This window comes from Castanea sativa, chromosome 1 (genome assembly GCF_040712315.1).
Source record: "Castanea sativa cultivar Marrone di Chiusa Pesio chromosome 1, ASM4071231v1".
NCBI lineage: Eukaryota > Viridiplantae > Streptophyta > Magnoliopsida > Fagales > Fagaceae > Castanea > Castanea sativa.
Window position 1 is genome coordinate 81007425 of NC_134013.1, and position 71690 is coordinate 81079114.

Genomic DNA, 71690 nt, shown 5'->3' on the forward strand with positions numbered 1-71690 from the left:
CTATTAATAATATTATTGTGGGCGCCAGAAACTCAATAAAAGAAAACTCTAGTTAATTTAAGAACGGTTTAATCCCTAGGTAGCTGACTTGCACAATTTATTTATCAAAAGAACAAGGTGAAAATTCCACAATGGGAAGCTTAAACAACTGACTTACCAAAGCAAGATTACAAAAAATTACAAGCCAAGTTTTACAACTCTTTTCCTGAGATGCTAGGAGTTACAAAGAAAAGAAAAATGTCATATATCTCACTTTTTCTCTCTTCTCCCAGTTTTTATCCTCCTATTTTTTGACCTCCTCCCTTTGGTTGCCTTCCCCCTTTTATAAGCATTTTTCCTACCCTTATCCCTCAAGTTGGCCTACTCCCAATCGGATTTTTTAGAGATATTTTCTACATCCTCCCTTGGTTCTCTCCTCTTTTTGTCATGAAACGTGACTTTTGAGGGTTGTTTGTACTATTCAAGTTGTCCTAAATGTATTTAATGTGGAAACAATTAGGTAGAGAACCTCTCATTAATGCGGAGGTGACAACTTCTGTGATCCTTATCCTTTCAGAAGGTTTCCTGAGATGGTCTTGGTAAGAGCGTCTCCTCGGCCAAAATAGAAAGGGTGGGGTCGATCTCTTATGGTACTTCTTTCGTTTATCGAGGGTTCACCCATACTTATGATCTCGAAAAAGCGTTTCAAGGTTGACAGTATGCTCAGAACTCTACAGGAATAGTCCTGAGAGGTTTCCTGTTACTACTAATTGAAATGGGCTTGACCCATTTCCTCAAGCATGATCCTCAGAGCATTTGGGCTTCGGCCTTAAGTCATGTTCATCCCTCCTCCCCACCCCCACCCCCACCCCCCATCCCCAAATTATTATTATTATTATTCCAAATAAAAATAGTTTCTTGTATAATTTTTTTATAGAAATAATCATATAAATTCCTTTAATATAAATAATTAATGTATAACTATATATAATTAATATTTTTTAATACAAGATATAATTTCTACTCTAGCCTAATCTAAGTATATATGTGTGTGAAATTTCCTCCTAAAGACTTAAACCCCGGCACTTGCCTCCCACACTCCACAAACACTTATACTTGTGGAGTGACTATCACACCAAGAGTGTACGGTGGTAATTAATATATTTACTTCATTATCTAATTCAATAAATTAATACTTTACTTTGATTTAAATGCAAATTTTGTTGAAATGGAATCTTAAATAATAATATAAAAAAAATCTTTAAGGAATAAAGCATATGGAATAATCTTATACTCTCCTTTGCAAGGTCTTTACTTTTATATATAAATACATAGTATATATATTGAATATTAATTTCTGCTTGCACTTGTCTATCAACTCTCTTGCATTTGTCTCTCAATATTACCATATTCCCTCATTTAGACGCGTTTTGTATTTGCATGTCAATTTTCCAAGGCTAGAATGACATGTGATATTGAATATAGGACATATTTCCAGACAACATTGTCCCAAATGTTCAACACATTGGGAATGAATTGAGCTGGCTCACAATTAAATTAGTAATTTCTTAAGGTAGCGGCCATTGTCTTGCATCTTAATCAACTTGAATGTATTGATTAATTACTAAGAAACTTAATCTATCACGTTAATACATTTCTAATTTCGTTGGTTGTGTCGCTGACAAAGTTGTCATTTGGCAACTACCATTAATTTCTTTAGCATTAATTTCCACCCTACATTTTTCTCCTATGGTATTGTTTGACATCAAGTGATGCATAATGAGTTTATATATCCTTCTATTTCATATTATGTTGCAATCCACTTCGACAAGCTCAATGTGAAAATACAACCCTATTGTTTTTTTTTTTTTTTTTTGAACCTATACTGGTGTTTAAAAACACTGCTACAGTCTATTAAAAAAAAAAAAACAATTTCAACCTATAGCAGCATTTTATAAACGCCATTATAGATTTATAGTTACAGTACAATAGTAACGTCCATAACCGTTGTGGGGAGTAAAAGGGCCCAAATGGGCATATGGGCCTTTGGGCTGTAACATGAAGGGTCGACCTGCTCCAGGATTAAATTCTATGAGTCGGCCCATACGCCGAGAGTCCGAGGATACAGCCGAGGACGAGCTTCTCCTCGGAAAAGCCCTAGAGAATTCAAAGTTTCATTTTGAAGGTCAAAGCACAACTCTGGAAAGACCAGTGGTTAAAAGGGGACATCCTGAATCTTCTAGATGCACCAGTATTAAAGAAAATATCAAGAATAAAGGCTGCCACCTCAGCATTAAAGGCTCTGCACCTACCTCCCTGGCCGCATTAATGGGGAGGTGACCCCTGAACAGTGAGGTGGAAACTTCTAGTCACTGTTCAAAAAGTATCAGGGAAGGAAGTATAAAAGTGGGGTAAAGGCCAAAGAAAAAAGGGGGGGGGGGGGAAAAAACTAAGAAAGAAATTAAGAACTTGTAATCTTGAAGGAAGAAAGAGAAATAATAAAGAAATAGTCCTCGGCTCGAGTCCGAGGAGATCCATTTGTCATTATCGTTTGTTATTTACTTGTGTTTGCTTATAAAAGCCTGTTATCAAGCTCCCAGTACGTCTAACCTAGGTTTCAAGCTCACACTCTACAAATTTTATTGTTTAAGGCTCATTGGGCTTGAGCCCGTAATTGTCTTTGGGTCCAGGTGCAATTGTGCACTTACAACCGTCACTATAGAAAACGCCACTATAGAGCCAAATTGGCCATTTACCACTTTTCGTGGAAATTATTAGCAACATACCACTGTTTACAAAATAAATAACAATATACCAATTTTTTGAAACTCGAGTTTGCTGTGTAAATCGAGTTTTAAACACTCGAGTTTCATAAATAAATAAAAATAAAATAAAAAATAAAAACTTGTGTTGACATGGATTTTTTTTTATTGAAAAAAATGCCACATGGAACTTGAGCTTGGTAAACTCGAGTTCCATGCAACACAATACTCAATCTAACCACGCTCGAGTTCTTTGTAAATACAAAACTCGAGCGTAATGCTTTTTTTTTTTTCTTCTTCTATGGTACTCGAACTTACCATGCTCGAGTTCCTTATAATATGGAACCCGAGTTTGCTAAGCTCAAGTTCCTTATACTTTTTTTTTTGTTCGATAATCAACAAATAAACATAAACATAAAAACAAGTAATTTTTTTTCATTTGAGCGCACAAACATATGTTTTTATTTATTTAAATAGAAGCATTATAAAATATAGAAATCTTAAAACTGCTTATGCAGAAAAAAAATGAACAATTTTTTAAATAATGCTAAACAAAAAATAAATTTATGCGGAATGCTAGAAATAGTTTATGCAGAAAATAATGAACAATTTTTATGAGAAAATAGTGAACAATTTTAATTAATGTAGAAAACAGATTTTAGGAATGCAGTAAGCAGATTTGAATATACTGTAAACATGATGTATAGAGAGCAAAACTTATTAACGTAGAAACATATTTTATCAATGCAGAAAAACTATTGTGAAATTGAAACATGAAAAAACATTTCGATTTGGCTTTTAAATTTGGAAAACACAATTTCACGAGATGTTTTATGAGAAAACAGTGAACAATATCTAAACATGGTGTGCTACAACCCGCCAACAAAAAAAAGTTGTCAAAACAACTTTCACATCATCAACCAAACATTTAGATATACATAAAAAATGTTTCACATTCCTCTTAGAATGCTTCTATTTACAATGCTTATATTGTAATAAATAAAAACATATGTTTGTGCATTCAAATGGAAAAAAAAAAATATATATATATATATATATTTTTATGTTTATATTTATTTTTTGATTATCGGAAAAAAAAGTATAAGGAATTCGAGCTTAGCAAACTCGGGTTCCATATTACAAGAAACTGAGCTTGGTAAGCTCGAGTACCATAGAAGAAAAAAAATAGAGCATTACGCTCGAGTTTTGTATTTACAAAAAACTCGAGCGTGGTTAGATCGAGTATTGTGTTGCATGGAACTCGAGTTTACCAAGCTCGAGTTTACCAAGCTCGAGTTCCATATGACATTTTTTCAATAAAAAAATTCACGTCAGCACAAGTTTTTTTATGAAACTCGAGTATTTAAAACTCGATTTATACAGCAAACTCGAGTTTCAAAAAAGTGGTATATTACTACTTATTTTGCAAACAGTGGTATATTACTAATAATTTTTACGAAAAGTGGTAAATGACCGATTTGGCCCCACTATAGTCCAAGAAAGACCTATAGTAGCATTTTTAGGACCTTTAGTGGCGTTTCATGAACGCTACTATAGACCCAATTTTTTTGTAGTGAACTAATGAAAGAATATATATATATATATAATAGTATTTCTTTTTTTCTAAATTTCTTTAAATTAGTTTGGAGGAAAATTTCTCTAATCCACTGTCTAAACTCAAATAAATATTTTCAATGTACTTCTAGTCTATAACCATGAAACTTGTTTAGATAGCTCATTGAGTCATTTCTAGTGGTATTGTGTAGGGCCAGTAGGGGTGATTGCACCATAACAATAATGCATCCTCTCACACTCGATTTCGTATTTTGTCTCATGAGTACCAAGGTACGTACGTACATAGTTGCCATATACTTGCACAGTCGAAGAGATCAAGAAACGCTTGAATGAATAATTTTTTGCATCTTTTTTTTTTTTGGTGACATAATTAGTCCGTCAGAGTGAAAAGCACATTGAAGACATACAGAGGCCACCGATCACACGGATGAAGTCCACTACCAGCATTACAATGAAACTGGGTTATATGACTTATATCTATGAATTATGATTGAACTGTACCAAAGTCACTAATAAGGTGATCGAGGAAAACCTTCAGGACCAAGCCTTAGAGGAAGTACTTGACAAAATTTCAGTGCAGGTTAACCCATAGTTTGGTGAGTGGAGCTGATGTCGAGCACTTGATAGTGAATCGTAAGACATTCAAGGAATGTTTTTGGAAAAGATAGTAAATTAGAAAGGGTGCAAGCTGAAGTAATAGAACATATATAGTAGTGTGAGCACATATATATGGCCTATCACTGATTGATGTCCATATATAATAAGCTAGGAGGCTAGGTCACTTTATTTGGGTGCCGTATTTGTGTCAGATACTTGATATGTTTGAGACATTTTTTGCATGTGTGGCCTAGTCATTTCATTTAAAAAAAATGCAAGACACAGCTGGGACTAGAACATGAGAACAAGATGAATAAAAAACTTTTTCACAAAATAAAAAAGAAATGTTCATGCTTTGAATAGTAATAGTGCATTTGAAAATTAACAAATATCTTTATTCTAGTTTGTATTCTAATTTTTTAAAATCTTTAATGGTCATGGATTTGCATTTTTATTCATCATTACTCTTAATTTGATTATATTTAATATGGAGTATTATAGAAGAAATACGAGCTTAACAATATATAGAAAAAATAAATAAAAATATATTTAATATATATTTAACAGATATGTCCCTTGTGTCCTTTTTTTTTTTTTTCAAAATTTGTCGTGTTACCGTATTATAGCTTACCGTACATGTGTCTGTGTTTCTTAGATAAAATGAGTCATAGGTGGGAGTTAGCATGTGACCTGCTAATTGGTACCAATATATTTTTATGCTTCTGTGTGTTGTTTATCCTCTTCTTAAAAGAGTGGAAGAAGTTAACATTGTAGGAGGTGATCACACTGTAATAATGGTGGACCCACGTACTCACACTAAATATCCTATTTTGTCTCCTAGAAAAGTGATGATAGTTTCTAATAGATAATGTATGTGACTCTTGCAAGTTGCAAGGAGTTGAATTTATTCTCAAGTTACAATCCTTCAAAGAGGGTGCAAACTCTACATGAAAGGGGTACAAAGTATCTATAAATAAATCCCAAATTGTCTAAGTCATTTCAGTTGTGTCCCTCTTATTTGTAAAGAAATTCTTTGCATGCATGTGATATCCACTCTGGATTTTCATTTATCTATGCCCAACATTTTAACAAAACTCATGTATAGTCACATGGATGAGAAACTCTATCGTTGTGGTCACCTGCACGGTACAAACAATGTCACTTTCTACAATAGCTTTTTGGGTACCCCCAAATTAGGAGCCATATATATATATATATATATATATATATATATATATATATATATATGGCATAGGCAACCACTGTGGGGAAGAACTCTTCTCGTTCAAACTTTCTGAAAAATGATCATTATTCTTTTTTCTGTTAGAACAAAAGAGGGTCATTATTGTCATGAAAATCATGAGGCAAAAATTAAATAAAAATGGTATAATCAATATAATATAATTGCTTGAGCAAGAAGTCAACAAACCGGATTTTCATCCATTGCTTGTAACTAAGGACTCATTCACTACTATCCAAAAAAAAAAAAAGAGAGACTATTCACTATGTTAAATCTTTCATTTTCCTATACATTGAGATCCTATTGGCGAAAGTTCTTCAACGATGGTGACAATTATGCCATGTTAGACAACCGCTTAAGACGAAAATGTAAATTTTTTAATGTTACATGCATGTCAATTAGATTTAACCGAACATGGGTAGATTTGATGAGACTTCAGGAGGTAAAAGAGAAAGACCAAAAAACACAAACAAAAACCTCTATTTTTTTTGTTCAAATAGATGCCAAAGGGCCGTAACTTAGGAGTTTAAGGAAAATACTTAGATAATGTCATAACACTTGTGAAAGCTCAAAGTAGTATGTGTTTCGGCCATTTCGAGATTAAATAAGAATTGCCCGAAATTTATGTTTCTAAAGAATTAGTAACAATAAACTTAAACCTTGAGGATAATCATGAGTCATGCCCCCATCAAAACTCAAAGTGTATCTTACAATTTTTTACGAGGATGCTATCCAGATGAAACCTTATAAGATCAACCAACATCTTTGATGAGAGAGAATTGTCAATGAGTCTGAATCAATGATAATTTTTTTGTAAACGGGGATGCCCTTTTTTTTTTCTTTTTTTTTGAGAATCATATTTTGGACCTAGTAATGGAGTTAGAACCAAGGTTGCATGTGAAGTATGTAAAAGAACTACACTGTAGTCTGTACATTACTAAATCTATAGTAGCCACATTTAATGTTTCATATGGTTGGAAGGATTTACAATCAAAGCCCCTTTATTCCTAGGTTTCCTAATGGATGAATTGTATTTATAGCTTTGAAATATGGCACCAAAGTAGTGATGGAGAAAAGAAATATGTCAGTGGTATCTTGACTATAAGCTCTAAACCCAAGTGTCAAGGGGGGGCAGCTAGTATGATCAAGATTGAGTCCAAGACTATTCCAGATTTGTTTAGATTTGAAACAGTCTCAACAGTACATGTGATAGCAAAAGCATCCTCTTTCAAAAATCCGCATCTTTAAACAAGTATCTGAATGACAAAAATTTCTAGCAAATCTGTCAGAATTCGTGGCAAATCTATCATGAAAAGCAGGCCAAATATATAGGAAGTCATATTGTTTGAGGAAATTAAATTTCCAAATGAAATTCCTTGTACTTGATTTTGTAACAAATCTTTGACAGACTTAGAGGAACAGATACCATTAGAAAAATTTGTTGGAATTATTCTGCAAATAATTTATTTTTGTGATTTTGTGAACAACATAAAATAAAGTAAAACTTACGGACTAATAAATAACATATACACAGATCCGGGTGTGAATGTACAAGAGAAAATAAAGTAAAACTTATATAGCAATGAATACAAAATTGATTAAGGTTGGTGTTTGACACTATGTCTTTAGCATAGATTTCGCCCTTTACACTATTCAATGATGTTTTGAGTCCCTCAAATTTCTGTCTCTCAAGATACAATGATCAACAACATGCATAAGAAACACTACAATCTTTGTGCACAACGATTAGAACCATGTCTCTCTCTTTCTAAAGATTCTTATGAATGAATGAAAAAACTAATTAACTTTTCTAAAGACTTTATGAATGAATGAAAAAATTAATTAACTTCCTAAAATGAAAAAGGGGAAGCCTATTTATAAGCACATTGACACTATTTTGGAATAGGTGCAATTGTGAATAAACATGTTATAAACTCGTACCAGTTTAGAAAAAGTACAATAACCAGTGGACATATTGGTTCGGAATTAAGTACAATGTGCACAAACAAACATTGAAATAAGTCCAACCCACTTGAGCCAAAACTCAAGGAATCAATTTCTCATTCACACCTTAATTGTTTTGGGTAACTGTCCATGATACAATAAATCATTTTTCCAACAAATTTGGTCTAAATAACACCTTTAGAAGCTCAAACTAAATATACCTTTAATTAAATTTTTTATTGAAGTGGGAATTAGCGTTAAAACTTTGGTCATTGCAGCAGATGAAGAGCTAGGAATATGGGAAAGAAAATCCAAATTGATTTGAGTTACGGGCTAGCCCAAAGAACTTCCCCTCCATTAAGCAGATTCCAACCTATCTTAATAGCAAGAGTGGCTGTGTTACTGACCTTAAATCCAAACCAGCAACATTTTTAGGCATGGTAACCATGTTCCAGTTATCCAAATGAATTTTCTTATGTATTGTCCTCTACTCCTGGTTGTTGCCTCAAAGAAATTGTGTATTGATTTGGTCCAACCTGTAAGCAACCCAACTAGCTAGCTTCTTCTTCTTCTTCTTTTTTTGAGAAACAACCCAGCTAGCAAGCTAAATGTTGATATATTTCATATTTGTCATCATTGTATAATATTGTTTTCCTAAAAAAGAAAAAAGAAAAGAGGTTGAGTAACTATCTTTTTGAGCCGGATGCAACCCACATGTCCTATCATCTATTTCCTTCAGTTTCAAGTCCGACCCTACTACTATGTTTGGTAAAATGTAGGGGAAATGAATGAGAGAGAATGGAAAGAAAAGAAATATTTATCATGTCATTTTGTGTAACAAAAAAAAAAGTGTTATGTTATCTTAACATAATAATTTTAAATAGGTTCACATTATTTATTTTTTTAAGATTTAAATAGAATCACATATGAAGGAGGACAATTAGAAAATATTAAATGATTCTTTTATAAAAAAATATTGATTGAATGATTAAATTCATGTGTTTCTTCTCTAATTTTCTTGAAAGAAATATAGCATTAATGAAAAAGAAAGGAAACACTTATCAAAAAGAAAAAGAAAAAAGATAAAAAAGAGGAAATATCTTATTCTTTGGGGGACAAAAAAAAGGAGAGTAACCCAAATAATTAAATATTATAGTTACACCCTCTTAGTCTTTCTCTTTTCATTTTCATTTTTATTTTTTCTCGCAATGCTAGAAAAGAAAAGAAAATAGTGGACCCAGACATACAAGGGAGATTCCTTTTATTTTCTTTTCCTTCCCATTTTTTTTTTCCTTGCATCCAAACATGGAAGAGATCCTCATTTCAGTGAAATCATAGGACAGACGTGTCATTAGTGAAAAGGCTGCATCTCTTTCAGCATTCGTTGGGAATAGTGAGCAGCCAATGAGAGGTCGATACGTGGGCTAGTGGAAAGCAGTTCACATGAAGAATTGTACTTTTTTGGGTACTTTTATAGTTATGGCCAAGCTGACCTAATTCTTATAACAATCGTCCACCTCTTTTTTTTAGGAGCGTGACAAACACAGTCCTCCTATAATAATTTGTGTTATCAACAGGTTTTTCTTCTTTTTTTGTGTGTGGATATAATACATGCACAAGCTTTTTGCAGAACATGATATAGTGATTAGTGAGTTGGAACTTGGAACAATGTCAGATACACAATGAAAAAGAAAGAAAAGGAAGCCATACATATTAAGAAGAATAATACTATTGGGAATGATATGAAATATTTGCTTTTTATGTGTTGAGATTGAAAGTTGTAGAAGCCTAAAAAAAAACACATACAATACCCTTTTGATAGAATAAAAACTAAACTATTAAGTTCTGATAGTAAACTTTGAATTCACAAAGGGTTTTTTTGAATCTACAAAGAGATAAACTGGAATTTACCAAAAGGCAAAAGAAGAATTCGACAAAAGTAAGTTGGAACAATGAAAAAGAAAGAGAAGGAAGCTATGCATATTAAGAAGAATGATACTATTGGGAATGATATGAAATATTTGCCTTTTATGTGTTGGGATTTGTGGTAAATTTTGGAATGTAGAATGGTTCATTTATATTGTCACAAACTATGAGTAACGAGGCAAAAATGAATTAACATACAAATTTGATATTTTTTTTATGGGAAAACAAATTTGATTTGATGAAACAGTATACCAAGGCCTGCATATTTGATGAATGGTGTTATAATCGTTTTTAAGTATTTTTCAATCATCTTTCCATATATATATATATATTATTTGTTTTTTTACTTGACATTGTGTGGTACATGAATTTCTTTCAGATTTTTTTTTTTCCATTTTCAATCTAAAGTATTTTCCAAAAGTTCCCCCAATTTTGAAAGAGGAATTTTCATTTTTTTTATTGGCTAATTAGTAATGGTTCAACTCCCCTCTTTCTTCTGTTATTAATTACAAATGAGTTTTCCTCACTAGCTAGATGAAACCAATGAGTGATCACCACAACTTTCATTTATTATTACTTAATAAATACAATAAAGTCAGAGACATTACAAAAAATTACAACATTCTCACATTAGCCTAGCAACTCACACTTAGCCTATCACAATTATCAATATAATTTTTTTAATGGTTTACGTGTGAAGATGTTAAGCTAATTTGGAAATATTGTAAATTTTTATAAATCTTTGTTCTGTTAGTAGGACTATAGCAAATAATCTCTATTGACCTAAATCAAACCCCACAAGGATACATGAGTGGTGGATTCATTGGTCTATGCCATGATATAAACTCAGAGGTTTCATGTTCAATTTGTCACATTATTGGTTCATGTGGGTTTTCAAGATGTCTTATTGGTAAGGAGTGTAATAGTTTGACCAAAAGTTAGGACACCAGTTCCCTCAGGTTCAAAATTATGCCTTGTAAATGTCAAGTAGTGATGAAAATTCATGTTAGTGGGTTGTATTTGTGTTGTGTCATGTCATGACAAAAGTATTTGAATACATAACTCAACTCTAACACAATCCGTTTATTTAGTGGGTTAACACGACATAACTCATTTCAATTTGTTTAATATATAATCCATGAAAAATAAAGCGAAAATAGAGTTTTTCCCCTTCTTTATGTTGGTTAAAAGGGTTAGGAAATATACACTATAGAATTTCAAGATTTATCAATTAACCATTAGATTTTTTTTTTCTACTAAATTATTTTTAGAATTCAAATTTATGTTAGATAAAAATGACACTTATTAGCATGAATGGAGTCATTTCATGCTAATAAGTGTTTGTGGGGTGTGGGGGGTATGGGCCAGGGTTCAAGTCTTCAGGAAAAAGTTTCATACACATATACACTTAAATTAGGCTAGAGTAAAAATTATATCTTGTATAAAAATAAAATATATATATATATATATATATATATATATATATATATTTGATTGAATGGTAAGCAAGTGAATATAAAATTGACTCATTTAAAGTGTGTCAATCCACTCAAACATGAATTCATTTAAACTAAATATTAACCTATAAAAGATTATGTCAAGTTTGTGTCGTATTCAAAGGTCATGTCAAATAATGCAACCCTTGCCAAGAGTTTGAAGTTGAGTGGTATAACTTGCTCTCCTTTATTACAAAACCAAGATAATTATCCCTCCCCTTTATAGAAAGTATCCAATTATCAAAAATAAAAATTATACCTTGTAAAGAAAATTAGCATTATTGTGCTTTAAGTAAAATATATGCTGAGAAATTGAGATGCATGTTATGAAATGACAAAAGACATTGTAGTTACTACTTTCCCGTAATGGGACAAATTTAGGCGTAGAGCACCCAATTTGGGAAAATAGTTAACACAAAGCTCATCTCTTTTTTCTTTTTTCTTTCTTTTTTTAAAAGTAAAAGCTCATGCATTACACAAAAGGCAAGAATGTAACAATTTGGATAAATAGACAACGTAGAAGACAAAAAATAAAAGAGAGAAGCTATTTGCATGGCATTGCTTGTAGTTTAGAGATTGCTTTAAATGTATTGAAGGACAACTACATATGCTATTTCATCTCTCTGTTAACGCTTCTGTTTTGTTGAATTGTTGGCTGGCATGGCCAATTGGCCATATTTCTAGCATAACGTACTCTTTCTGGCTGTAACCTACCATCTATGCCACTGTACGCAGCTTCACGCTGTGTACTATATCTAGCATTAAGATTATGGTGAGAAAGAAATTTAAACACATACAAGAGCCCTTCAAAAAAAAAAAAAAAAACACATACAAGAGAAAGAGAAAGAGAAACTTCAGCTAAAAAATAAAATTAAAACATGTAGTAAAATGTAGTAAAGCGTGTTGTATATTGAATAATTTCTATTTAGACCTTTTTTTTTTGTGCTCCCTTTCCTCTAATTAATATTTATTTTTTAACCAAAGCAAGCAGAGTTTATTTGTTTTTTTTTTTTTTGAAATTTGGAAGATGGAGTTACAAACATTACTTACTTGCACCCCATGGATTGAACGATGGGTGAACTTGCCATGGTTAATGCACATTTATGGTATTTCATTTCTTTTTCCTTGAAAGAAAAAAGAGTTCATTTGTTAATTGTCTTTTTTTTTAAGACATTACATAATTTAGCTTAATATCACTGTACATCAACATTAAATAATTCATTTAATTTCTTGATAATTTGATAGTTTGAAAAGGGAGGATTCAAACACTAATTATCCTAGTTAATGAGAGCAAGTTATATATATATATATGTGTGTGTGTGTGTGTGTGTGTGTGTGTGTGTGTGTGTGTATTTTTATACAAGATATAAATTATTATATAATTACCTAATCTAAGAGTATGTATGTGAAGCTCCTTTCTAGAAACTTGAACCTCTCTTCTAGAAACTTAAACCCCGATCGTTGCTTTCCACACTCTACAAGCACTTATACTTATAGAGTGACTATCGCGCTAACGGCATGCGGTAATGAGAGCAAGTTATATCTTTAAGTTACAAGGCTTTTGACATTTATAAAATATAATTTTAATTATAAGGAAAAGTAATACCATCATAATTACTTTGCTAAGTATTATATATATATATATATATATATATATATATATATATATATTATAGAATTTGCTAGGTATTATTACTTCCATGTAATTGAGTTTATTTTTTAAATAAAATAATTCTTGTTTTTAGAAGAAAATTGCATCCATTAAAAGAAAAGAAAAAAAAACTCAACTACAATTGGCTAAAGTTACAAAGATTAGGTTTAGAGTAACATCCTCCATCCATACTTGTAAACCGCTAATATGTCTAGCATGTTTAGCTAAGTTATGAGCAGTGAAGTTGCATTGTCGTATGGGGAAAGGTGATCATCTTGATGGTCTGTGCAAGAGATTTAATTTCATGCATCTACCAAATTACCAAACAAGGAGAGGGATACATCATCACAACTAAATGCTTTAAACATGATCTCAGAATTGCCCTCCAAGATCACAGAGGAGAAGCCACACTCACTAGCAAAACGAAGAGCTCTAACAGCTGCCATACATTCCACCGTGTCAATTGAGGGAGGTAGAGTATCCATGTTTGTCATAGAAGCTAATACCAATCCCAAATGATTGCGAATGACAACACCAAAACCAGCTGAGCAGAAGCAATGGTTCTAAAAAAATTCTAATGCAATTAATTCCCTTTAGTTTCATATTCCAGAATGAATTAACACTAGACTACCTTTAATTTCATATTTTAGCTAGCTTAATTGGTAAAATCTTTAATAATTGAATAAAAGATTTGGAGTTCAATCTCCGCCTATACTAAAAACTGATTGGTATCTTGGTTTGATGATAAAAAGCTATTATCAAAGGTAGAAGCCGTTAAAATTCTCTCTAAAAAATAAAGATGGGCTAAATATAATTTGACTACAAGGTAGACCATTAATAACAAAATTTTCAAGAGATATAAATTAAAAAAAAAAAAAGATTCTTTTTCATTAATCACGGATTTTTTTTTTTTTTCCTTCTTTAGTGAAAACTAGAAACATCTAGCTTACAGCAAAGAAACAGACAAAAGGACGATAATGCACCTTATAAAAGTAAATTTTCTTCCAAAGTTCAAATTGTTTTTTTTTTTTAATCTTCGAATGTTAGTAGTTGGAATGGGACGATTCTCAAAAAAAAAAAAAAGTTGGAATGGGACCAAATTATTTAAGGAAGGGCTCAAGTCACGGGTCCCTCACAATCAATAAAAGAATATATTTTTTTTTTTTTGTTAGGAGCAGTAAAAATATTTCCAGAATGGGGATATTCGAAGATCAATAGCATTTAAGGCCTAAAATAATGACCATTTCTGCCGAGTAATAACTTAGCAGAATGTTCCATGGTTGACCATGACATTTTTTACACATGTAAACTTCTTTTCAAATCTGGTATTATTAAGAAATAAATAAAAATTAAGGAGTCATTAAATTTTTTGTTTTTGTTTTGAAAAATGAGTCAGTATTTGGAATTATTAGTAATATTTATAAACTTTAATAACCTTATTATAACCCTTATTACCATATAATTTCTACATGAAAAGCATACTTATGATAGACATGATTAAATCATTGGTGCTATAAAATTTTAGCTATATGGAGGGAGGACCCCATTGATTTTGGCTGACTATAATTTAATAGTCTCAGAAAGTACATTTGACTTACAAACCACTATTACCAGTATTTAGTATTTTTGTTTTTTTAAGTAAAGGGGTTAAGGGTCTATCAACTTGTCGTGGACATGAGATGTATATTATCAAACCAAAAGGGTGTTGCACTGTTTTACTTCCATATGGAGACCAGAGAAAGAAAGACAGAGAGAGAGTTTACCCAAAAAGAAACACTGAAAAAGGGTTTAAGAGAGAGAGAGAGAGAGAGAGGTGTATTATATTATTATAATAATAATACCCATCCATCAATCAAAATAATTTAAAAAAGAAAAGGTTTTTCTGTTCTGTTGGGAAGAAAAAAGCTAAAGACAAAATATACAGTAGAGAGAGAACAATTCAACAGAGAAGAGAGAGAGAGAGAGAGCAAGAGAGAAAGTCTTTCACTAAAATACTAAAAAGATTTCTGTTTTGTTGGGTTGAATCCCTTCACTCTGTTCTGGCCATCACCATCATTGTCCATTTTGTACAGCCTTTACTTACTCCTCCACATTCTATTTCTCTCTCTCTCTCTCTCTCTCTAGCCACTTTCTCAGTGCCTCCTTTTGATCTCTCTCTCTCTCTCTTTCTCTTTCTCTCAAAGTTTCTTGCTTATGTATTTTGTGAACTGGGTTTGGTGAAAAGGACTTGGAAAAGCGAGTCTCAACATTCAAAATTGAAACTTTGTTCTGTGATCTCTGTTTTGGGTGCTCTGTTTCTCATCTGGGTCTTTTCGTAGAGTTGTTGGTTCACAATGACTGTGGAGGACCAAAGGGGTGGCGTGGTGAGTAAAGATGTGAGTCATTATGACAAGTTTCCAGTGGGTATGCGTGTTTTGGCTGTGGATGACGACCCTATTTGCCTCAAATTGCTGGATACTCTGCTTCGAAAATGCCAATATCAAGGTCTGTTTCCATTATCTTTTAATTGTTTTCAATTTTTATGAAGTTGGGTTTGAATTTTGATTTTTTTGCAACATGTGGGTCTTGCTGGAGTAGTTTGCTGTTTTTGAAATTTTGCAAAACTTGTCTGTTTGCTTCTTCTTCTTTTTTTAGGGGAAACTGAATGTAATTACGTTGACCAGTATTCTATACTGGTGCTGTGTGTATCAATTTTTAAGTAGTTTTGTTAATCTGCTACTATGTTACAATCCACTTTTGCATTATGAGGAGGAATATTTAAGAGATTATGTTTAATGGGATTGTTGTAGAACCTAACATAAAGTGTAGATCCCATATTGCTTTTAACCCTTTGGACCTCCTATTATGTGAGAGGAGGAAGTATTGCTCCAAAGTATTGAGTATTTACTCGATTTTAATTCCCTATTTGAAGTTTGAGTATTTAAATATAATTCTGGTTTCTCTTTGTTTTTATTGGGCGGTTATTTTCCGTTGTATACTGTTCCTGTTATGCAGATTATGTTTTTGCTTGTTGGATGCATATTAATGTGTCTTGTTTGATTATGGAATCTGGGTTTCACCTCTTTTTTTTGGGTGCTTTCTTTTATATCTGATATCTTGTTTTTTGCAGTTACAACGGCCAATCAAGCGGTCATAGCACTGGAAATGTTGAGGGAGAATAGAGACAAGTTTGACCTGGTTATCAGTGATGTGAATATGCCAGACATGGATGGTTTCAAGCTCCTTGAGCTAGTGGGCCTTGAAATGGACCTTCCTGTCATCAGTAAGCATCATCTTCTTATTTGTTTTTTGAGATATAACTCTAGAGTAAATTGGTTTTGTGTCCCCAAAACCTGTGTTGAATTTTGTAATAGATGTAAGGTCAAAGGCTTCTAGTTGAAGTGGAAGGATTTTTCTTGTGACCTGGTTATCATTTAGTACTCAATGTGAGAAATAGATACTTGTTGTTTCAGAATTTTGGTTAATTGGCTTAATTTTGCCTTTCCATGTGGTTCCAGTGTTGTCAGCTCATAGTGATACCAAGCTTGTGATGAAGGGAATTACTCATGGTGCTGTTGACTATTTGTTGAAACCTGTTCGGATTGAAGAGCTCAAAAACATATGGCAACATGTGATCCGGAAAAAAAAAATTGAACCCAAGGACCAAAACAAGTCCCCCAATGAAGACAAGGCTCGCCATGGTAACAGCGAGAGTGGACAAGGTGCCTCATCATTGGGTATTGCAGATCAGAATGGGAAAAACAGTAGGAAGCGGAAGGACCAAAATGAAGACGAGGAAGAAGAAGGTGATGAAAATGGAAATGACAGTGAAGACCCATCAAGCCAGAAGAAGCCACGGGTAGTTTGGTCTGTAGAGCTGCACAGAAAGTTTGTGGCAGCTGTAAATCAATTGGGACTTGAAAGTGAGTCTCTGCTACAAGAAAGTAAAAATTTAAATTTCCTGACTAAAGAATCATGCCTGATGTCTTTTAATTCTAATGCAGAGGCTGTTCCTAAGAAAATTCTTGACCTGATGGATGTTGAAGGACTTACAAGGGAAAATGTGGCAAGCCATCTGCAGGCACAGATCTTTCTCTTTTCTTCCTCATGTTTAAGAACAAATCTAATATCGTTATGCTTTTTCATTGAGAAATTCTTGACTTAGAAAGCTTTTTGAGCTTAGGAGCAACATTCGATTTTGGTTAGATAAATTAGTATTGTGTTTAACTTGAAGGCTGTTAATATTGTCAAATATTTGATCATTTGGAAACCTTTCAAAAATGAATCTGAAAAAGGAACACGGTTCCTGTTAAGCTATACTGATTCTTATTTAAATTATTTGTAATATTTTCAATAAGCTGCTGTTTGGGACGACCCCTAAACCCTGCTATGATAAAATAAAACCCTCCTTTTTAACTGAAGAGTTGGAGAGTGAGTTTAGATTTTTTTGCATGGTACAAAACATGGGTGGATTAGGAGAATTTTGATGTTTGAGTTATAACTGAGGGAATTTCTTACTTTATCAAAGATAAGAGTGATTAATTTTGTATCAGCTGTAGTCTGTGCAATTTGGGAATTTAGTAATTGATTGGCTGTCCCAAATAGCTGGGGAGGTGCTCAGCTTACATGAAAAAATTGGTTTACATATAACCTAATGGAAACAACTCACTTTATTTTGGACATCTAAGAAAATATAATGATTTACAATGCAGTGGCATCTTTTAATTTTACTGTCTTATCTGATGTTGCAGAAATATAGGCTCTACCTGAAAAGAATCAGTAGTGTGGCAACTCAGCAAGCTAATATGGTTGCTGCATTGGGGGGTAAAGATTCTTCTTACCTGCGCATGGCCTCACTAGATGGATTCGGAGAGTTTCGCAACTTGGCTGGATCTGGAAGGCTCTCTAGCTCAACTCTATCATCATATGCACCAAGTGGGATGTTTGGTAGACTCAACTCCCCTGCTGGTTTGAACATTCGAGGAATTACTTCTTCTGGACTTATACAACCGAGCGGTCAAAACTTGTCCAGCTCCATCAATACTTTTGGGAAGCTCCAGCCAACTTTATTGCCTCCAAACCAAAGTGCAGGTTTATATCAAGGGATTCCGACATCATTAGAGCTTAACCAGTTGCAACAGAGCAAGTGCGCTACAGGCATTGGAGATTTTGATCCCATTAAGGATTCAACAGGTTTTACTGTCTCTGGTAGTTTCCCTGACAATAGAGTGACTGTTGGTTGCTCAAGTAGTTTATTATCCAGGGCCTCAAGCAGTCCTTTGATGTTACAAGGGAACTCACAACAAACACATAATAGGGGAGCATTTGGAAATCAATCTTCTCTTGGAGTGGCTTCACTGAATCCAGAATCTTTTGACCTAAGCATTGGTGGTTCATCTAATTTTGTGAATCATAATCGAAGTGATGAAAGCTGGCAGGGTGCGGTTCAGTTATCCAGATTTTCATCAAATGCTTTGCCATTGAGTGAGCCTTTTAATCATGATCAAATGGCTTCAAATAACTTGGGTATATCTTCTACCAGCCCTCATATTGGGAACAGTCCACTTGAATTTCCTTCAACAAATGTAGTTTCAGGTCGTCTTGGGGATTCAGGAGACGTATGTCAAGAAGGCTTGATTGGTAATGTTGTTCATAATATTACTTACACATCAAAGCAGAGATGGGAAGAATATAAACAAGATTACAATCCAAACATGAATCATAGTTTCAGTGACATAAATTCTATGGTTTCTAACAATGGAATAGTGAGTCCCCTAGGCCGGAGTTTGGACCAAAATAGTGCAATCTGCGGCAGAAGCTTTGATGTGTCTTTGATTGGCCAATTAAATGGTGGTGCTCTGTCAAACGCTCAGCACAGTGAGTTTGAAAATTCTGCTGTGGACGCAAAAATAAAGTCCAATGAGGACTGCCTCTTGGGGCAAACAAAGTCACAGGATGGTTTCATTCAAAATGGTTATGAGTCTTTGGATGATATAATGAATGCAATGATGAAACGGGTATGATTAAATATCCTGCTTTTTCTGTGGTTTTTTAATTCTTGATATGTCATATTATTGCATTTTTTTGTCCAAAATTTGATTTTAAATAGGTGTCTTTCTCTAAAGATAATTTTCGGATTCAGTGAATTGTATGGGTAAAATTCTAATTAGTTATAATTCTGGTTTGTTATTCCAAGGCAAAAAAAAAAAATGTCTTCTGTTTCCTTGCTTCACAAGCAAAGTTCTTTCAAAGGAATTGTAATTGTTATGTTTTTCTGCCCTCTGTTCAGTTATCGTTGGGTTTTATTTGTGTGGAAAGAATTGTTTTCTTGAAAAATGAACTGATCATGCCATGCTACTGGAAATTGGTTCATAATAATCTTGCACATAAATCCTTGATATATAGATTACATGCGTAAAACCAACTCAAGTTCTAGCTCCCCCATGCCGTGTATTTGAAAATTAATGATGACCAAATGCATTACATGTGTAATATAAGTAACTTAAATGTAACGGAATTTGTTGGGATAATTTATCTTAAAGATCACTCAAATGAAGCAAAACCTTTTTAGTTTAGTCGTAGGGAATTATTTTATTATTTTGGTAGGTATATTTGTATATAAATATGTAGCAGAGATGAAAATGATCATTCACAGTTGTTATTGAAGATATGCTCATTGAAGATTTAGCAGGGAATGTGGTCGTTGATAGGGTTGAATGGTGAAAAACAATCCATGTAGCGTAGCCCAATTAGTTTGTAATGAAGAATTCGTGTACCTGATCCTTATCAGCTAAGAATAGGGCTGAATTCAAGTGAGTTAAATATTTGTATGACATAGAACTAAAAAAACATTAAAGAAAATAAATGTATGAATTAAAAACCTTAAATAGGCTGATTATGGCATGATATACCATTATTACATTACTTTTATTGCTGAGACATATAGTCATTTGAATACCAGATAAACAATGAATTCCAGTGTAGTTTTACAATTATTTCAGTACAAGTGGAAGTTGAAAGGAAGATTTTCAGTTGTCATACGAACCACGAATACTGATACATACCATTTGTACCTGCTAAGTAATCTAGTGTCTATTTATTTCTTATAAGATAAGCTTTGTTCATTGCAATATGAATCTCTGTTGTATTCATGGTCTTTTATAAAGATAACTTATGTTTCTATACCTCGTGAGCTTTTTATGATGGGATCCTGATGCAGGAACAAAATCAGACAGTGTTGAGCGATGGGGAATTTGGAATAAATGCTTACTCTCTTGGATCATGTATATGAGACTTGTCATTCCTAGAGAATTGAAGGGCATCAAAGTGGCAAATTTACTCTACCTAGAGTAGCTTGTATCTTATCTATTTTCTTCATCTTTTATGTATTTACTTCTTTTTTCCTCTTTGCTACAAAATTTTATTCCCTGTCTGGAATTGTTAACATGAGACCTTTTTTCTTATTTAATTCCTTTGACTCATCTTTTCTTTGTCGATGGAATAATTGGCATGAGAAGTTCTTGGCTTTCAAAACGTCTCTCATTTTTATAAGATGAATAAGAAGTGTGTAAGATGTATAGAAATTTCTTAATTTTATCAAGATCTATGATCCATAAGGCCTTGGCTTTTTTTTCTATTACAACTGCAACCGAAGTTCTTGGTAATTTGGTAGGATTTCCAGCTTTTGAGGATTTTGTTACTTAGAGAGGTTTTAAAACCTGTTGGCAACATGACATGTTCTTTTGTCTGTGTTGTCGAAGTTCAAGTCTCATATATATTCAGGTTGGTTAGTTCTAAAGTTGAACAAAGTCCCACACTTTATTATTATTTATCAAGTAATATGAAGAAGAGTAAACAAGTATCCTGGAAATCATATATCGTTGTAATTTGCTACATTTGGTCATAGAAATGTTGGAAACTTTGGCAGTGGCTAATTGTCAGCTGATCTCATACAATGTGGGTCCATTACGTGGTGGGAAATTTAGAGCAGGCTCAATTAGGTTTTCAAAGTCACAATGGTGGTTTCTAAGCTATGGATCTTTTGGTCCAAAACCTATTCTTAACGCCAATGCACAACCAAAAGATACGAAATTATATAGTTTCTCAAAATAAAACAAAAAAATGATACGAAATTATTAGTCAAGGCAATTACTGGACTTTTAAAAGCGACATCTTTCACCCTAAAACCTAAAAATTTCTAAAACAATTATGAAAGCTATAGCTTTTTTTTTAATTTTTTTTAATTTTAAATAATACTAAAAGCCACAGCTAATGTGTGATTATAAATTACTAAAAGTGGTTCCTCACTATTGATGTCATGTTAGAAAGCATCTTTATTTAATTATTTTTATTTACAACTACAACGCGATAGTATTCATGCACAAAACTTATTTTGCAGAGTTTAAGAGAGATAATTGGTAGACAGTTTTACACCCAATAATTTTTTTAGGGAGAGGCTGATTACCTTCTTTTTAAATAAATACAATTCAATATGATTAAAGTTAGATAAATACATTAGAGTTTGAACCTATGAGTGACATTTGTTCTATGATAATTACTCTTTCCCGAAAAACTTCCTTTTAGCATAGCAGGAGTTGATTTTATGTCCTTTATTTGATGACAAAGGAATGGGACTTACTATTTGGTCGGACTAAAACCTACAAAAACTTCTTAATTAACATAAATAAAAAACATCCTTACATTGTAAGATTCATGATGATAAATTTTGTGTGCCCATTTTGTTTAGTTAGAGAGAACATAATTGTTTACCACAAATATTTAGAAGTTAAATGGTTAAGAATAAAATAAATAAATAAATAACTTGAGACTTATAATTCTTTTTGGCGTAAGCATGATTTGGACACAAGTTATTTTATTTAAGGACAATAGACTATACCAATTAATTTAAACTAGAAGCCACAATACAACTTAATGTTAGATTTAATGTTAGATTTTTAATTTGAGACTCCTAAAAAAAAGTTTATCTAAGATCTATGCACGCGCACACGCAAAAAAGATTCTGATTGAATAAATCTACATCGTGAATGACAATGGAGAAGAAATAGTAATATTACAAACACATGAAATAAAGGACATAATGTGGAAATTCATCAGGGAAGGAAAAGAAAAGAAAGATGTTTGGAACAAGTAAATTGAGGTGAAAAATATCAGCAAACTTGATACATGACTATTCATTCTCATCTCTTTTCATGTACACTCTTGAGGGTCAAGGAAGTCACAAGGAAAACTGAAAGCATGCATAGCCCTGCAATCCTAATACATTAAATTCCAATTTTTCATTTCATTATCTCCATCTTCTGGCCAATCATATGGTTCAATTTCAAGGCATCAATTTATATGATCTCACTAAAACCTGAGACTAAAATAGATCCAAGCAATTAAGTCAATCTAACTCAGTAAGCTGAGCTCTCCTTTCTGCAGCCCTCTTCCTTATAAATATACCCCACCTTAAAGCAGCTTTAAGTTTAAGCCATCCAACAACTGCTTTACCTGAGCTTCGACCACGCTCATGACCAAATTTCCTATCCATCTGAGGCTCATATTGAACACTGTAAGAGAAACAAGCCTCATCAGGATGAGTAAAACCAGCTCCCATTCCAACACCAACTCCCATACTAAATGTCTTTAGCAGTCTTTGCATATCATCAGTCTCCAACATCTCTGAACTCCTCAGCCGGATTTCCTCAGCAAAAGGGTCTCCTGATCCCTGCCCAATTCTTTGTTGAGACCAATCTCCTGAAATATCTGCAGGAGTCCCAACTGACATGTAATCTGTGCTGCCTGATAATGCTGCTTGTGGGTTATTTAATGTCATATCTGCCATTTGATCAGACCTCACAAATGGAAATTCAATTAATTGAGGGACTGATTGGTGGTTATATTGGCATTGTGTGCCCAGTTCAGAGATATACTGCTGCCTGTTTTGATCATTTGTTATAATGTGATCTGTGGCATAGTTGTGGTCAGCTATAGGTGCAGCTGAGGCTCTTATCCCCTTCTTAGTACTTGCAAGGGGGTTTAGGACTTTGCTATCATATTCTATAACGTGATGCCAATTATCATACGCTCTCTTCACCAAGGTATCCACTGAAATCTGTATGAAGTTTCAAATGAATGAGCAGATTTACTAAAGAGGCAATATCAAATGAAAACTTATCAAACTAGAAAAAAAAAGATGTTTTGTCATCAAAAAATCAAGCACAGATGTAGAACAGACAAGCTTCTCTTATTCAGTTTGCACAATCCCTTAAGCCAGAGGTGTAGCTATGATTTATGACTGCACAATTAGTCCAATTCGCAGAACACCAAATGTGGAGAAAATCAATAATCATATATTATTAATCTCAATCCATAATAAAAATTTACAGCTGTTTGCCACTTTCTGTGACCTTAGCAGATTCTGTGCCTTAATTGTTCTTAACTATTTCATGCCTTTCTTTTCGTGAGTGTTTGATGTCATGTTGCTCTAAAAGGATGTCCATAAACGTCCAAGTAGTATTTTAATGTAGTTTTGTAATTATCTAGTTCTACAACTTTAGTACTGCCTTTCAAGAAACTGTGTGCAGTGTGCACAGATAATTTTAGAACCACAAGGTAAATCTGGCTAGATTAATAGATTAGTTTTGGTGAACAACGTTCCCAAGTAATAAAGAGTATCTAACCTTTTGGCTATGGGAAAGTGATTCAAGAGAGAGGAACTGCCCTTCAGCAATAAGGCCACTGAGCTCATAAATATGGTTGAAAACAACACCAGTGCCATGAGTCTCATCGGTATAGTAAACATAAAGCTTCCTGCCCAAGACACATGTCTTTGCATGCTCCACTGTGTTCTCCCACATCCTGTTGGACATTCCACTCCCAAGGATCTACATCATGAACAACAAATTAAGAACAGAAAATAATCAAAAATTGAACTCAAAAAAAGAATATGAATAAATAGAAAAGAGAAAGGCATTTGTGAATGAATTAAAACAGAAGAAATCCTTACACTTCTTAATCTTTGTGCATCCTTAACAAGCACGCGGAGGAAATCTTCAACAGTCACAATGTCAGCCTTAATCAACTTTTTGTGCAGTGCTCCATCCTTCGCTATTCTATCCAATCTCCAAACTTCGTCATGCAACACAGGAGGGTAATGTTTTTTGTATACTGCAATTACAGAAAATAATTTGAATTTCACAAAATTTTATATCTAAAGAACCTAGACATATGAACTGACCTAGGACTAACACCATCCAACTCACAGAAAATGAGCTGAATAGACACCTGAAAAAAAAAGGATGCTGTATCCAAGAAATTCTGATGGTTGGTATCTTAACCAAACACTCTGCAGAAATTCTGTACTCTTAGCTTCATGTGCTCAAAGTCATCCTATAGTAATTTGCATTTGAAAATTTCAATATAAGGTGATGTTTGAATCTCAAGCTACTATAATAAAAAGCCTTTTACCAGCTACATTGCCAGATTATATCAGAAAAGAATGCCTTTTTCACCCAAGTGAGGGTCATGAGCAATTTGACTGAATTGCTTCATGGCACCTATTTTAGTAATGATTGTAGAAAAAAATTACCATAGAACTCATATAGAGTTACACTCACGCATGCAATTGGAAGAACTTCTGTGCCTATCCATGAAAAGGAAGAAAAAAAAAGGCTTACCCTCTATTCTTACTAGCAACTTTTTCTTTTTGCTTCAATATTCTTACTAGCTACTACAATGCAAATTGTTCTATCATAAGCAAAAGTAGCAACATTCTGAAAACTCACATTCACCCCTATGATCTTTTACAGCAAAAGCCTCTGTTTTAGCCTCACGAACGCGAATTTCCTCACAATATCCAGGGGCAACCTTAACACCAAGCCTGAACTTCCTGCTCCTTATCCAGCTAGAGTTGTCAGTGAAAGTGAGATCTCCAAGAGTTCCAACTCCTTCCTTGAGGACTACCTGTAGATCCCCAGTCAAAAGTGGTCTTTTCCCCTCACGCTCCTTAACCTCATGGTTTTCAAAGTACTCTTTTGTCCAATCTTCATCAGCTTCCTCATTGAAGTCTCCTTCAAGCACCACAACATTCAATTTTGCTGCTGATTCTAGTCCAGTTTGCACAACACTGCCTGTATTTAGATCTAGCAACATAACATGGATTGCTGCTCCTTGCTCTCCCTCAACCTTTCCGCCTGTGAATAGGTGAGGTGGCATTCTTGTTTTGAAATGAAGTTGCAGACATTTTCCATCTGGGCCTTGTATTCTTGGAGGTGGAGACCTATTATAGATGAAAAATTTAATTGTTAGTCTATAATCTGCTGATCTAAGACAGAAACTAGGCAGCAATCTGTTACAACATTACTATTTATTCTTAATCTGGTGGTTCATATACGCACTGAAGAAACTCAAAATCCATTTTTGAGTCCTAATTATGTCTGCTTTAATTAAGCCACATGCAATTATCGAGGAAGCATTCAATTCCATCTCATTGCCTACTAGGATTAGCTAGGATGCATTTAGAAGTTCATACAAGAATTAGTATTTCATAAACCTGTCTCCAGACTCATGAAGACCACAACAAGGTCAATTAAGTCCACATACACGAAATAAAAGAATGAGACTCTTTTATCCTTTAACATCCTCCATCTCTACAAGTCTGTTTGTGTGACAGAATAATAAATTTCTTCATTTGTTTCCATTCTTGCATAGAAACTCAACCATGACTGCTTACACCATCTTCTAGGATATAACTACAGAAAAAAAAATGATTAAAGCACGTTCCATGCTTTATTTGCATTACTACTTTATATGCTAAACCACAGAAGCACCAAGAAAATTTTATTGCCTTTGAAATTACATTTCCCTAGGGGTGTACAATATCCTCCTTTTTTATGTAATATAACTTTCTTCATCAATCATTCCCTGAAAAGGCATATGTAGAATCTCACTTTGCCACTTCATTTAACCTTATAGATAAACATTCTATGAACTACAAGTCTACAGCAACTTGGGAATTATGTTAACTCTGATGTTTAATATTTCTTAATGATGTATTCCCAAGGAGACTCACTAGAAGTAGCAGACTCTCTAATCAAGTCAGTATGCCTCATACTAAAAAGGATTACTTACTGCTGCCAAAATATTGTCATTTGTCTTTAATCTTTTGTCAGCATCATAAAGATCTCTGGCTGAAAATGAAAAAGGGATGCTAATTGCCAGTATCTAATATTAATGTTGGAACTCACCTTCCAGGCAGATCAGATTGGCCTAACTTTGTCAAGGCACGCTCCACTTCTTCACTGACCTGTTATTTATGAAAATGGTGGAATTATTATATATATATATATATATATATTATTTCTTTCAAAAGCCTATAGAAAAGATGCAATATGTCCTATACATGTGAATGCATAATGGATGATAGTAACAAAGTAATATGATTCATTCCTTTCACTATGTTGTAGGTGGACTTCAAAAAGTAGTAAAAGAACCACATTAGTTATCTATTGTTATGAATTGTCATTTGCGAAACTTAAAAGAAAAAGTAATTTTCAAGATATGAACATTTTAAGATAACAAAATGAAGTTTAATCATTTCCACAAACTGAACCAATATGCAAATTCTATTGCTGAGCAAGGAAAATTATCCAAAACTCAGCAATTGTTATCAGCTGAAAGAGGGCTGGTCAGAATAAAAGAATGATTCTCCAATTTTGCAGTAACTCACTTGGGAAAAGTAACTGTACGACTTACAATTCTGCGAAGAAGAGGCTCCAAAGATGAGCAAAGTCTTTGCAGACTATCCACATTCAAAGCTTCCACAATTACACTGCACATAGATTGAACTGTACAATCATTGAAGTGGACTCACAAAACTGAAACTGAAAACTTGCATAGAGAACATTAAGCAATAATGTAAAAAAAAAAAAAAAAGAAAAGAAAAGAAATACCATGTGATATTGAACTATACTGTTGATCAAATTTCTAGAGAAGTTTAAGGAAATCAAAATGTAAAATCAAAACCTTTAGTACATACATACAAAGTTATACCCCCTTTGCCTCGCCTCTCATTAATAGCCATCTATTAATTCCATACTATCTAAGAAACCATCTAAGAAACAGGGGTCAGTAGTAAATTTAACCATCCCTTTCTTGCTTATCAAGTATTTAGTATATGTTTCTCCAAAAAAAAAAGTATATATTTTTGAAGAACTATCCAATGTTTCCTATATACTATCATGTGATTGAGTTCACATTTGAGTAATTTCAAATTGCAATGGCAAGAGACTGATCATGATTGGTGGAGTATAAAAGAGGAATAATAGATTGGGATACAGGATTTTTACTCCGGGAAAAGACATTCTGAAGTAACACTATTATGTGCACAACAAAATTTCTAATGCGAAAATGGCATCAGATTATAAACTAGTATTAATGGAGAAACTGATTCAAATCCATAAAACTATTCCAGAGCTTATGTGCACAAAGACTATCCAAAAAGCAAAAGCAGAAAACTTTAAACCATTTTTAAAAATAAAACAAAAGCACCCATCAACAAAAACCCAATATATTCATTACTCAATGAAGAAATTATACGAAACAAACCTCGCTAAAGCAGGCAACTTTGGCTTCTTCGATCCAGGCACGTGCTCTGCATCATCCTCCACATCCTGCTCATACCCTCTCTTGTCCACTCTATTGCTTCTTGAACTTTCCATATATGAAAACTTATCCAATCCAAGCAATGCTTTTGCTATAATTTCCAAATTTAGAAACCCAATAAGATTGTTAGTTAGTTTGTTACCAAGACGCTTCACAGAAGAAGCAACACCAACTCTAAGCCTCAAATATCAAACCCAAAAAACAAAAGCTGCTTTTTATGGAAATTTCTGGATCTGGGTAGTGAATGAAAGATTTATTTGTTGAGTCCATTAAGATAGATCTAAATAAAGGTTTTTATCATTATTTTATTATATATAAAAAATTGAAGTATATATATATTTAAATTATATATGTGCGTGTATGGAGGGTATATAATTGAAGATCACAGCTGTATTAGTGTGTATTGCATCGTGTGAGTGCATGTTACGTTGAAAGTTGAAACCGCGTTTTTTGGTTTCTTTTTGTGGGACTCATGAGACTCATGTAAGAACCTATTTGCTTTAATTTAGTTTGACTGTCTTTTTCGTATAAAGAAAGTCAAATGGCTGACAATTTAGTTGAGTTCCAACCGACAGTAACGACCCCACGTATCTGATTTAATGACGTTGGTGTTTGGCTTAGGATATCATAGTTCAGTTCCTGTTTGGATAGTATGAAAATGTACCATTGGCCTTGGATGTTAGTCTGGGTCCGATCACAAAAGTGCTTTGAGAGCCTCAAACTGTTCTGTTTTTAGTACAATTTGAATTGCCAAACATTTGATAATTCCAAAAAGCTAAAGAGTTTTGAAGAGGTCGTTCAAACTAAAAAAAACTTTAATACTGATTACTAAGCTGAAGTTATGAACTTTATGTGAAAAAACTCTACAATTCAATATTCATGTTTTATAAATTCCGAATTTTAAAAACATTGTTCATAACGATTAACGCTAATAAGAGCATTTCGGTTAAAATTCTATATTGCAAAATCTCTACTATTGAACAATATGGTGCTAGAAACAGACACAAAATATGGTGCTAGAAATTTGGTCAATATCACTCTTAGAGCCTCATTGAACAAATCATCTGCATTAACATTTGAGAAAGCTTAATTTGATATACATTCATTTAAGTATAATGATAATAATATTTAAAGGCTTCTCCGACTTAAATATTCATGAGACTTCTGTGAAAGTTTCGTATGGGTAAGGACAGGATGATGGTGTGATAAATGTATCACACATTCAATATAAAGGATTTTAAAGAAAAATGGTTTACCTAATTGATGATGGAAGTCATCATTCTTCTGGGTAATAAAAAGATTCATAATTCTGTATGCATCTGTAATTTAAACATCAAGTTCTAAAAGTGGAAGCCAATTTGGTTGAACTGCTTAAATATCAGCTGAAATTACATACGCATGACAAACAGTCTAAAATTGTGATCCTAACCAGCAAGGAAATGCTTGTAACAAGTAATGCATTACCAGATACATCATATCTGCATGTAGTAGTAAATGGTAGAGCTGAGAGATCCATTACAACATCATTTATAATTTAATGATTGGCATATATGACATCTGAGAGAGAGAGTTTCTGCCTCAACAAGGTGTCAACTAGCACTTTGCTTGTCCGCTTGTATAATAACCACGGATACAACAATTCACTGCTTCATCTGAAAAAATTGTACCAAATTTTACAGTCCTATTCCCCTTCCCAGCCCATTTGACGGGCTCTATGCTCCCACAATGAAGTCACCTTTCTCTCCTTGGTCAGCAGTGCCTCAGACCGCTCTCTGGCCTCCTCACAGGTTTCAGTGGCAGCATTGCATTTTTCTGCCTCCCTCTGGTACTGGGAAGCCGCCCTTTTAGCTTCAGCAAAGGTAATGTTCATATGGCGAACACGCTCCTCAGAAACAGCCTCTTGCAGTTTCAACTCCTCTGTTAGAAGGTCCACAAATTGCTTCTCCATCTCCTGCTTGAGATCCGGGTCATTACCTCCACAATCTGTTCATCAGCATAATGAACAGCACACAAATGAGCCGCTCCTCAGAAAGATGAACCAGTGAGGAATAGGGCAAAGCAAGAGTTTAGGCTTTCCAGATGGTAGAAGCAGGAAGCAATTGGTGGCTAAGAATGTCATGACAAAACCTAAATTGATGCTCTTGCAAAGGTTATAAATTAGGCCCCAACAGGCCAACAACCAGAAGAATTCCCTAAAATTTTATTCTGGTTAAGGCATAATTTAACGTATGTTATAAAAAGGTACTATAGATTTTATACTTTTTAAAGAAATAGCATGAAGAATCAACTGATGAAAGGAAACGATTGAGTAAGAGCCCAGACAAAAGGGCCATTTGACGAAGAGCTGAATGGACATGGTAAAGGTTAGAGCTCCATAGTTGGCAAAATCAACTTTATGGCAACACTAGTTCCCAACAAATATTAAATGTACTAGAAATGCAAATTTACAAGAGCATATTAGTCAAAATCTTTTATCAGTACAACCCAACTCAGTGTTGACAAAACTTAGAAAGAACATGGCTCTTATGTTATATCCACATTTTCAACCTAGAAAATAAAAATGCAATCTAATCTGTGGATGGACAGCGGAAAAGACATAGTATGCATGGTCCAAATGTATGCACAAAAAGTCTATAAAACCAGAGAAAATAGTCAAGTCACAAATCCTTCTAAAGGAAAGAAGCAGAGAAAGAAAGATAAAAGATGGACTTTGATCCTTCATTTTCAACAGAATAAAGATGAACGTGATGAATATTGAGTAGCATAGGAATTTCTTTACCAAATTAACAGAATATAGATGAATGTAAACTTTGTTAACACAGTAATTTCTGCACAAAATTGAGTCAGGAGGATGAACTCTAACCTGTGACAGAGAGATTGGCTAGCCCTGCAAGAGAATTGAAAAAGCCCAGAGATGGCCAATATTAGTATATATACAACAAAATATCTCAGATTAGAGAAAAATTGGAAGTTCGAAATTCAAAAGAGAGTTTGTGTAACAAGAAATAAAGTGTAAAAAAAAAAAAAAAATCAGTAATGGAAATCCCAGATCTACATGCAATTTCAATAGCCAAATTCATTTGTGCAAAACCAGGAATTAGAAAGTTGCATACAACTAAATCCAAAATAATGTATGAAAACAGATGTAAAAGAAGACATATAGAAGCATGTAGAAAACCTTCCAGATAAACTATAGGTGAAGATAGCATCCCAAGAAATTAAATTGCCATCAGCCCATGAAATAACCATGAGAAGCAAAAGCACAAAATCTATAATGAACTTTTACCAAACAAATGGTTATCTTCATATATTCTAATAGCAAACATTTGGATTTTATTTAATTCTTTCAGCCCACCCTTGTGCTTTCATCATCATAATAGCCGGACGGTAATAGGCAGGTTGCCCTATGACATATCCTTAACATCCAGAAAAATAGCCAGTCAATTCTTTTTAAGTTTAACAATGAAGAAGAAGAATCACAAAGCACAAAGAGGCCTAAATACAAGTCACAGTCATATGTCAAAAGAAATATCAAAATCATGAGATCACATATGGGCTCAGCTGAAATGTAAAATATGTCAGGCAGATCATTTTATAAATTATCCACTATGAAGGCACCTAGGTAGGATCCACTTAGGCGGGACCAGATCTGGGTAATAACTCTATTCCACCATTTACAAATGAAAGCATACAAATACCAAAATTTGAAGGAAAGGATGGGATAGTCTGAATCAAACCAAATAACTATGAACTTCGTTTAAATTACTGAATGATATAAATGGTTCAGGAAAATACTGGTTGACACAAATCAGTCAACAAAACTTTTCAAAACACATATGTACAGTAAATCCTTATATAAAAAATGTATCTCCCTGACTCACAACCATTAAGGTCAAAGTCACAGGATGGGCAACGCAGCCATATCAGTGGAAAAGTAGGGTTCATTTGTATATCATGTATTGGGTTTTTGGGTTCCCCTCTCATTATAATGGTGTTCTTGTATACTCCAGCTGTGGTGCCATGATTTGAACCAAACAAAAGGCAAGATCATTGGTACAACAGCACTGGACAGCATTTCTCAACTTATTATAGATCTCCAAAATGAATTTCAGCTTATTTGTCAAGTATTCTGAAGCCACATATGTGCCCTAATTTGACCAAGTCCCAAATTATTCATGATAAAATAAGAGTTTTGCTCACTGATATAACAAACACATAAGGTCTCTCATCTATTTTCATTCTAACTTGAAATGCTTCCTATGTTCTCAAATTCATTCTTGAGTTTCTAGGATCAAGTGCAACAGTGGTTGAATCACCATGTCAAATAGCAAGTCAATAGAAATTTGTACCTCATTAAAGACACCAACTTACCACCATACTTAAGTACAACGTGACAAATATCTGTTAAGGTATCATATTCATACCACTAGTGTAAACAAATATAATGAAATAATGCAACTTACAAAACTTCTGGGTGTATACAAGGTACAAGTCCCCAATCACTCATACTTATAGATGTAGACATAAGAAGACGATAGCCTAATCAGTGGCCTTATAGATGGAGCTTGCTTTCAGTTGGGCCTAAGGATTATCAATTAATTTCTAGTATTTATTTTTTATCAACCACTATTCTAAATACGGTAAGGCAGAGAACTTTTGTTCAGAGGAGCACTGGAGTTACATTCGTAACTTAATGTTATGTTCATGCAGTGATATTCTATCTTTCTAAGTACTTGGTTTAGGACTTTAAACTATTTTCTTTTCTTACTTGGTTTAGAAATTTAATTCTTTTTCTTAATATATGTTCGTAGAATTAGTTAATTTTCTTACTTGGTTTAGGAATTTAAATAATTTTTGTAATATATTTTAAAGAACAGGGTTAAGTATTGTTTTACAGTTTTCTTGAGTAATGAAACTTATTGTTGGAGTTTTTCTTCAATAGCTTGGTACTGATTCCAAGCATCCCTAGGTGCAGATTCCTAGGTTTTTCTTCTCTCTTATGTGGTGCCAATTCCATTCAAGCCTACGTCTTGATTCCAATATATATATATATATATATATTTTATTCTTCAATTTGGTGTTGCATCAGTTTTGGTCTTGTCCTGCGTCAAAATTCTACTTGGATTGTTTAAGAGAAACAGTTTCATGCAGCTTTCCATTTATACTTTTTTCTTTTCTCCTTTCTAGGCTTGGGTATGGGTGAACATGGATATTTGTAAGGTGGTTGACTAGCCATCTTATGGTTGGTCAATTAACTATTCCATATTCAGAAATTTCTGAGCACCCATGGAGTTAAAAAGATGGTTATTTTAAGTCACCACTAGTAAAAGGCTTGAGGCTTCTTAACAAAGGCAATAATAAATCTTTCTGCTACAAAACTGAGTGCATGATCATGTGTGAACTCAGATCTATAAGGAATTCATACAGCCCGAATAAAGCTTGGTTTCAGGCTTGCAGAGTTGCTCTTAAGATATGCTAAATAGCTGTAGTTTTGTGGGAGAAATCAAGGGGAAAAAATGTACTTCATGTGAATAGAGGATGTAAAATAAGACAAGGTCAGATCTTCATTACTTTCCTACAGATGCACTGGCACATCTATGAGATCAAAGAAGAAATATAAAACCATCAAGAGGAGAGATCTCTCAAACACAAAGTGGGCTCCGTTTAGTTCCATTCAATATACATATTACACCCAGAAACTGAATTGGGTTTCCTTTTATTTCAATAAGTCAGTTAAACCAATATAGAAATAAAAAGTTCACAAGTTAGAATCCAAAACTGGAAATTAATCCAAATAAAAAAAAAAATATATCAACATGGCAAATTTAAAGTAACTCTTTAGTTTCACTATAAATCTAAGCCTGAACTGGAATTTAACTGTTCTAAAAAGCCAAGCAGGAAAGATCAGATTCCAAATCGACGAATTGGGCACCCCCTTAATCTCATACAATTCAGCTCAAATCAAAACAGAGTAGTAAAACAAATCCAAACCCGGATTGGGTTTCAGTTTCTCAAACTAATTCACTAAATCAGCCACCACATCGAATCAAAAACACAAATTCATGATCTGGGTATTGCTTAATTTCACTCGAATCAACATATAATCAATCAAGATCAGAAATTTACAGCGTCCAAGCACACAAATCAATCAAATAATAAAACCCAGATAGAAAGAGAAGAGAAGGGTGTAATACCAGGAGCAATCTTGAGAAGGGAGAGAGGAGGAGGGCATTCACAAGTGCAAAGAGGACAAGAAGGTTTGGAAGAGCCACCAAGCTTTAAACTCTCCTTCAATCTCCAATACAGAGCCGGACCACACACTGCTAAAGCTGATACTACTGCAAACACAACCAGACAACACCTCAAGCATGCGGTAGATCGCCTTGACATTTCTCTCTGTGTGACTTGTGTGTCTCTGTCTCTGTCTGTGTGTGTCTGTGTGTGTGTGTGTGAGAGAAAGTGAGATCCAAATGCAGTACTGGTAAGTTCTATGAATGCATACTCGTTTTCATGTTTTTAATATGTACTTTTTTTTTCCCTTGAAATTTGAAGAAGTCGGTGTCTTCACATCGAGAAGCTGTAAAATTTTAGCATACCAGTTTTCTCCTGATATTCTGATCTAAAATGTGAAGTAGATTTCGTAATTGGGTTATTTGCTGGATACCAATTTATTTACGTCTAAGAATTCCAATTTATTTATTCTTGGTCTACTTTTTTTTTTTTTTTTTGAGAAATCATTCTTGGTCTACTTAACGGTTATTCAAGACATTTGTTAAATTACTATTTTAAGAAAGTTTTTATACTATTTTTATTACAAAAAATTTAATTATTATTTTTTTCACAAAAATTTTCTTAAAATATTTGTTAATTTTTCAATTTATTCTTTTTGACCATTGGACTTACCCTTTGTCCTTAACCTATTTGTTAATTTTTCTGTTTATTCTTTTTGACCATTGGACTTGCCCTTTGTTTTTGTTGAGAAGTTTCTTGTGTAAGAGATTTGAGCCGATGTGTTTAACAAAGGTTGTGTTTTTTTTTTTAATATTTTTTTTAATTTAACCAATATTCAGTTATTCACAATATTTCTATTATAATACAATAAATTATAAATTATAAGATATTATTGATTCTAATTTGAAATTGTCATTAAAATTATCTTTTAGTCTACCAATAACTATCAGTGACAGCTTACCATTAGAATTTAGTGTAACAATATTGTAGAAGTAACTTTTCTTTTTCAGTTTTAAGAAAGAATAAGATTATGTTTTAGTTTGATATAAATTTTTTTTTAAAGAAATTTGTTCTAATTTATTTGATTATGTACACTTTTTTAAAAAAAATTTTAATTATGTTTATTCCATTTTATATTTTTAATTTTTTTTTTTTTTTTTTTAGTTTTAATGTTAGAAAACTTTCCCGAAACCAAAGTGGAACCTAAATTAGTGGCAATGCCACGTACAGCTTTTTTGGGGTGTTCATAACATCGAATGATTTCTTAAAATATTAGTAAAGATAATTCTTTTTAAATTGCTTATTTTGTCTATCCTCAAATAAAATAGTGAACACTCTTTGACTTAAGATGTCCACTTAACCCTCAGATATAATCCTTTTTTGATGAACAAAAATAATCCTTAACCCTTTAAATAAAAGTAAAATCCTCAATTAACAACAACAAAAATTTGTCCAAATAATAGTAAAAATAATCTAAACACCAACAAGATTAAGTTAAACAACAACAAAATAATTATAAAAAAAATGCATTTTTTTAGCCTTTCAAAAACAAAAAATAAAAAACCCTTTCAATAATTCAATGATTCCTTCAAGGCTTCATCCCATTCCCAAAAATTAAAAAATCCCTAATTTTCTATTTAAGCTTTTAAATGGCTGTTGATGCTCATTTTGGAAAAGCCTAACAGAAGGAATAAGTCCAACTATATGGGCAAGAAGAGATTTAATGGATTGAGAAAAAAACCCATCAAGTCCGAATGGTAACAATGATGGGTCATAAGCCTATAAAGTAAACAAATGGGCCTTGGGAAAAGCAAATGAGCCCAAAGGAAGAAACAGTAAACTCATGAGTATTATGTGATGTAGAAAAATGAGAATGAGCCACGGTAGATCCATTTACTGCAACATTGTCCATAAGTTTATTGCTTCTTCCTTTGGGCTCTTTTTGATTTTATTATTTATTGTAATTATTTTCTTTCTTGCTTTTTGCAATTTCACTTATCGTGTGTTTCTCATTGCTACGTTGTTCTTTTTTCTAAAGATTCCTTATTTATTTCATCTAACGAGAAGCGTATTGTCTTTATTTTTGTCATACTGTATTTGTCTGTCATAACTCTTCTGTAACAGTTTCACCTGCCATGGGCATGTGACCAAAGTTTCAGCAAGAGTGGCATAATTTGTGTACAAGCAAGCCCAAAGTGGGTTGCAATTGGACTAGTCTCAACTCTTCTATCCAAAACACTTGGGTCTCAGTACAGCTGGAGGCAGTCCAACCCAAGATCACAAAAGGCCCAACCACAATGGCTATCTTAAGAAAAATTCCTAAAAACTTATTTCAGCCTAATAAAAGACTATACATCATTATTCTAATATTTTTCTTTTTTTCATCATAATTTTTTTTGTCAAAACACTAGATCATGTGTATCTACATGCTAGTTATTTGGGCTAATGCTTTTGGCCAAGGCACAGGAATATGGCTAAAAGAAAAAAGAAAGGAAAATAAAATCATCAATAGATCCTCGAATTTTACAATTTTGAAATTTGAGTTGTATGCATACTGGTCCCAGGATCGGTAGGTAGTGGCTTCAGAAAATTGGCTTCCGTTGGGTAATTCACCATGGCCGTATAAATGAAAGCTGACAGTAACTAGTCCCAAGCTGAGCATATCGAGTGAATGAATTCGAGTAAGCGTGAGAAATTGAAAGTTTGAAACATAACACACATAAAAAATATTTCCACAAGTAGAAACTAGCTTAGGTAAACAACTATGCCAACAAATCCTTACTCCCACAACCGTTGCTGGACATGCATTCTCTTCTCTCAACTTTTTTAGCTCCATGACCAATATGATGCATGAGAATCTGAGATTGAATGAAAGAAGTCCAAATCCTTTTATTCTATGAATCAAATTATAGGACTAGCAGTGCAGTTCATGTTAAATATATTTTCAACATGCCTCAAAGTTGCATAATTTTTCTGATCATTGTCAATCTTCTCGACAGTTCATGTTGCACACTAGCGCTTTTTCTCTCACCATCCATAAGTTCAAAGCAAACTCTTTACATAGTTCTCAACCCAAAGTTGTGGGTGAAATATGAATTTAACTTGCAAATTCTGAAAATTCTACTTAGTTCAACCAAGCCTTCTTTCTGAGCTGTCAGTGCCTCCAACTCTGCCCAGCTCCCTTTTATCACTTCAAAGCAATTCAAGCTTTTTTCTTGGCATCTTGCCATGTGCAATTAGAATGTAAATATTAGCAAAAGAAGGGGAAAAAAAAACACCCAACTAAACTCTCATCCTCAAACACGCAAACATATGTGACACACAAACAAACATGAAGGGAGAGATGAAGTCCCAGGTAACAGCATCATAAAAGCTTGACAGTGGAATAATGTCATCAAAATGCAAAATAGGGGCTGAAGATGCCAAAGCTACAATAGCCATGTGCGGGTATTTCGATCTAAACCGGGTTGTCAACACTGGAAGAGAGTAGTAATTCATTAATGCGAAGAAATAAAACAAATTTACCAAATGGACTACTCAATAAAATTTCAAGTTAATATCTACCAACAAAAGGCATTAATAGTCGTTCCATTAATGACAAAAATACCTGAAAGCTGAAACTACTAAACATAGTGTGATCCACATCCAATTAATTGAAACCTTTGAAAGTGACATCTGAATACTATGTTTCAAAATCAAGAAAGCAACTCCCACTACTTCACATCATTTCACTTTGATTAAAACAAAATTAGTTATAAACAAAATCATCCAAAGCCAAGTGGGGAAGTCTGAACTTTTTTTTGGCTAATCTGGGGAAGTATGAACTTATATACTTCCTCCATATATGAGACCCACCAAAGACCACAACTGGGGATGCTTCATATGGTAGATTTTGCTTCAAGCTCCTAATCAAAACTGCAAAATCAGCCAATGCTTGTTGTGAATTTAAGTACCCCAATGTCTCTGCAGACTTGTAAGAGTTCTTTCCAAATGGCATTGATTCTCATATATAATATCTATGTTAAAAAAATACATTGAAACAAACTCATTACAGATAGAACCATAACATCACAATTTTAAGATTTTTTTTTTTGGTGGTATTTTGATGAACACCCAGATAGTGATCTTGTGCTTTAAGTAACACCTAGAAAAGTGCTTTTTGTATTTCATTATTAACGCTAATAATTTCATGTTTTTTTAATTACTAAGGAGTACTAGGACTGTTGTTTAATTTCTGCTTTAAAGAAAACCAAGATCGCGTATTTAACAACCAGATTATATGTGAGAATCACCCAGAAAGTTCTTTTTGTGTTTTTAGAAACAGTACTTCGATGAAATCTGAGAGCTTTGGAATTTGGGGGCAATGTCCAGCCAGTATAGGCAACGTTGGGAGCTCCATGTTGCCAGTAGTGGTCATGTTGATTGATGAGGTACTTTTAATAAAAGATTTTGTAGCTATTTGGTTGGAACTTGGAAGGTGAAGTGGTCTAGTAGCTTGAGGGAAGTATTGGGTCTTGTACGAGATCTTTGGCTTGGCTTAGTAAAGTAAAATGATACGTTGCCCTTGGGAAAAAACGTATGCGTTGAACTTGTTGATGTTACAAGTATGGTGAAGAGTGGAAATAATAGAAGAGAAAAAGGAGCAGTTTTCTTTTTTCACTTTCTAGTTTCTGCTCTCTCTCTCTCTCTTCTTTCTGAAAGGAGAGAATAGAGATTGCAATTGCGTTGCTCATCTTTGGCTTTTTAGACTTGTGATACAGTCATATAGTTCAGAACTTTTGTACCATAATGGTTATGAGTTTCCAGCTGAAAGTAGCAGTAGGCGAAGCAATGCAAGAAAATGCCAGAATAAAGCACGTACACCAGGAGATAAAAAGCTGCGGTTCATGGTTGTATCCAATCTGAGATGAAGAAGCATTTTTCTTTACATCTTTATTGGTTCGATTGCAAATTACATCTCTCTCTCTCTCTGCTCATGGGCGGCGCCATGCATAGTTCAGGGGGTTCAAATGAACCCCCTGAGGCAATTTTTTTATTTTTTATTTATTTTTATTTTATATATATATAATTTTTTATTTGTTATTTTACCCTCTTAAAATAAAAAATTGAACACTTTGACCCTAATTTTTTTTTAAACCCACTTGAAATAAGTTTTATTATGATTCTCTTAACAATATTTTGATCTTTTTAAATACAAAAAAACGCCTAACAATAAACCAATTTTATCTCAAATCTGGAAGAAATAGTAAGCCCAACAACAAAATTAATTTTTTCTTATCTTAAATCTTTAAAAAAAAAACCCCCCATTTAGATCTTAACAAATTTGAAATAAACTAACAATAAATACATAGTTTACCTTGTACTATTAATGTAATATTTACATTGTTTCTAAACAAATGTGTACAATATTGTATATTTTTTGCAAATGTGTATAGTATCATTATCTATAATGTAAATTTTACATTGATTCTAAACAAACGTGTACAGTGTAATTGTTTGCAATGTAAATCTTGCATTGATAGTACAATGTGAACATATAGTTGTCCTAAACTAATAAATAAAACTATTTTAAATAGTAATAATTAAAATTCACTTAACATAATTAACACATTCATTATATTAAGAAAAAATATGTCAAATGAACTTGTAATTTATTTTTTATTCTATTACTAGTATGTACTATAGACAAATTTGCAATAAGAAAATCGTGTAAACCGTAAGATTCATATTTTACCTAAGATGTATTTTCTTATTGATCCCCTTAGAAATAAATCTTGGAGGCGCCACTGTATTTGTCATGAAATTAGTCAACAACAAAACCAAATATTGTTCCTTTTGCAATATTTGGATGTAGGGTTTACTTTTATTTATTTATTTATTTTTTATATATAAGTAATTCGTAACTTTCATTAAGAAGAAAAGAAATTCAATACATCTTGAACTAACGATGACTCAATTATGCTAGGATTTTTCTCTATCCAAGTTACAAAATTTTCTAACATCCTTAACATATAAAGCCGATACATGTGCTAGTTTGTTTTTCTGTCAACTCTCATGACATTTGTCAAAAGTAGACAAATTCGTCAAAACCATAATTGCGGGATAGATGCCCACCAGTGGCTTATCAAGCGTGACTTCTTTTTTATTTTAGATTTAGGGCCTGTTTAGATACCGTTTATTTTGCTGAAAACTGAAAACTTATTGCTGAAAACACTGTAGCAATTTTTTTTTTAAAACGCAAAACACTGTAGTAGTGAGTGATTGCTGCGTTTTTCATGGATTTGGTGGTTCATAAACAGTACCGTGGGACCCAAAAAAAATGCAAAATGCAGCTTAATTGCTGGGCACACCCCACGCTTATTTAATATCCTTCTTTATCTTATCTAATTTAGCGTGAAACAAGGTAATGAACTACTATGAAATAGTGAACAGAGATGAAGGCCCATGCTTTTATGCTTTTATTTTCATATGGTTATGTGAGAACTAGGATTGTAGGTATCATTTTTTGTTTTTGTTTTATCCTCCCTCTTCTCCTTTTCATGAGAGGCCCAGTTTAATATACATGGGTATATTGACATCCTTAACCCCATAGACCTCTAACGAACATTTTTTTTTTCCCTCTTGGATTCTCTTTCAACTGATCCCATTAAAAGTCAAAAAATACTATCAATTAATTTATGAAAAATAACTATGGATAGTATAAACACAAAATTTCAAATTTGAAAATCAAACAATTAAAATAGTTTCATAAATATACTTTTGTATTGATGAATGAACGGGTATATATCTTCTGAATCAATCTCCATGAAAAAGTTTTCAATTCAAGAATTGTGTTGATGTAGTCTTGAGTTGAACACAAGTTATTCCCACTTTGATTGAAAAGTGGATTGAGAGATTTTTGGACTAGATTTGATGAATATATCTCTAATTGTGCGTTTGTTAGAGGCTTCTCATTCTTTGTGTCTTTGATGGCTCCACATGGAGTTTAGGGTGGTCATAGGACCACCCTGATTTGGCAAAAAAGTTAATTATTATATATAAATTTTAAAAAATTTATGATTTTATTATCCTTAAAAAATATTTGTGATCACCCTAAAATTTTTTAGGCTCAACATTATTAATTTTTGGACAAATTTGGCAACAACCATGGTTGTAGACTAAAACTACAATTCCATTCAATATTTTTTATTGGATGTGAATTGTGAAAAAATTACCATTGGATTACATTTTCTTCTTATGTCCTCCATACTTGCAAAATTTCAAGAAGGTCGAAAATCAATAGTTATGTCATTAATCAAATCTTTAAATTTTGAGTTTTTGTAGTCTAGAATTACATAAAAGTTTAAGTTTATAGATCAAAATAATAAATAACATCCAATTGACATGATATTTTACATGTGTTTTAAGAATATAAAGAACATGCGATTCAAAGGTTAGATTTTCAAACTATATAGCCATGTTAATTTGTTCAATAAGAGTTGTAATCTTAGACTGCAACAAAGTTTGTAGTCAAACTTTTTCTTTAAATTTTAGCCCCTTTAACAATATAATAGGTCCTTACAAACAAAAAGAAGAAAACTCCCAATAAATTTTTATTTAACTAAATTTTTGAAAAAATGTAACTTGCAACATTGATAATGAGACTATCATGCAAAGATTTCAAAATAAGAAAATTCCAAGAAGAAAATTGTCAAACTATGTGTATGTGTGTTTTGGTCAATATATGAAGGTCTATTTTTATTAAATTTTGGTCAATAACGACCACCCTGAAAAATATTCCTGGAGCCGCCACTGTCTCTGCTTTATTATGGAAATTCTTGCATCGCCTACTGCTACGCTCAGCTAGCAGCTGTCTGGTATTTAACTGCTGTGTGCTGATAGGGCTATCAGTACTACACTTACATATATAGGAGCTGTAGGAAAGCTCATATTGTGTACCACTTGCCGAGTTTACCATGTATATATATGATAGATGTAATTATGTAAACATAATATGAAGGGGAAAAACAAACAAACAAACAAACATGAAGCAAAAGACAATAAGAAACCAAACGACAAGTTCATGTCATGCAATAAGTTTAGGCATATCCTAACTCTCTTTTAAAGGAAGGGTCAAACCATGAGTATGACATGGGTATGTGGAAATAAACTTATCCATACCTTGGGAACTTTTGAAACCCTAACACTCCCAGAAATATATGGGCAATCCCACTAAGGAAGCCCAATGAAGTAAATAGGTATGTAAAGAAAAATTTTGAGTCCATAAATCTTTTTTTTTTTGGTACGTTTGGTTGGAATGAAAACAGGAGGAAGGAAAATAGAGAGAAAAATAGGATGAAAAATACAATTTTTTATTGTTTGGTTGAGAGGGAGAGGGGGAGAGAAAAGTGGTGGGGTCTACAAATTTTCTCTCCTCCTCCTTTAAAATACAATCTCTTCAAATTGGAGTAAAAAGTGAAAAAAATATTTGAATAAAACTGACCCATATTTTTTAACGTTTCTGGCCTTTTTTTTTTTTTTTTTTCTTTGACTTTTCCTTTTGATTTTTTCTTTCTCTGTTTACGTGCTTGGCTTCTTTTCTTTTTCTTTTTTTTCTTTTTCTTTTCCTCTGTTTACTGACGTTGGCTTCTTTTTTTTTTTCCTTTGATTTGTTTCCTCTATTTATTAACGTGCTTGGCTTCTTCTTTTTTCTCTCTGTTTACTAACGTGCTTTGGCTTTTTTTTTTTTTTTTTTCTTCTCTTTCTTTGATTTTGTCTGGACGTGTTAGTTTTCTTCCTCTTCTTCTTTTTTTTTTCTTAACTTTTTGGTGCTCATATGTTTATTTTCTCATTAATTTTGGTTGGTTTTTGTTTTTGTTCCTTTTTTTTTTTTTGAAAACAGTTTTAGGTTAATTTTTTATACTATTTATTTTTACTTTAATAAAGTGTCCATCTATACACAATTTTTTTAAAGTATAATGTGTTACTTTTTGTTTTATTTAATAGGGACATAATGGTAAATTTATACAAACTTTATTTTCAAGCAAACAAAAAAGTTTTCCATCCCTCCACTTTTCCATCCTTCCAACCAAACACAAATGAGAGAAACTAAAATCTTTTCTATCATCCTACTTTTTCATTCTTTCTCCATTTTCTATCCTCCCACTTTTCCATCCTCCCAACCAAACGGACCCTTAAGCCTGTCACAAGTGAGCAAGATGAGAGCTATGTAAATGAACTAAGCTAAAAAAGAATGAAACTAGGGTCAAAGTCCATATGATGGAAGGGAGCAAACATTATAAATGGGCTTCAATAAGTGGAAATTGGAACCAAGGGAAAATGAAATTAAAAAAAAAAATTGGGCTTAAATAATAGTAGGCCTTGGGAAAAAAAACCATATAATCAATTTATTTGGGCCTAAGCATCAACAAAAACACAAGTTAACCGGGCATTATTCATTGCTAAGCCCAATGATGCAAGGCTTAGAATTTGAATGGGGCATGAACATAGTCCATATAAATAAAAAGATTTTTTTTTAATAAATGAAATGCATTATGTTTTCCCTTTAATAAAAAGAGTTGATTAAGGCTTTAGGCATAAAACTAAAAAACAATGGGGCTAAGTATTTCTTTGATAAAAAAAAAAAAAAAAAAAGTAGATCTTCTTTACAAGGAATGACGTCTCTTATATGCTTAAAAAATAATGCTAGAGATACAAATTTTTTTTACAAACGGTTAATGTGGTGAGTAATTATTAGTAAATTAAAAAGTAATATTAATAGTGGAGCTAGATAAAAACCAATAAGAAATTAGCTATATCAACAGTTATAAAAATATTGTAAAATAATTTGTAATTGTAACATTACTTTTAAGAATAATGCTAGAGATATAAGTTATTTTACAAAAAAATTTATAAACTATTGATGTGATAAATGATTATTAATAAATAAAAAAAATGATACTAAAATCATATTGATTGCCGACAAAAGTATTAATGATCAAAGAATACTCTAGAATTGGAAAATATTAAAAATCCCATTTAATAAGTTACTATCAAAATTTTCGCTCTTTTCCCATTCTGTTCCCTGTGGGACCTTTATAATGCTCAAAATTTGGCCCCATCCATAGGTTTTATACGCCCAATCCCAAGTTTTCTCAATACCTTGAAGTCTAGATCTGGATATTGACACATTCGGCCCCATGTTTTTTCTTCTTCACCAAGTCATTCGTTTGTTGTTTCTTAGCCAAACAGAACTTACTCACCAAGTTTGGGACTCTTTCTCAAATTAAAAAAGAAAAAAAAAAAAACAATCACGAATTTTCAGAAAACTCTTAAGTCCTATCCAATAAAAAAGAAAAAAGAAAAAGAAAAAAAAAGACCGAAATGTACTAGAAACTCCCATATTAGTACAAGCCACAGACGTAAGGTTCATAGGCCTCCACGTATCTCTTCGACCTTATCAAAAGGTGACAGCCTGCAACGGCAAAAACCCACAAAATCCCAGAAAGCAAAAAAGCTCAAACTCTCTCTGTGTCTATCTTCTGCAACAACTGTTACACACAACACAAGCAACTATGGCCAAGAAAGAGATGGAAGTGGTGAAGGGTGTGGACCTAAACAGGTACATGGGACGGTGGTACGAGATAGCTTCATTCCCATCAAGGTTTCAGCCCAAGAATGGTGCGAACACAAGGGCTACATACACTCTGAGAGAGGATGGGACTGTGAATGTGCTGAATGAGACCTGGACTGATGGGAAAAGAGGGTACATAGAGGGCAGTGCATACAAGGCTGATCCCAACAGTGATGAGGCTAAGCTCAAAGTTAAATTCTATGTCCCTCCATTCCTGCCCATCATCCCTGTGGTTGGGGACTACTGGGTTTTGTACCTTGATGATGATTATCAGTATGCCTTGATTGGCCAGCCTAGCAGGAAGTATCTTTGGGTATGCCTTTCAACCTTTTCATCTATTTTTTTTAATGTGAATTTGTTGTCTTTTAGATTCATTATTTATATTGTTCTTGATTTTTTTTTTTTTTATAAGCTTGATTTTATTTGGTTTTGCACAATTTCAATTACTTGTTCCTTGATAGTGTGATGCTACAATAAATTTCACAACATATTTTACGATTACAAACTATATATGGAGGTGGTAAGAAAAATGAGTTAGGCCATGGTTTGAAAATGATGTTACACTAATCACAATTCACCAGCAGTGAAATTTGTTCAGTATTTGTTTTTACTCTTTGCGTATATGTTTTTTGAGTTTTGCTTACTATTAGGCCTATGAATTCCGCTCTTTCTTAATTGTTAATTATTTTATTCATAAAAAATAAAAAAAGAATGCTTGTTTATAAGGGGAGTTAAGGGTTAGTAAACTTTTTTTTTTTTTTTTTTGGAGAAAGAGTTGAGGGTTGTAACTTTTTTGGATGATTCCTTGATAATAAAATAATGGTTTATATATTTTTCCTTACAATAGTTGGCTTGTTATAACTTACGAGTTTATTCTTGCATATGAAAATTTTCTCAATTTTAAAAGATACCCAATTGTCAAAAAATTTCATAAATATTCTGAAATTTTGTGTTTTCTTCAGATATTTTCTAGGCATAAATGTTATCACAAATAACAATCAATTAATTCTATTTCTCTCTTTGGTGGTTTTTCCTTAGATATTATGCAGGCAAACCCACCTAGATGAAGAGATTTATAATCAGCTAGTTCAGAAGGCCATAGATGAGGGCTATGATGTTAGCAAGCTCCACAAGACACCACAGAGTGATCCTCCACCATCGGAAGAGGAAGGCCCTAAGGACACCAAAGGCTTTTGGTATTTTAAATCCCTTCTGGGAAAATAGGGAGAATAGCATTTGTTTATATATTGTGGTTTGACTGTTTCTAGTGTATGCATAAATAAAAGATCAAAACCACCCCTGATTTCAGCATCCAGATTAGGGATATATTTGTGTTATTTTTTGCTGGCTATTTTAGTTTTTGTAACTCAAGAATGGGTATATGTTGGGTGCCTAGCAGCGTAGGCCCTAGACTATGATTTTTTTTTTTTACTGTAAAGCCTAGACTATGAAGTTGAAGTTCTGAAATATGTACTTATATGCAGTGTGGGATTGAGAATTGATTAAAAATTAAAATTAATTTACTATTTAGTTTATTTTTGTTATTATTTATGAGTTTCGTTCTATTTTTTAGTATTATTTAAAAGTTTTATTTTGTTATTTTAATTAATTTTTATTTTTATCTATGGTAGTTTTAGTAATAAATTTTAATTTTAACAAAATAAGTGATATCTAAATACATGATATCTAAACCCACTGAAAATTCGATAAAAAATTTCAGTGATGATTTCGCTCCTTTGTAAGTTTGTACAGTTTACATTTTAATTTTTTACTGTCTCAAATTTATTTTTATGGTTGGGATTGAAAAATTATTGCCACTAGCCACGCTGACTTGTAGAAATATGAGCAAAGGTAATAAATAAGGGGGAAAAAAAAACAAGCAAAAGGAAAAGAATAAAGTAATATAGAAATCTTTTATGATTTTTTCATTTATGACTTTATTTTTTAAGAAACAAAAAGTTCATTTTAGACTTTGATTAAGGAAAGGACTTTGATTAAGGAAAACAAAATGGATATGTAGCAGGTTATGATTAATAACATTCAAACATTCAATTTTGAAAGGCAAAAGTAAACAAATAAGGAAAAACAATATATGTAGTCAATTATAACTAATTTAATTATAACTAATCTAACTAATTTATTGCTGATCTATGGTCAATCCCAAAAATTTAGATTAAAGCTTGCTATTATTGTTGTCGCTGGTATTAATTAACACTATTTACACTAAATATTAGCATTTCATTGAAGGATTTTTTTAGTTAAATATTTTGTTAAAAGAGTAATTTTTTTAGTTAAATATTTATTATTAAAGATTAATAATTATATATTTTGTTGAACACTTAAATTAATATAATATAATCATACAACATTTTTTCAACATTTTAACTTGTGATAAGTTTTGGTTCAAATGTTACTTCTTAGTATTTTTAGAGAAGACATCCAGAGTTCAAATCTTTCATCTTCCAACTATTAGATTATTAAAAAAAAATCAAATTATTAACCCAAAAAGTAACAAAAATAAATAAATGAGGAGTCACGACAAAAACTTATTTTATGTTATTTTATTTTGATTTATAACGACTAACTCCTCAACTTAACTTGTCAAAATTTAATGTGCCGTTAGACTCACTAGAATTATAACTCATATTTTGAATTATTCTAAAGATGCTTCCTACGAGAGAATTCGAGGCGTATGACCATTGCAGTCCTTGGAACTTATCCGGTAGGTGGCGTAGTTTTCAATTGATTGTGACTTCTCTGTTGTTGTTGGACGCTAGTTGTAGTCTCTCATCTTACGAGTTTAGATATTCAGGAAATGTTAACAAGCAACTGTTAATGTTTTATAAGCCTTACTTTAAAAAAAAGTGAAAAAAATTATCAAAAACATTATTATAAAAAAAAAACTGTCGAAAGCCATTAAGTTACAAAAAAAAAAAAAAAAAAATTGTTATTAACGGGCACACCCGTGCCCATCAACACAACCATAGAGATATATATATATATATATATATATATATATATATATATATATATATATATATATTTTTTTTTTTTTTTTTTTTTTTTTTTTTTTTTTTTGTTGATCTGCATAGATATTTTACTACAGTTCAAATTACATAATTTTTACTCTAACTAGGTACTTTTGACATTCCTGTATTAATGACAAGGTCCAGTTTCTCAAAGCCTTCAACATTCTTCAATTAATTTTAGAACATTCTTTTTCTTTTTCTTTTTTGAGATACAATAACTTTTGAGAACATGTAAGAATATTCTAGTGCTTTTAATGCTATGAAATACCACCACCCAAAAACAAAATCGTAGGTCCTCCGTATCTTGTGCACTTCTCAACACAAAATTTGGGTAAATCCGTTTTATTGATATGCGAATCTGTAATTCATTTGTGTTTGAACGGAGAAAGTTCCTTTTTTTGTGACAATTGTGGGAGTTCAATATGGCATCTGTTCCTAAAATAGCAACTCAGAAGAGACTTTTTATTTTATGGCCAAAACACACTCAGGAAGAAACGATACTGTGTTTAAATTGTAAAAACACCCATTCTCCAAGCAGATCAATAATTTAATACCACGCGTTATAGTATGAATATACCTCCAATTTCAGAGAATGGAATTGCTTTCAAGGAACAAACCAACCTGTATATATAAATATGTAATCACAATGGATAAATCATAATACAACATATGAATTAAGCATGTCAATAGGCATATTAATACTATAATAGAAAGATCTGCTGCCAATCCACAATTTCCTTTCTTTCTTCCGTCTAGAAAATATGGAGAAAAATCCAGAGAGTTTTGCCAGGCAAACAATTGATAAACGATATAAACATATTACAATCACTATTTTGCCATTCATCAGCTTCCACTGAAAATGTCAAAGCCCATTACAGGATAGCCACTTGCCTCAGAAGCTTTAGAGTATGGTACAACACTGATTTGTCTTTTTAGCTTGCTTGTAGAACATCTGTTTCAACCATCATCAACAGGTTTTCATATTAGCAACAAGTTTAAGTCTATGGTTAATTCCAAAAGGATAAAATGGATCTCTTTTGAACTCTTAACAAACATACTGGTTTGTGCAAGTAAATAGGACCTTAATTAAATTATGTCATGATCCCTGATTTATTAACATGCATACAAACGTTTAAATATTGTTGACATTGTTGGAACAATATTTGGGTCTCACAGAACCAATTTGTTTAAAATATCCTAACTAAAACAGACAAAAGAGAAGTAGATCATCCATTGACCATTGAACTCGAGGAAAAAGGAAAACCATTATGCAGTTCCAAACTTCCAAATAAACCATATTGAAAGTAGATCATGATGTAGATGCTTTTAAGGAAAACCCAAAAACCACGTCCTGGAAGGGAATAGGGGCATAAACACTAGAAACAAACCAAAGACTTAATTTCAAGCTTTAAAACAATTTTTTTGATAATTCAATAGTTCCAACGAGGGCGGTGATTTGAACTTTGGATGCCTCCATCAAAAACACCAAAAGGTACTAGTTGAGCTATAAAGATTTTGGCTTCAAGCTTTAAAATAACAATAATAATAAATTTATTATCATACTAAGTTTCCAATAATTGTCAAACTCAATTAAGATCAAAATATTGATACATGTTCGTAGATGAAATTAGATGGAACCAAATTGGTGCTATAATAATAAGAGAGAGAGAGAGAGAGAGAGAGAGAGAGAGTTTATTATGCTCTTTGATGAAATGTGTATCACTAAGATGTGAAGTCACCATATCATCATTGCCATCATATACAACTGATTCCACTGTCAAATAGATGCATGGGTACTTTAATGAAAAGCATCTAGCTTAACAGGGAAGGAAGAAGGAAATAAGGATAAAGAATACAACTACTTTCATAATTCAGATATATAGAATTGACCATTAAAAGCACATGGACTTCTAATACAATTGACATATGATTTTCCAATTGGATAATTTGTTTCCCCAATGACCAATGATCTGGCACCTCCACCCCTTATGAACACTGTGAAGGGTGAGGTCATGAGTTCAAGACTTATTGGGTGTGTATATAACTCACTGATTAAAATGATAATAATTTGTGATTCCATAATGAAAAAACTCTTAAGTCAAAATAAATAGAAGAGCCAACAGAAAGGAAAATGGTATGTTAATGATGGTCAAAGGCAAGCCGGGTGCTTGCCTAGGTGCCTTTAGTGGGGCACTCGCCTTAGAGGCTAGACAAAGCAATGCAAGTGCTTAAACCATGTTGAAGGTGCTAAGGCGAGAGCCTCAATTTTTTTTCCTATTCTCTCTATACCTATGACCTCTCAGGTAGCTCTATTTCATCTTTTCCCCACCCCCACCTCCCCTCTCCTTTCTCTATATCACCTCTTTGTTTATATATATATATATATATATATATATATATATATATATATATATATATATATTAATTTCAATCATATAGTCTTTGGCTTTGATAGTCCTCTCTGTTTTTTTCAGAAGCTTTAGATTAAATTAATTTATATAAACTTGCTGTAAAACTTATTGTTAAAATAATTAATAAATCCTAAACTGTATTCAACCAATTTTGAAATCAATTAATAGACCTAATACTTCATGCAACACACTTGATTATAATATTTCACTACACTAGATACATATTATTTAAGTTCTATATGAATAACAGCTATATTTAGAATTTGGTGTCTCACTTCGATCAGGCTAGCCCCTTTTTGTAGCCTCACAAAGTGGGTGATACAAGGCCTTGGCGCCTGAAGGTCACCTATCACCTTTGACTACCTTGTGTATGCTAGAGCCAAGAAGTCTGACAGATCCCCCACAACCCAAATCCCTTTAAATTACCATAGATAAACTCCTCAAGACTTCCAGACCTGCTTGTGCACACAAGCATGAGTCTTCCATTATTTTTCTACAATGCCAAGAAGCCTATCACCTATCACCTTTGACTACCTTGTGTATGCTAGAGCCAAGAAGCCTGACAGACCCCCCACAACCCAAATCCCTTTAAATTACCATAGATAAACTCCTCAAGACTTCCAGACCTGCTTGTGCACACAAGCATGAGTCTTCCATTATTTTTCTACAATGCCAACTCAAGCTTGTTTCAAAAATCCTCCATAGGTAAGAATTAAGATGCTCTTGTCCAAACACAGACATTCAACATACAAGCTAAGTCTTTGGCTTAGATGATAAACTAAATACTAGCAACAGTATAAGTAAGCCAAAAAAAAAAAGAGTCAAAACTCCTACAAAGCATTCAATAGCCAGGTGATTAGAAGTATAAGCAACAGATATAGTTAAACTAATTGGCTAAGTAAAAAAGTGTTAGTGAATGGGTGTTTACATATCATGGCAAATGCATAATGGTAATATAAATCTTCTCTACGTACCTGCGATGCTGCACTGAGATCTGAACTCTTCTCAACTAAACTGTCCAGTTTCTCACCTCGTGCAAGTACACTGTCAATAGTCTTATGCTGTATGAAAGAAATAGATACTTATGAGAGAGAGAGGATTCTGATATAGCAAACAGTTTGCCATAAGAAAAAAAAAGGATCAAATCAACACGTTATTAGAAATCCAAAACCAAGTCAAACAAGATATATTCCTTCAAAATTTTACTAAGAATTCTGGTTGAAACTTTGTAGCAAAACTATGAACAGAAAGTTGGGGATAAAAAAAATTCCCACCCCACTTGACCCACCCTGCCCTGCACAGGCTTTCCCCTCCCCAAAGAGGCGACGAGGCAAGGATGATTTTCGCTCACCCTGCCCCAAATGTCTATAGATATACGTTTTTATTTGACACATAGTTTTTTTTTTTTTTTTTACATAATCTATTACCCTACCCCAAAATACTTATTTTTTCTCTCTTTTAACACAATCACAATTGCCTCTCTCCTTTATTTTTCATCTCTACCTCGTTGATGTCAAATCCACCTTATTAGGGATGACAAGATCCTTCCAACCCACCCCACGCAGGTTTCCCCACCCAAGAGGGGACGGGGAAGGGATGGGATCCCCCTGATTCGACCTGCCCTGCCCTGGCCCATATCCATACCTATTAAGAATTTTACAATAAAAGGAAAACCACCCATGCGAGCGAGAAAAAAATAAAAAAAAGGGGGGGGGGGGGGGGGGGAAGGGGATAGTTAAACAGATATCTCATGTGTAGAAGTTGATAAACATGGGCAAGCTAACCACCCACTTTTCTACCAAACATGGAAGGAATGGGTCCATAAGTCAACAATTTGTCTGATATATTCTTCTTTTACCATAACCCCCAAATGACATGCTTCTGTCCGTATTTGATCAGAACTTCCTACAACTCAACTTTTCTTTGAATAAAATACATAAGGAGAAGAAATCATTGAATCAAACCCCGTTAAATTTTAAAACCACCATATGTCTGCCAAAACTTAAGCATAAACCACTGAACCAAGAATTAGCAAGCTAATAAAAAGATAACATTAAAGGTTGCCAAAAAAAATGATATATCAAACTAGAAAATGATTATCTAAAACAGTGGCGGAGCTAGGATTTTAGTTTAGAGGGGGCAAAATTAAAAGACGATATTAAAAGTGCAATTTATCTAAAAAACATTAATCAACAATAATAACAAAATAAATAAATAATTGTAAGCAAATATGAATATATTTCATATTATTAAAATAAATAAACAAAAACAACCAATTCATAGCTACTAAAAAATTTACAAACTGATGGAGTAAAAATATGATTAGTGTTACTTAAAAAACATAATGAATAAATGTTTAAAATTATTTTTTGTGATTGGTGACATGCCAATTTGTAAGACATAAGTAGTAAAATTTGTAATATCTCTAGCATCATTTAAAGATAAAATGTTGTGAAAAGTATCATAAATAATAAAAATGGTGTAAATAATGATATAAAATAAAAATAAAAATAGTGAAATAGGTGGTTTGGTCCCTTCAAGTTTCAATAAGTAGAAGTTTTTTTTTTTTTTTTTTCATGTGACTGCTAATAAAATAAAAAATAAATAAAAAAAGAGTCAGGGGGGGCAGGTGCCCCCCCTCGCCCCCCTCTGGCTCCGCCAGTGATCTAAAATCAACCATCATGAAGATAAAAGGAACATAATTCAATTGTTCATAGATATAGCTGTAAACTAACTACTGTAGCAATAACTCTATACTTACGAGGATAATTTTAGTTTCATCCAACTCCCTCTGAATTTTCAACAACTTATCAGCCTCTGCAGGGTCCTGAAGAGTTAAATAAGAATAGGTGGGGAAAAAAAATAAGTTCTTTTAGTTGTAACTAATTACTTTTGAAGCTTCAACAATTAACAAAAACAGAAATGAAAAAGAAAAAGAAAAAGAAAAACCCAATCTATTTTCTGCCTAATGGCCCAATCTTAAACAAATGGAAAATAATAATGCCTGGAATTTCGTTAAAGCTTCATTCAGATAGGGCCATGGTTGGGTACTATCTGCTTGCACAGTCTTCCACGTATCACCAAAATTTTTCTGATACTCATCTAGCACCTGGAAAACATTGTAATCATCATCTATAAGTTAACTCAAGCAGAAATCAAGTATTAATATTTTACCAGTCCTACATGACTCTCTCTCCCTCTCACACACACGCACGCACATGCACACACATCGTCAAGTCTTTACATCCAAACAGACACTTCAGAACAACCATGGTTATGAACATGTGGCCATCAAGGGCAACAAGAATAATGATCCTAGTATGCCTGTTTTTTTTACTTCTCTGACCATCTCCAAATCTTTTCCCTTCCACCTTAAGGACAGTATTAAAGTATAGCATAAAATGTTACTACTTTAAACAACCATTAAAATTCTAAAAAATTGACAGCAAATGTACTACCTAGTCATCTACGACGTTCGTGTACATAGAGTGTTTGTAACGGTAAAAGAAACTTCAGAATGCATACTCAACAACAATACAACAGTAATAAGTTTTTTTTTTTTTGATAAGTAAGAATGATATATATACGAAGGGTTACTCTATGCCTGAAAAAACACAGAGCAACCTAGGAGATACAAGAAAAAGAAAACAAAGAGAAACAAAGACAACAAGAAAATTAGGAAGGGAAAAGGGAGCAAAGAAAAGAAGGGAGGGAATCACTAGACGTGAGTCCCCACGCGCGCGACCAATCAAAGAGAGTCCCACTGAAAAAAACAAGCAACTGTTCACTAGAGCTATCCAAATCCTCAAAAGTCCTCCCATACGCTCCTTCCAAATACACCAAAGGATGCAAAGCGGGACTAAATTCCAGTATTCGAGATGAATGCTTCCCCAACCAATTCCACCAACCAAAAAGCATTTCAGAATCGATCTAGGCATAACCCGTGCCAAGCCAAAAGTTAGGAAAACAAAGCTCCATAACCGGTAGGCCATATCACAATGAAGGAGAAGGTGATCTACCGTCTCTCCACTATGACGGCACATAATGCACCAATCCACAAAATCCAATCTTCTCAATCTCGCATTGTCTCCCGTTAGAATCTTATTCCAAGCTACACACCAAACAAAAAAAGAAACTCGCCTTGGGGCCTTTGCTCTCCAAATAGCTTTCCAAGGAAAGATAGTAGAAGGAGAATTTCTCAATTTGTTGTAGTACGATCGGATGTCAAAAGCTCCATTAGACTTCAATTTCCATCTCATCCGATCTCCAACATCCATAGGAGGGGTTATAGAACCCAACATACGAAGAAACCGCAGCCCCTTCATCCATCTCCCAATCATTAAAAAATCTACTAAACCGAACATTCCAAACTCTTCCATCCTCCGCCCCCTGCCTTTGCAAAGAAGCTTCAACAGAAGCCTCCTTCACAATGGCGATGCCAAACAACCTTGGAAAAGCCAATTGAAAAGGTTGATCCCCATGCCACCCATCCTGCCAAAACCTCACCCTGTTCCCCAAACCAACCACAAACTGACAATTTTTGCTGAAATCCTCCCAACCCATGCGGATACTTCTCCACAAACCACACCCATGAGCTCCCCTACCCAGTTTAGAGGTCCATCCCCCCCAATCTTCCCCATATTTTGAAGCTACAACCCGCCTCCATAGCCGACCCTCTTCCTTTCCAAACCGCCACAACCATTTCCCCAACAAAGCCTTATTAAAGGTAGTGAGTTTCCTAATCCCTAAGCCACCATTGGCTATAGGCGCACAAACTTTGTCCCAACCAACCAAATGCATCTTGCTCTCTCCCCAAAGGAAATCCCTTTGCAACTTTTCAATTTTATTAGCCACATGAGTAGGAATAGTGAATAACGATAGAAAGTAAGTCGGAAGACTAGAAAGCATACTCTTGAGGAGCATCAAACGACCCCCCTTAGACAAATACAACTTCTTCCACCCAGATAATTTCCGCTTAATATTTTCCAAAATTGTATTCCAAATTAAAGGGGAATTGTGGGGAGCCCCCAGCGGCATGCCCAGATACAACATAGGTAAAGAACCAACTCTACAGCCCAAGATATCAGCCAGAGCATGCACATCCCCAACCTCCCCTATAGGAACCATTTCGCTCTTATGCACATTGACCTTCAAACCCGTTACCGCCTGAAAACTAAGGAGCAACAACCGAATGTGAAGAATTTGCTCCACATCTGCATCACAAAAGAGGATGGTATCATCTGCAAATAAGAGATGTGAAACACGTTCCCCACCATTACTCCTGCCCCCAAGATTAAATCCACGAATCAAGCCAGCTCCATCCATTCTCTTTAACATCCTACTAAACACCTCCATCAAGATCAAAAACAACATAGGAGATAGCGGATCTCCTTGTCTTAAACCCCTAGAACTGCCAAAGAAATCAGCTGGGGACCCATTAACCAAAACAGAGAACTGAACAGTGGATATACAAGAACGTATCCACTTGCACCACTTCACTCCAAAACCCATTCTATACAGCAGATACAACAAAGCCTCCCAATTCACATGGTCGTAGGCTTTCTCCATATCGAGCTTACAAATGACTCCAGGAACCCTGCTCTTCCCACGACTATCCACACACTCATTCGCAATGAGAACCGAGTCAAGGATTTGTCTCCCACCCACAAAGCTGTTCTGATTCTCAGAAATCAACTGATCTAAACTGAACCTACTCGAACTACTTATTGATTTCTGAAATACTGATGAGTTCTTCACATTACAAAAAAAAAAAATTTAAACAAGATTGAAGTTCCCAATTAAATAATTTTAATATTTAAGCCAATATATTTGTATCTCATAGAACATTAAATCAAATTAGCAGCCAAGCTCTAAAATTCAACAACTGTAAACTTATACCAAAACAAAAAACAAACTTTAGCATGGCGAACAATTATCTAACACATTGATACACAGGCTTACAAAATGTATACAAAAGTAAAGCCCAAACGAAAATTCAACATCTAAAACTTATAAGGTCCAAATTTTTAGCTCCTGAAGAAAAAAAAAACACACACACACACAAGAAAAAGTTAGATAGTGTGTACCTGGTTGAGCAGAGAAAAAGCGCTCCGAACCGGGTAGTGATCATCCATAAAACCCAAGGAACAAATGCCATTCCTGTTGTAAGCATGCACCTTGTACTCTATTGAATACAGAAAGCAAAGAAAATGGTCATTAACAATACGAAAAACCAAGAAGGAATGTAATGTCCCAAAATATTGATAAACAAATGAAGATGAATTATGCATGCTACTTTCTAACACGCGAAGCATAAGAACATTTCCATAATTCAATTTCAAAAAGAACCAGGTTTCTGGTGTGTGTGTGTGTGTGTTTGGTATAATAGAATTGGAGCATGGAAATTGGAATCGAAAGGTATTCTAGGAATCCAATTTCACCGCATGCCAATAAATCCGAAATCATAATCATATCAAATCCCACGGGAATTCCAATTCCAAGAAAAAAAAAAACCTAATGCTAATAGAAAGAAAATGAAGAAAAGGAAAAAGGAGAGATGATCGGGAGGGAGGGACCTTCGTGCTGGACGGACTGGCGTTGGGAGGGAGGGGTACGGCTGGCGACGGTGCGAGCGACGAAGACGATGAATTCTTTGACGCTGGACCTCTGGAAATAGCCGAAGTGGCTGACGTCCAAGGCGTTTGCTAATATCACCGGATCTGTGCCCTCCGGGTTGCACTTCAATACCAATAGCGCCGTGATCTTCATCTCTCTCTCTCTCTGATTGCGTGTAGTTGTTTGTAACAGTCTCTCTCTCTCTCTCTCTCTCTCTCTGGTTGAGAATGGGAATGGGATCGCCGAAAGAGGAAAAAGGAAAGCGAAGTGGGAAGGAAGGAGAATAATAGTTTTATTAAAGTTCGGATCTGCTGCGACTCAGACTATACTATATACTATATGCCTTGCCGACATCACCCACCCTCATCCACTCGTTTTAACTTTTTATTTTTTAATTTCTCCAAAAAATAAATTCTTTTAAAAAAAAATTTTATTTTGGAAGGGTGCTCAATTGTGCGTATGTATTTAGTTGATTCATTGCATTGGATGGTAATAAAACTAAATAAATATAAATACACTACATTTTAAGTGAAATGTTGTGTCACTCTCCAAAAGAAACCAATTAATTGTAATGAAATATTCAAATTTTAACCAATGAAATATTATTCCATATTCCCCACCACTATTAAAAAAAAAAAAAAGCTGAAAAGGGGCAATTTTAGGGAAACAATGCGGGGTTACTCTGGAACGAGGAGGACAGCTTCTGGAATAAGGGAGCTTAACTATACTCAATACTTAATTTTACTTTTTTATTTTTAAGGATTAAATTTAAAGCCAAATAAATGACAAGTGGCGTTAATTCAATGTAATTCCTTGGTAATTGCGGAAAAAATAAGTAGTTATCTTGAAGAGGTGGCGAACATTTACTTAAAGTTACTAAAAGTATCAAATATGAAGACACGTGCTAAGCTTCCTTTGAAAAGAGATAAAAAATTAAAATTATTTTATTATTTGGTTTATTTTTACTATTATTTAATTTTTTTTACTATTTATGGGTTCTGTTGTATTATTTCAACTAATTTTTACCTTTATTTACAATACTTTCAACAATAAAATTTCAATTTCAACAAAATAAGCAGTATCCAAACAGACCCTAAATAGAGCAACTCGAAGATAGTTGCCACCAAACGGTTAAGAGTTTATCAGGCCTTGTTATTTTCAAGACACTTGGCAGCAGATAGACCATGAAGAAGTGATACATGACAAGAGAAACCATACATAACTATCAAAGCCTTAAGTATAAATAAAGGATATCTCTACAAGAAAAGGACACCATGCACAACTGAGAAGAAAATGGATCAATTATGAAATCAATTGTACTTTGATTCTTAGAAGATCAAGTAATTCTTAGGCACTCAAGTAGTCCATAGGTTTTGTAGAAGACTTTATGCTTGTAAGTTTATTTCTTTTGTACTCGTGATCTTATTCAAGCATGTATTTATCAAATTTGATGCAATATTTAGTAGTTAGTTTTCCTGCTTTTAATCAATTTAGTGTTAGAGTAATTAATAAGGCTTGAATTTATCATATTTCCTGCAATTTACTTTACTTCCAGATGATTTGCTCTGTATTAGTTCACTGCAAAATGAACTAATACAGAGCACCATTAGCACACCTCTACCACCACTGCCATCACATTTGCCACCACCATCATACCACATCACTTTGTCAACGGCCATCACTACCGCATCTACATGAAATATTAATAACTTTCAGTGCAAGCCAAATGATATAAAATTCTTCATTAATTCATTAGTCGTAATGAAACACATAAAAAAAATATTAGAAAATTTTTTCATATTAAAAATATTTTCAAACAAAATAAACAAAGTATTCAGAAAATTAAATTAGGATTGATTAAAGCCCACTAAACAGTATAGGTTTTGACCGTAGTTTTAACATTATTAGTCTGCTATTTTTTAGCTTCCAAAAATGGTTTTAGTTATCTCAATTGGTATTACTTTTTATTGTCGAATAATATGTTTGAAGTTTAAACCGTATATGCACCAAAAATCAATTGATGTCTTGACTTGATGATAAAGAGCAATTATTAAAAAGCGGATACTATAAGTTGAAATCCTAAGTATTTTTTAATAAAAAAACATTTTTAAAGAAAAAAACTTATTAAAATGAAATTTTTCTTTATTTTTAATTTTTTTAGACTCTCTCTCTCTCTCTCTCTCTCTCTCTCTCTCTCTCTCTCTCTCTCTCTCTCTCTCTCTCTCTCTCTCTCTCTCTCTCTCTCTCTCTCTCTCTCTCTCTCTCTCTCTCTCATTTGGGGCAAGGAATAATGGAGTGGTGTTCCAAAAATAGGTGACATAATTTTTTTTCAATAAATATGATAGCATTTCAACTTATAATTCTCTTTATAATGATTGTTTAGGTGTCATAATTAAAAACTATCAACTGAAAAACAAAGGATCCCTAGAAAAAAAAATATCAACTTATATATGCTTTTGGTTTGTAAATTATGGCAATTTCATTTTGGTTCTCTAAAAAAAATTTCATTTCATTTTTGTCCATACTCTTTTTAAACACATTTCAATGTGAATCTCACTGTCATCTAGCTCAAATTACTGATATAAAATGCTGATGTTGGTGAATAGGAACAAATAACTTACGTGTCACTCAAAAGACACTTGCTAAAAAAAAGTCACTCAAAAGGCTATTAGTATAGCACTCTACTTGAAGAGTTGGGTGCGTTTCCATTTGAATGAGGGAGGCAATTCGGTTATAACCGGTGGGCTTGATGGGTTTTAAGCGGTTGGGTGAGATATAAGATGTTTATGCCATTTGATTGAGTTTGAAGATTGATTGACATTTGATTGTAGGCTTTGAAATTTGTTGTGTTTTTAATTCTTTTGCTCTATTTGTTTCAGTGGCGATATTTTTTTAAAAATGAATAATTTTTCAAAAAATATTTTCTATAAAATATCTTATTTTTTTATGTTTGCTAGTAACTTTAAATGAGTTGAAAAAAAATCTCCTAACTTCCTTTATTAACTTTGTGGGGAGTAAAAAGACCCTGATGGAGATATGGGCCTTTGGGCCGTGCTAAGGGAGGCCGACCTGCTCTTGAGTTTAGAACTTGTTAGTACTACGGGCCGGCCCATACGCCGAGGATCCGAGGATCCAGCCGAGGGTGAATTTCTCTTCGGACGGACACCGGAGAATCTGGGACTTCATGATAAACGTTAGGCAATGACATGGTTAAAACCAGTGGACAAAGGGGGTAAACCCTTGAATGTCCTGGAAGCACCGATGTAAGAGAAACACCAAGGATAAAGGCTGTCACCTCCACTTTAAAGACCCTGCACCTACCACCCTGGCCGCATTAATGGGGAAATGACACACGAGTGGAAGGGAAACTTTGGTTACTATTCAAAGGCACTTGAGAAAAGAAATATCTAGGCTAAGGGGAGTTTGGGGCAACACGTGTACAAAGCATCAAAAAGAAGAGTATTTAAGGAGCAACTTAGAACGGAAATGGGGATCCCTTCTTTGTAACACTAAAGGAAAGAGAAAGAGAGAGAAATAATATAAAAAGTTCTCGGCTTACGTAGTTGACTTTACAGGTATTCCTGTTGTTTTCAAGTGTTTATAATCTTTGGCTTGTCATTTAATCCTCAAACACTTCTAACTTTGGGTTTCAAGCCCACACTCTACAAATTACATTGTTTAAGGCTCGATTGGGCGGCCGTGCTTGTTCTTAGGGCCAGGTGCAATTCTGCACTTACAATTGGCGCCGTCTGTGGGAAATCTAGTCTAGAAGGGACAGGGATACTATGGCAGGCTTAGGTGCTCACTATGCTGAGTCACAGGGATCACAGCCGGAGGATCATTTTGAACGTCTTGAACATCGAAGAGATCGTGAGGGGAGTGTCCATACAGAATATCCAGGTGCTAGCCATATTCATGAAGGGGTAGCACCACCCACGATGAGGGTTCTAAATCCATGCAAAAGGAAATCAACCGTTTAAAGAGAAAGCTACGCCGCGCTAAGCGTAGGTTTTCACCGTCCTCATCTAACTCTTCCTCAGAGGAGGATAGGGGAGCTGGCCACAGCTCAAGGTCGCGCTCTCCCACCAGTGCAACATCCTCCAGTGAGGAGGGCGACCCGGCCAACTGCGGGCGTAAGAAGCCTCGTTCTAGGGGCTTAGGCAACGATGCTATGAGTAGGGCGTTGCACCAGCTCTCCAAATCTCCATTTGCACGGAGGATTGAGAAAGGAAGGCTTCCCAGAAGGTTTACCCAGCCCACTTTCACCATCTATAATGGCCGGACTGATCCGGTGGAGCATGTGAGTCACTTTAACTAGAGGATGGCGGTGCACTTTCACAACGAGACCCTGATGTGAAATGTTTTCCCCTCCAGCCTGGGACCTGTTGCTATGAGGTGGTTCAACGGCCTTAAGTCGGGGTCTATAAGTTCGTTTGGGGAGCTTACTAGGGCATTCGCTTCACGGTTCATCACGTGTAGCAGAGTACCTCGGCCACTGGACTCGCTGTTATCCATGACCATGAGGGAAGGGGAGATGTTGAAAGCATACTCCGATCGTTACTGGGAGATGTTTAATGAAATAGATGGCGACTTTGATGAGGTGGCACTTAATACCTTTAAGGTGAGCCTCCCTACTGATCACGACCTGAGAAAGTCTTTGACTAAAAAGCCTGTCCGCAGTGTACGTCGCCTCATGGACCGTATTGATGAGTATAAGAGAGTGGAGGAAGACCAACAGCAAGGAAAGGGAAAGGAGAAGGTTATCCCGCAAGAGAGAAGGGATTTCAGGTCGGACAGATATCACAATAACAGGCCGAGGAGAGATTACGTTGGACAGTCCGCCTCGGCAGCACCTCAGGCCGTGAACACTGGCATGTCGGGGAACCGATTGACATCACTGTTGGAGAAAGTTCGCAAGGAACCCTTCTTTAAATGGCACTGATAAGATGGCGAGGAGACCTGCGAAGAGGAATCACAACCTCTTTTGCCGACCCACCGGGATGTGGGCCACACTGCCGAGAGCTGTCGGACCGTGGAACCATCTGGAGCGACTCGTCGGTGAGGGAAAGTTAAAGCGACACTGTCGGCCAGTGGCGGGTTAGTCAAGCAGGCTCAAACAACTAGAGGAACAATACATCTCGGTCAGCCTTGGGAACATTTAAAGTTATCTTCGCTGCCCACGGCGGGACCGGCTCGGGTCCACTAGGGTGATGGCGGTTTCCCATCCACAGACCGAGGATGTGGGTCACAGGCCGAAGAGGTTGAAGGGCACTTTGCCCGTCCTAGATTTCTCGGAGGAGGATAAGGTAGGGACTATCCAGCCCCATGACGATGCTCTTGTGGTCACCCTCAGAATAGGGAACTATGATGTGAGAAGGGTGATGATAGATCAGGGCAGCGGTGCAGATATCATGTACCCCGATCTATTTAAGGGGTTAAGGTTGAAGTTGGAAGACCTTACTCCTTATGACTCGCCACTTATAAGCTTTGAAGGGAGAGCCGTTGTACCGAAGGGACGGTCCAGTTGCCCGTTCAATCCGGCTCAGAAACGGTCGAGGTGGACTTCATCGTAGTTGATGCGTACTCTCCATACACGGCCATCCTTGCCAGGCCTTGGCTGCATGCGCTTGGAGCCGTCTCCTCTACCTTACATGTCAAAGTTAAATTCCCCTCGGGGGAATGTGTTAAGGAAATCCTCGGCAGCCAATCGGTAGCCAGGCAGTGCATATCGAGCTGCGTGCGCATCGGACGGAAGCGAGTCTTCGGCTTTGATCACCAAAGACTTATAGCGATTAACGGCTCTGATTCATGGAATGGTGACGGGGAGATGAGACACGGTGCGAGGGATTAGAGAAGTTTCCGGTGGCGATGACCGGAGAGATTCTTCCAAGTCGGTGTACTTTTGCCACACCAAGAAGATGGAGTTGTTAGAGTTCTTGAAGGATAATGTTGATGTTTTTGCGTGGGATCCTTATGAAGCTCCGGGCACGGATCGGAGCTTCATTGTCATCACTTAAATGTCAACCCGGCTATCATTCGACTCGGCGCTCTTCCAGGGAACATTCCGAGGGCTTGTGAAGGAAGAGGTGCTTAAACTCCAAGAGGCAGGGGCCATCAAAGAAGTTTTCTACCCCGAGTGGTTGGCCCATACGGTCGTCGTTAAAAAGAAAAATGGAACGTGGAGGGTATGTGTGGACTTTTGCGAGTACGAACAAGGCCTGCCCTAAAGATTCATTCCCAATGCCACGTATTGATCAGCGGTGGATGCCAGCATCGGACATCCTCGGATGAGTTTCTTAGACGCCTTCCGGGGTTATCACCGGATTCCCTTGGCACTAGAGGATCGGGGAGAAGGCGCCTTCATTACACCGACGGGGAATTACCATTATAAGGTCATGCCGTTCAGTTTGAAGAATGCTGGGGCTACCTATCAAAGGATGATGACCAGAATGTTCGAACAGCAAATGGGGAAAACCATTGAAGTATACGTTGATGATATGGTGGTGAAAAGCAAAACAATACCCTCACACGTGAAAGATTTGGCCGACACTTTTCGAGATGCGAGAAGGTACAAGTTGCGCCTCAACGCCTCAAAATGCTCTTTCGGCGTGGGGTACGGAAAGTTCTTGGGATACATGATTACTCATAGAGGCATAGAGGTAAATCCGGTGCGAAGGTCGAGGCTATTCGGGACTTGCGGCCTCCTCGGAACCCAAAAGAAATTCAAAAGTTGACGGGAATGATTGCCGCTTTGAACGGGTTCATATCTCGGTCGAGTGACTGTCGTCCTTTCTTCCAACTGTTGAATAAGTGGAAAGGGTTTCAATGGACTGAGGACTGTGAGTTAGCTTTTCAACAGCTCAAGCAATATCTTTCTCGGCCACCCATTCTGTCTCGTCCCGAGGCGCATGAGATTTTATTTGCTTATCTGGCAGTGGCCGTACACGCGGTTAGCCTGGTCCTGATAAGAGATGATAACGGGGTGCAAAGACCGGTATATTATGTTAGTAAATCTTTGGGTGATGCCGAGGTGCGTTATCAACCCCTAGAGAAAGCGCTCCTGGCCGTGGTTCATGCCACACGAAAGCTTCCCCATTATTTTCAGTCCCACACAGTGGTTGTTCTAACCCAATTGCCCCTTAAGGCAGTGCTGCGTAGCGCCGACTACTCAGGAAGGATAGCAAAGTGGGGGACCATCCTGGGGGCTTTTGATGTTAAATACAAGCCTCGCACCTCGGTGAAGGGCCAGGTTCTCGCTGACTTCGTGGCGGAATTTGCCAAGCCCTTACTGGAAGAAACTCTAAAAGAAGCACACATGGGTGAAAAATCAGTTGGTGTGATTACAGCTGCCATGCCTCCGATTTGGAAAGCGTATGTGGATGGGGCGGCTAATCAGAGAGGATCTGGTGTTGGACTTGTTCTCACGTCCCCAGAGGGAATTGTCTTCGAAAAATCTTTGAGATTGGCGTTCTCGGCTACTAACAATGAGGCCGAATACGAAGCGGTCTTGGTAGGCATGAAAATGGTGCATAAAATGGGTGGAAAGGAAATCCATATCTTCTCGGATTCTCAACTGGTGGTCGGCCAGGTCACGGGAACCATGGAGGCTAGAGATCCAAGGATGCAGGAATATTTGGCCCAGATTAAGCGTCAGCAAACTCAATTTGGCTCCTTCGCCTTAACTCATATCTCTCGGAGCGGAAACACCCATGCAGACTCCTTAGCCACGCTGGCAACGTCCTCGGCTTAAGGTTTACCTAGGGTAATCCTCGTTGAGGATTTACTAGAACCCTCTCTTGTCATTACCAACGCGCCTCGTATCCATCTAATAAGGCCTGGACCTAGTTGGATCGACCCGGTCGTATCTTTTCTTAGGGATGATGTCCTTCCTGAGGACAAATTCGAAGCAGATAAGATACGCCGAAAGGCGCCACGTTTCTGGTTGTCCGAGGATCAAAAACTGTACAAACGATCCTTTTCAGGACCGTACTTGTTGTGTGTACACCCTGATTTAACGGAAGGGCTTCTAGAAGAATTGCATGAAGGGATTTGTGGCAGCCACACTGGGGGAAGATCCTTAGCCCACAGAGCTCTGACCCAGGGTTATTGGTGGCCCAATATGCAAAGAGAGGCCCAAGACTATGCCAGGAAATGTGATCAGTGTCAGAGGTTTGCTCCTAATATTCATCAACCTGGAGGAGTTCTTAACCCCCTTTCTAGTCCTTGGCCCTTCGCACGTGAGGATTTGGACATAGTTGGGCCATTTCCGGGAGCAACGAGGCAATAAAAGATGGCTTCTCGTGGGAACGAGACTATTTTACTAAATGGGTTGAAGCCGAGCCCTTAGCAAATATAAGAGATATTGACTCCAAGAAATTTGTCTGGAAAAACATCGTTGCAGTTCGGTATACCACACACACTCATCTCGGACAATGGTGTTCAGTTCGACAGTAAGGCTTTTAGGAAGTATTATGGTGACATGGGTATTATAAATAGGTATTCCACCCCAGCTTATCCTCGAGGAAATGGGCAAGCCGAGGCCGTTAACAAAGTCATTGTCAGTGGGCTGAAGAAAAGGTTGGATGATGCGAAAGGCGGATGGGTAGAAGAGCTCCCTCATGTTACGTGGACGTATCGGACCACACCGCGCAGGTCCTTTGGAGAAACTCCATTCTCTATGACTTATGGAGCCGAGGCGGTGATACCTGCGGAATCTGGTTTCCCACCCTAAAGACCAGCTCCTTTAGCCCGGAGAATAACAATGGACTCCTGGAAAAAGGCCTAGATTTGCTTGAGGAACGGCGCGAAGCAGCAATGGTCCAAATGGCTTATTATCAACAGAAGCTAAAACGGGGATATGACGCCCACGTGAGGCTAAGGCCACTTGCACCTGGTGATCTCGTACTAAGAAAAGTTGTGGGCACCTACGGGAACCGGCTTGGGGTAAGTTAGGACCCAACTGGGAAGGCCCCTACCGCATTGTTTCAGTAGCAGGCATAGGGTCATATCGGCTAGCTGACCTAGATGAAAGAATTGTACCACGCCCATGGAATGTAAATAATCTTAGAAGATATTATTATTAATAAAATGTGCTTTTATCAGTGAACAATTCAAAGTTATGACTACCTCTGATGCATGAAGTTACTGATCTTAAGAATCAAACAGAAACTTGGTTAAGTGCAGTCCTCAGACCACAAACCTTGTGGAAATTGATGTCTTGTCATTTGTTAAACAGAACCTTAGTTATGCCGGGTCTTCGGGCCTCCTACTTTGGGAAAATTAACATTTGAAGTTACTGATCTTAAGAATCAAACAGAAACTTGGTTAAGTGCAGTCCTCGGACCACAAACCTTGTGGAAATTGATGTCTTGTCATTTGTTAAACAGAACCTTAGTTATGCCGGGTCTTCGGGCCTCCTACTTTGGGAAAATTAACATTTGAAGTTACTGATCTTAAGAATCAAACAGAAACTTGGTTAAGTGCAGTCCTCGGACCACAAACCTTGTGGAAATTGATGTCTTGTCATTTGTTAAACAGAACCTTAGTTATGCCGGGTCTTCGGGCCTCCTACTTTGGGAAAATTAACATTTGAAGTTACTGATCTTAAGAATTAAACAGAAACTTGGTTAAGTGCAGTCCTCGGACCACAAACCTTGTGGAAATTGATGTCTTGTCATTTGTTAAACAGAACCTTAGTTATGCCGGGTCTTCGGGCCTCCTACTTTGGGGAAATTAACATTTGAAGTTACTGATCTTAAGAATCAAACAGAAACTTGGTTAAATGCAGTCCTCGGACCACAAACCTTGTGGAAATTGATGTCTTGTCATTTGTTAAACAGAACCTTAGTTATGCCGGGTCCTTGGACCACCTACTTTGGACAAAATTGACATTTAAGCCAATTAATCTTAAGAACTAATGGGAAATTGTTTAAGTCTTGTCCTCGGATCACAAACTTGATTAAAGTTAATTGGTTATTGCGCCTTGAAATTAGTGCCTTACTGGTCATTAATTCGGATCTTAAGTTTTATATCTTTAAGTGTTAAGTAAATTTGTGTAAGGAATGGTCCTCGGACCTTACATCTTACTAAGAACGGTGCTATACATTACAAGGGTTTGATCGTTGTATGAGGCCTCTTCTTCTTTTTAATCAAGGCATTGTTTAAGTACCTCAAACATGTCACCTTCTGTTAAGTCTTTAATAACATGCGCATGATTATGTGAAAGTTATGATTGTGCAATCCTGGAGTTAGATTTGTTTACTCTGAGAAACCTTTGCTATGTATTAATGGGAAATTTTTACGATAAGTATAAAAAGAATAAAGTAATAACAGATGCAACACGAGTGAAAATCAAATAAAATTGTTCTTCATTAATCATTTGGACATGCATTACATATAAAGGCTGAACATGGAGAAAGAGAAGCCCTAAGCTAGGTCCTAAGCTTTTGGAGGAGGATCTTGCTGAGAAGTGCTGGTTCCCTCTGTCTCTTTCAACTCCAGCTCAAAGGAAGTCAGGACTTGCTTTCCTTTGTCTACTGTCTTCGTTGGAAGGACGTTGAGTTCCACTGTCTGGCTCAAATCCTTCTCTGCATCCCCTCCTCCTTCCTTCTCTTTGTTGGAACCTGAAGGTTCTGTAGGATCTGGAATCAGCTGTGGGACTATCGAAGGCGGCGAGGGAGAGCTGACTCAGGGGTAGGAGTAGCAGCAGGAGCCTCTTCAATCTCCTGTATCTCCAGAGGAAGCCAAATGTTCTCGGACTTCCTCAGATCCGAGGATAGAGGAACTCCAGCCGCGTTTAGGGCTTCCCCCCAAACTTTCTGACAGTACTCCCGGCACAAAGCCGCGAAGGCCTCTGTCAGCTGCTCCTCGGTGGTTGCTACCCCTTCCTCGTAGCTCGTCTGCTTGGCAGTCTGTAGAGAGCGTTGGAATGAGCTGGCTTCTTCTTTCATTAGCGCAAGCTCCTTTTCCAAATCCGAGCGTTCCCTTTGGGCTCGGGAGAGCTCGTCGTCTTTTTCGCGAAGGAGTTTGCGCTGCCCTTCTATCTGGGTCTTCATGTCTTCAAATTAGACTCCACCCCATTCTTTTCTCTCTTCAGATCAGCCACCTCCGCGACAAGCTTCTCGTTCTCAGCGAGGGCTGTGCCCAAGGACTTCTCAGTCTCCATCCTGATCTCCAGCTCAGTTCTGGCCTTCTTCCGAGTGTCTCATGAACTTCGGTTCTGAAACCTCTGAATGGCCTGTAACAAAATATGATGGATTTAGGAATAGTAAAAAACTTATGAATATTGTTAGAAGTGGAATATTTCTAAAAAGGGGGAAACTTACCAGCGCTAGGTCCCTCTTTAAAGAAAGGAATAGTTGTGGCTGGCTCATTTTTTCCAAGGTCTCCATATCCTTGGGCAGCAGAAGAGGGCGCTCCAACACTTCGGCCAAGTGGTGGGCATGGCCTTGTTGAACCGCCCTTATACTGGATTGGCGGGAGATGGGAGCACCGTCCAATCTTAAGTCGGGGGACCGAGTGACCGGTGCTCGGCGCACTTCGGCCTTATCCCGATCTCCCCACTCTCGGCGGCGGGCCCTGCCCTTGCCTTTGTCCGGCTCCTGGCTGGCCGTTGGGGGTTGTTGTCGTGGTTTTTTGGGGTCCTTGCTGATCGTCCCCTCAGTATCCCCTTTTCTCTTCTTCTTGGGATCCTCGGCTGGAAGTTTTGGCTCAGTTGGAGGAGGGGGAGGTGGCAAAGATGGGGGAACTTGGGACGCCCCCGTCTTCTTCCCGACGACCTTTACACCTCTCTTGGTTAGGAGATCCTGCATCCTATCCATATCTTCCTCGGATCCGTCTTCTAGTCGGGCAACTATGAACCCTGCAATTTCAGAGGCCTCGGTGGCTTCTTCCTCCTCGTCAGAAAGTACGACGAACTGAGTCCCTTGATGTCTTTCGGTGTCTTCGAGTTGGAATTGATCTATCTCATCATCTAACGTATGCGAGGAAGACACCTGCTCTTCCGGAACAACAGTCGCCTGAGAATGCACGGCGAGGGGGGTTGCCGCAATGGGCTGTCCGTATAAAACGGTGTCAGGGGCGTCAGGGAGATCGTGGTCGTCCAAAAAATGGGGCCGGGCTACGTTTATCTTCCTTCGCCTTCAGTCACCGGCTACTATGGCGTTTTCTATCTCCTGGAAGTCCGAGGAGATGGGTGTGTATCCTAGGATCGGATGAGCCGCTCGAGTTGTAGGTCCTCGACGACAAATACCTCGGAGCGCGATGTACCCGTTAAGATGCACGCGTTACGGTGGCTTAAGCGCGTGGGCGCACGTGTCGACTTATGCGAAGGAAGACACCAAATCAGACTAATATGGTCGGATTCATACAATACATGATGAACCTAAATAAACGTGAATGCATGTAAGTGTGTATTTTTGTCAATATTAGAGGAGTTTGTGCGGGGGAAGGAAGGCTAATCCTAAGGTGTCGCACTGGATCTCCCCACTCAGCGGGGGCGATGGAGGCCGTCGTGCCGGTTCCCGAGAGATGATCGGGTAGTCATCCTTCATGCCTTTGTTGGATTTGGGCGGACGGAGATTAGCCTAACGACACCTTTGGAGCGAGACTTAATGTAATAACCTACTTTGGAAAGTTTATGGGACTCGTACAGAAAGACAACATCGTGCCAGGTGAGGTTTAAACCCATCTGCTCGTTTAGAGCATCGACACTACCCAAAACTCTAAAAACGTTTGGGAGGCATTGATCGGGGCACAAACGGTGGTTGCGAAGGTACTCCCTAGTTACAGGCCTCATTGGGAGGGTCATCCCACCTTCTATAAAGGCTATCATTGGGATGATAACCTCTCCCTCCTTTCTAGAACCGGCCACGGCTTCTGCCGGGCAGTATTTCAAACCTACATCGCCGGGAATGTAGTACTTGGCTCTAAAGCCTTCCATTCCAGCGGCGGTATCAACTAGACACTTAAATCTACCCATCAGAAAAGAATGAAAGGCTAAACTCTAAAGGGGAGAATGTTTACAAGGATAGCCGAGGACTATATCCGAGGAGAAAAGGTTAAAGAGAGAGAGAGTAAGAACTTACAAAGATAAAGGTGTGCAAATTTCCACGGTTTTCTGCAGGTAAAGTATGATTGCTGATGTTTTGATGGGATTAGCCCCTGGGAAATTAAATGAAGGCGCAGGTTCCCGAAGCGTCACGATGTGCGGAAAAGTGGCCTCGAAATTATGTTTATCCCGCCCAAATTTTCGTGGAGTAACGAGGACCGTTGGATACCCATCTCGCCGTTGAACGTGGAAGACAAAGTGTGGCTTACAGTCATAAATGCGCGCGTTTTTGAAAATAAAACCGCCAGGTGGCATCTTCTGGGACGCGAAACGATTTCTGCACGTGTAATCACTCACAAAGTGTGTAAAGTGGGTTCTCGTCAGTTCAAAACCCTATTTTTCTCCTTGGACGTTGAAAATTAGTGTTTTGAGGGGCTATTGTGGGGAGTAAAAAGACCCTGATGGAGATATGGGCCTTTGGGCCGTGCTAAGGGAGGCCGACCTGCTCTTGAATTTAGAACTTGTTAGTACTACGAGCCGGCCCATACGCCGAGGATCCGAGGATCCAGCCGAGGGTGAATTTCTCTTCGGACGGACACCGGAGAATCTGGGACTTCATGATAAACGTTAGGCAATGACATGGTTAAAACCAGTGGACAAAGGGGGTAAACCCTTGAATGTCCTGGAAGCACCGATGTAAGAGAAACACCAAGGATAAAGGCTGTCACCTCCACTTTAAAGACCCTGCACCTACCACCCTGGCCGCATTAATGGGGAAATGACACCTGAACAGTGGAAGGGAAACTTCTGGTTACTATTCAAAGGCACTGAGAAAAGAAATATCTAGGCTAAGGGGGAGTTTGGGGCAACACGTGTACAAAGCATCAAAAAGAAGAGTATTTAAGGAGCAACTTAGAACAGAAATGGGGATCCCTTCTTTGTAACCTAAAGGAAAGAGAAAAAGAGAAAGAGAAATAATATAATAACAGTTCTCGGCTTACGTCCGAGCAGGTTGACTTACAGTATTCCCTGTTGTTTTCAAGTGTTTATAATCTTTGGCTTGTCATTTAATCCTCAAACACTTCTAACCTGGGTTTCAAGCCCACACTCTACAAATTACATTGTTTAAGGCTCATTGGGCCTGAGCCCGTAACTGTTCTTAGGGCCAGGTGCAATTGTGCACTTACAAACTTATTGTGGGATAAAGTTGTTTTTCAAAATAAATTAGTAAAAAATAATTTTTAAAAATAAGTCATACTTTTTATGTTGACTAAAAATATTCTTTGACTTATTTTTTTTGCTGCTACCAAATATTAGAAAATATGGAAAACTATCTTTACATAAGATTTTCCACCGAAACAAACAAAGTGTTTGTTTAGTTATCAAGAATTTGGAAGGCATCCCATAAAATAAAAATTAGAAGGAAAAAGAAAGAGGCAAAAAAGAAAAAGAAAAAGAAATATATATATATATATATATATATTTATATATAACAAACCAAAAATGCCACTTAAGTGCCTTTGTTAACATTGTTAAATATTGTTATTGTTATTAAGTAACACAACCAATTTGTTAGCTGCCCAGAGGCTTGTAGGTTTTATTAAAAAAGAAAAAGGCATTTTGTAGTTTGATTGGTATCTTTTGATGTTTTCAAGAAACAGTTAAGATTCAAATGTCCATTCACATTAAAACTTATTTATAAAGAATAAGGCTAATTAACACAAAACAATCTGAGTTCCAAAAAGAAACCGCCTTTAAAAAGTTGAGGAATTTAAAGTTTTAGTCTAGTTTCATCGTCTTCTAGGACATATATTCTTGCTTTTTAAAGAGTAAGGGCCGTTTAATTCATTAAACGGACACGAATCAAAGTGAAATATTCATCTTTCCTTATCCCATATTAGGATGAAGTGGGAGTAGAGGGAAAGGTAACC

General features: G+C 35.5%; 5 protein-coding genes and 1 pseudogene across 6 annotated transcripts; 2 read left to right on the forward strand and 4 right to left on the reverse strand.

Annotated features, from left to right (window-relative positions):
• Positions 1 to 15067: 15067 nt before the first annotated feature.
• LOC142621614 (two-component response regulator ORR23-like) lies at positions 15068 to 20682 on the forward strand. 2 transcript variants are annotated; one of them, XM_075794911.1, is made up of 6 exons: positions 15068 to 15654; positions 16280 to 16432; positions 16668 to 17072; positions 17154 to 17230; positions 17901 to 19166; positions 20369 to 20682. In XM_075794911.1, the coding sequence occupies exons 1-6, from the start codon at positions 15504 to 15506 to the stop codon at positions 20438 to 20440; spliced, it is 2124 nt and encodes a 707-aa protein (XP_075651026.1). In that variant the 5' UTR covers positions 15068 to 15503; the 3' UTR covers positions 20441 to 20682. The 2 variants fall into 2 exon arrangements, with proteins under 2 accessions (XP_075651026.1, XP_075651027.1); XM_075794912.1 differs by having other exon boundaries at positions 20381 to 20682.
• A 1591-nt stretch (positions 20683 to 22273) lies between these two features.
• On the reverse strand, positions 22274 to 28095 carry LOC142622249 (calmodulin-binding protein 60 E-like). The gene is made up of 7 exons (XM_075795695.1): positions 27757 to 28095; positions 26905 to 26980; positions 26397 to 26455; positions 24936 to 25429; positions 24158 to 24318; positions 23832 to 24035; positions 22274 to 23263 (listed from the first exon to the last, which is right to left on the reverse strand). Exons 1-7 carry the CDS (start codon positions 27867 to 27869, stop codon positions 22553 to 22555), a joined length of 1818 nt encoding a protein of 605 aa, XP_075651810.1. The 5' UTR covers positions 27870 to 28095; the 3' UTR covers positions 22274 to 22552.
• A 1075-nt stretch (positions 28096 to 29170) lies between these two features.
• On the reverse strand, positions 29171 to 34429 carry LOC142621588 (uncharacterized). The gene is made up of 3 exons (XM_075794883.1): positions 34008 to 34429; positions 30677 to 30700; positions 29171 to 29796 (listed from the first exon to the last, which is right to left on the reverse strand). The coding sequence occupies exons 1-3, from the start codon at positions 34201 to 34203 to the stop codon at positions 29495 to 29497; spliced, it is 522 nt and encodes a 173-aa protein (XP_075650998.1). The 5' UTR covers positions 34204 to 34429; the 3' UTR covers positions 29171 to 29494.
• Positions 34430 to 36148: 1719 nt separating this feature from the next.
• On the reverse strand, positions 36149 to 38461 carry LOC142635364 (uncharacterized; annotated as a pseudogene).
• Positions 38462 to 44453: 5992 nt separating this feature from the next.
• LOC142615027 (temperature-induced lipocalin-1) lies at positions 44454 to 46186 on the forward strand. Its single transcript, XM_075787688.1, has 2 exons — positions 44454 to 44969; positions 45695 to 46186. Exons 1-2 carry the CDS (start codon positions 44598 to 44600, stop codon positions 45878 to 45880), a joined length of 558 nt encoding a protein of 185 aa, XP_075643803.1. The 5' UTR covers positions 44454 to 44597; the 3' UTR covers positions 45881 to 46186.
• Positions 46187 to 48283: 2097 nt separating this feature from the next.
• Positions 48284 to 57009, reverse strand: LOC142615029 (VAMP-like protein YKT61). Its single transcript, XM_075787702.1, has 6 exons — positions 56672 to 57009; positions 56183 to 56280; positions 53101 to 53205; positions 52858 to 52923; positions 51071 to 51157; positions 48284 to 48637 (listed from the first exon to the last, which is right to left on the reverse strand). The coding sequence occupies exons 1-6, from the start codon at positions 56862 to 56864 to the stop codon at positions 48587 to 48589; spliced, it is 600 nt and encodes a 199-aa protein (XP_075643817.1). The 5' UTR covers positions 56865 to 57009; the 3' UTR covers positions 48284 to 48586.
• Positions 57010 to 71690: the final 14681 nt, after the last annotated feature.

Bases quoted from the DNA above. Each gene is read 5' to 3' on its own strand.
- LOC142621614 (XM_075794911.1), top strand. From the start codon at position 15,504: ATGACTGTGGAGGACCAAAGGGGTGGCGTGGTGAGTAAAGATGTGAGT. The intron at 15,655-16,279 runs GTCTGTTTCCAT...TGTTTTTTGCAG, and splicing joins TCGAAAATGCCAATATCAAG to TTACAACGGCCAATCAAGCG. The intron at 16,433-16,667 runs GTAAGCATCATC...ATGTGGTTCCAG, and splicing joins AATGGACCTTCCTGTCATCA to TGTTGTCAGCTCATAGTGAT.
- LOC142622249 (XM_075795695.1), bottom strand. From the start codon at position 27,869: ATGGAAAGTTCAAGAAGCAATAGAGTGGACAAGAGAGGGTATGAGCAG. The intron at 26,981-27,756 runs GTTTGTTTCGTA...ATCTATGTGCAG, and splicing joins AAGTTGCCTGCTTTAGCGAG to TGTAATTGTGGAAGCTTTGA. The intron at 23,264-23,831 runs GTTAGATACTCT...AACTTCATACAG, and splicing joins CACTTTCCCATAGCCAAAAG to ATTTCAGTGGATACCTTGGT.
- LOC142621588 (XM_075794883.1), bottom strand. From the start codon at position 34,203: ATGTCAAGGCGATCTACCGCATGCTTGAGGTGTTGTCTGGTTGTGTTT. The intron at 30,701-34,007 runs GTATTACACCCT...ATTCTCTTGCAG, and splicing joins CCTTCTCAAGATTGCTCCTG to GGCTAGCCAATCTCTCTGTC. The intron at 29,797-30,676 runs GTTAGAGTTCAT...GCTGATGAACAG, and splicing joins AGCCAATCTCTCTGTCACAG to ATTGTGGAGGTAATGACCCG.
- LOC142615027 (XM_075787688.1), top strand. From the start codon at position 44,598: ATGGCCAAGAAAGAGATGGAAGTGGTGAAGGGTGTGGACCTAAACAGG. The intron at 44,970-45,694 runs GTATGCCTTTCA...GTTTTTCCTTAG, and splicing joins CTAGCAGGAAGTATCTTTGG to ATATTATGCAGGCAAACCCA.
- LOC142615029 (XM_075787702.1), bottom strand. From the start codon at position 56,864: ATGAAGATCACGGCGCTATTGGTATTGAAGTGCAACCCGGAGGGCACA. The intron at 56,281-56,671 runs GTCCCTCCCTCC...TGTATTCAATAG, and splicing joins CCAGTCCGTCCAGCACGAAG to AGTACAAGGTGCATGCTTAC. The intron at 52,924-53,100 runs GCATTATTATTT...TTAACTCTTCAG, and splicing joins AAGCTTTAACGAAATTCCAG to GACCCTGCAGAGGCTGATAA.